At 44.0% G+C, this 72089-nt stretch overlaps 1 protein-coding gene across 1 annotated transcript; it reads right to left on the bottom strand.

Moving 5' to 3' along the window:
* Positions 1-58454: 58454 nt before the first annotated feature.
* On the bottom strand, positions 58455-69303 carry LOC121445574 (zinc finger X-chromosomal protein-like). The gene is made up of 3 exons (XM_041647712.1): positions 69247-69303; positions 60889-60977; positions 58455-59110 (listed from the first exon to the last, which is right to left on the bottom strand). Exons 2-3 carry the CDS (start codon positions 60947-60949, stop codon positions 58455-58457), a joined length of 717 nt encoding a protein of 238 aa, XP_041503646.1. The 5' UTR covers positions 60950-60977; positions 69247-69303.
* Positions 69304-72089: the final 2786 nt, after the last annotated feature.

Here is a 72089-nt window from a genome sequence, read left to right as displayed (position 1 = left end):
GCATGTCTCACATCCTACTAGTACTGTTTGTGGCATCTCTCACATCCTTCTAGTCCTGCTTGTAGCATGTCTCACATCCTTCTAGTCTTGTTTGTAACATGTCGCACATCCTTCTAGTCCTGTTGTAGCACGTCGCACATCCTTCTACTCCTGTTTGTAGCATGTCTCACATCCTTCTAGTCCTGTTTGTGGCATGTCGCACATCCTTCTAGTGCTGTTTGTAGCATGTCTCACATCCTTCTAGTCCTGTTTGTAGCATGTCGCACATCTTTCTAGTCCTGTTGTAGCACGTCGCACATCCTTCTAGTGCTGTTTGGAGCATGTCTCACATCCTTCTAGTCCTGTTTGTGGCATGTCGCACATCCTTCTAGTCCTGTTTGTGGCATGTCGCACATCCTTCTAGTCCTGTTTGTGGCACGTCTCACATCCTTCTAGTCCGGTTTGTAGCATGTCGCACATCCTTCTAGTCCTGTTTTTGGCACGTCTCACATCCTTCTAGGCCTGTTTTGAGCATGTAGCACATCCTTCTAGTCCTGTTTGTGGCATGTCTAACATCCTTCTAGCCCTGTTTGTGGCATGTCGCACATCCTTCTAGTCCTGTTTGTGGGATGTCTCACATCCTTCTAGTCCTGTTTGTGGCATGTCGCACATCCTTCTAGTCCTGTTTGTGGTATGTCTCACATCCTTCTAGTCCTGTTTGTGGCATGTCTTACATCCTTCTAGTCCTGTTTGTGGCATGTCTCACATCCTTCTAGTCCTGTTTGTAGCATGTCTCACATCCTTCTAGTTCTGTTTGTGGCATGTAGCACATCCTCCTAGTCCAGTTTGTGGCATGTCTCACATCCTTCTAGTCCTATTTGTGGCATGTCGCACATCCTTCTAGCCCTTTTTGTGGCATGTCGCACATCCTTCTAGTCCTGTTTTTGGCATGGCTCACATCCTTCTAGCCCTATTTGTGGCATGTCGCACATCCTTCTAGTCCTCTTTGTGGCATGTCTCACATCCTTCTAGCCATGTTTGTAGCATGTCTCACATCCTACTAGTACTGTTTGTCTCATGTCTCACATCCTTCTAGTCCTGTTTGTAGCATGTCTCACATCCTTCTAGTCCTGTTTGTAACATGTCGCACATCCTTCTAGTCCTATTTGTGGCACGTCTCACATCCTTCTAGTCCGGTTGGTAGCATGTCGCACATCCTTCTAGCCCTGTTTGTGACATGTCTCACATCCTTCTAGCCCTGTTTGTACCACGTCGCACATCCTTGTAGTCCTGTTTTTGGCATGTCGCACATCCTTCTAGTCCTGTTTGTGGAATGTCGCACATCCTTCAAGAACTGTTTGTGGCATGTCGCACATCCTTCTAGTCCAGTTTGAGGCACGTCTCACATCCTTCTAGCCCTGTTTGTAGCATGTCTCACATCCTTCCAGTCCTGTTTGTCGATGTACTCACATCCTTCTAGCCCTGTTTGTAGCACGTCTCACATCCTTCTAGTCCTGTTGTAGCACGTCGCACATACTTCTAGTCCTGTTTGTAGCATGTCTCACATCCTTCTAGTCCTGTTTGTGGCATGTCGCACATCCTTCTAGTCCAGTTTGTAACATGTCGCACATCCTTCTAGCCCTGTTTGTGAAATATCGCACATCCTTCTAGTCCTGTTTGTGGCATGTCGCACATACTTCTAGTCCTGTTTGTGGCATATCGCACATCCTTCTAGTCCTGTTTGTGCCATGTCTCACATCCTTCTAGTCCTGTTTGTGGCATGTCTCACATCCTTCTACTCCTTTTTGTGGCATGTCTCACATCCTGCTAGTCCTGTTTGTGGCATGTCTCACATCCTTCTAGTCCTGTTTGTAGCACGTCTCACATCCTTCTAGCCCTGTTTGTGGCATGTAGCACATCCTTCTAGTCCTGTTTGTGGCATGTCTCACATCCTTCTAGCCCTACTTGTGGCATGTCGCACATCCTTCTAGTCCTGTTTGTGGCATGTCTCACATCCTTCTAGCCCTGTTTGTAGCATGTCTCACATCCTACTAGTACTGTTTGTGGCATGTCTCACATCCTTCTAGTCCTGTTTGTAACATGTCGCACATCCTTCTAGTCCTGTTGTAGCACGTCGCACATCCTTCTACTCCTGTTTGTAGCATGTCTCACATCCTTCTAGTCCTGTTTGTGGCATGTCGCACATCCTTCTTGTCCTGTTGTAGCACGTCGCACATCCTTCTACTCCTGTTTGTAGCATGTCTCACATCCTTCTAGTCCTGTTTGTGGCATGTCGAACATCCTTCTAGTCCTGTTGTAGCACGTCGCACATCCTTCTACTCCTGTTTGTAGCATGTCTCACATCCTTCTAGCCCTGATTGTAGCATGTCTCACATCCTTCTAGTCCTGTTTGTAGCACATCGCACATCCTTCTATTCCTGTTTGTGGAATGTCGCTCATCCTTCTAGTCCTGTTTGTAGCATGTCACACATCCTTCCAGCCCTGTTTGTAGCATGTCTCACATCCTTCTAACCCTGTTTGTAGCATGTCTCACATGCTTCTAGCCCTGTTTGTGGCAAGTCTCACATCCTTCTAGTCCTGTTTGTAGCACGTCGCACATCCTTCTAGTCCTGTTTGTAGCATGTCTCACATCCTTCTCGTCCTGTTTGTGGCATTTCTCACATCATGCTAGCCCTGTTTGTAGCATTTCGCAAATCCTTCTAGCCCTGTTTGTGGCATGTCTCACATCCTTCTAGTCCTGTTTGTAGCATGTCTCACATCCTTCTAGTCCTGTTTGTGGCATGTCGCACGTCCTTCTAGTCCTGTTTGTGGCATGTCTCACATCCTTCTAGTCCTTTTTGTGGCATGTCACACATCCTTCTAGCCCTGTTTGTGGCATGTCTCACATCCTTCTAGTCCTGTTTGTGGCATGTCTCACATACTTCTAGCCCTGTTTTTGGCATGTCTCACATCCTTCTAGTCCTGTTTGTAGCATGTCGCACATCCTTCTAGTCCTGTTTGTAGCATGTCTCACATCCTTCTAGTCCTGTTTGTAGCATGTCGCACATCTTTCTAGTCCTGTTGTAGCACGTCGCACATCCTTCTAGTGCTGTTTGGAGCATGTCTCACATCCTTCTAGTCCTGTTTGTGGCATGTCGCACATCCTTCTAGTCCTGTTTGTGGCATGTCGCACATCCTTCTAGTCCTGTTTGTGGCACGTCTCACATCCTTCTAGTCCGGTTTGTAGCATGTCGCACATCCTTCTAGTCCTGTTTTTGGCACGTCTCACATCCTTCTAGGCCTGTTTTGAGCATGTAGCACATCCTTCTAGTCCTGTTTGTGGCATGTCTAACATTCTTCTAGCCCTGTTTGTGGCATGTCGCACATCCTTCTAGTCCTGTTTGTGGGATGTCTCACATCCTTCTAGTCCTGTTTGTGGCATGTCGCACATCCTTCTAGTCCTGTTTGTGGTATGTCTCACATCCTTCTAGTCCTGTTTGTGGCATGTCTTACATCCTTCTAGTCCTGTTTGTGGCATGTCTCACATCCTTCTAGTCCTGTTTGTAGCATGTCTCACATCCTTCTAGTTCTGTTTGTGGCATGTAGCACATCCTCCTAGTCCAGTTTGTGGCATGTCTCACATCCTTCTAGTCCTATTTGTGGCATGTCGCACATCCTTCTAGCCCTTTTTGTGGCATGTCGCACATCCTTCTAGTCCTGTTTTTGGCATGGCTCACATCCTTCTAGCCCTATTTGTGGCATGTCGCACATCCTTCTAGTCCTCTTTGTGGCATGTCTCACATCCTTCTAGCCATGTTTGTAGCATGTCTCACATCCTACTAGTACTGTTTGTCTCATGTCTCACATCCTTCTAGTCCTGTTTGTAGCATGTCTCACATCCTTCTAGTCCTGTTTGTAACATGTCGCACATCCTTCTAGTCCTATTTGTGGCACGTCTCACATCCTTCTAGTCCGGTTGGTAGCATGTCGCACATCCTTCTAGCCCTGTTTGTGACATGTCTCACATCCTTCTAGCCCTGTTTGTACCACGTCGCACATCCTTGTAGTCCTGTTTTTGGCATGTCGCACATCCTTCTAGTCCTGTTTGTGGAATGTCGCACATCCTTCAAGAACTGTTTGTGGCATGTCGCACATCCTTCTAGTCCAGTTTGAGGCACGTCTCACATCCTTCTAGCCCTGTTTGTAGCATGTCTCACATCCTTCCAGTCCTGTTTGTCGATGTACTCACATCCTTCTAGCCCTGTTTGTAGCACGTCTCACATCCTTCTAGTCCTGTTGTAGCACGTCGCACATACTTCTAGTCCTGTTTGTAGCATGTCTCACATCCTTCTAGTCCTGTTTGTGGCATGTCGCACATCCTTCTAGTCCAGTTTGTAACATGTCGCACATCCTTCTAGCCCTGTTTGTGAAATATCGCACATCCTTCTAGTCCTGTTTGTGGCATGTCGCACATACTTCTAGTCCTGTTTGTGGCATATCGCACATCCTTCTAGTCCTGTTTGTGCCATGTCTCACATCCTTCTAGTCCTGTTTGTGGCATGTCTCACATCCTTCTACTCCTTTTTGTGGCATGTCTCACATCCTGCTAGTCCTGTTTGTGGCATGTCTCACATCCTTCTAGTCCTGTTTGTAGCACGTCTCACATCCTTCTAGCCCTGTTTGTGGCATGTAGCACATCCTTCTAGTCCTGTTTGTGGCATGTCTCACATCCTTCTAGCCCTACTTGTGGCATGTCGCACATCCTTCTAGTCCTGTTTGTGGCATGTCTCACATCCTTCTAGCCCTGTTTGTAGCATGTCTCACATCCTACTAGTACTGTTTGTGGCATGTCTCACATCCTTCTAGTCCTGTTTGTAACATGTCGCACATCCTTCTAGTCCTGTTGTAGCACGTCGCACATCCTTCTACTCCTGTTTGTAGCATGTCTCACATCCTTCTAGTCCTGTTTGTGGCATGTCGCACATCCTTCTTGTCCTGTTGTAGCACGTCGCACATCCTTCTACTCCTGTTTGTAGCATGTCTCACATCCTTCTAGTCCTGTTTGTGGCATGTCGAACATCCTTCTAGTCCTGTTGTAGCACGTCGCACATCCTTCTACTCCTGTTTGTAGCATGTCTCACATCCTTCTAGCCCTGATTGTAGCATGTCTCACATCCTTCTAGTCCTGTTTGTAGCACATCGCACATCCTTCTATTCCTGTTTGTGGAATGTCGCTCATCCTTCTAGTCCTGTTTGTAGCATGTCACACATCCTTCCAGCCCTGTTTGTAGCATGTCTCACATCCTTCTAACCCTGTTTGTAGCATGTCTCACATGCTTCTAGCCCTGTTTGTGGCAAGTCTCACATCCTTCTAGTCCTGTTTGTAGCACGTCGCACATCCTTCTAGTCCTGTTTGTAGCATGTCTCACATCCTTCTCGTCCTGTTTGTGGCATTTCTCACATCATGCTAGCCCTGTTTGTAGCATTTCGCAAATCCTTCTAGCCCTGTTTGTGGCATGTCTCACATCCTTCTAGTCCTGTTTGTAGCATGTCTCACATCCTTCTAGTCCTGTTTGTGGCATGTCGCACGTCCTTCTAGTCCTGTTTGTGGCATGTCTCACATCCTTCTAGTCCTTTTTGTGGCATGTCACACATCCTTCTAGCCCTGTTTGTGGCATGTCTCACATCCTTCTAGTCCTGTTTGTGGCATGTCTCACATACTTCTAGCCCTGTTTTTGGCATGTCTCACATCCTTCTAGTCCTGTTTGTAGCATGTCGCACATCCTTCTAGTCCTGATTGTGGCATGTAGAACATCCTTCTAGCCCTGTTTGAAGCACGTCACACATCCTTCTAGTCCTGTTTGTCGAATGTCTCACATCCTTCTAGCCCTGTTTGTAGCACGTCGCAAATCCTTCTAGTCCTGTTTGTGGCATGCCGCACATCCTTCTAGTCCTGTATGTAGCATGTCTCACATCCTTCTAGCCCTGTTGGTGGCATGACGCACATCCTTCTAGTCCTGTTTGTAGCATGTCTCACATCCTTCTCGTCCTGTTTGTGGCATTTCTCCCATCCTGCTAGCCCTGTTTGTAGCATGGCGCACATCCTTCTAGCCCTGTTTGTGGCATGTCTCACATCCTTCTAGTCCTGTTTGTAGCATGTCTCACATCCTTCTAGTCCTGTTTGTGGCATGTCCCTCATCCTTCTAGTCCTGTTTGTGGCATGTCTCACATCCTTCTAGTCCTTTTTGTGGCATGTCACACATCCTTCTAGCCCTGTTTGTGGCATGTCTCACATCCTTCTAGTCCTGTTTGTAGCATGTCTCACATCCTTCTAGTCCTGTTTGTAACATGTCGCACATCCTTCTAGTCCTGTTTGTGGCATGTCGCACATCCTTCTAGTCCTGTTGTAGCACGTCTCACATCCTTCTATTCCTGTTTGTAGCATGTCTCACATCCTTCTAGTCCTGTTTGTGGCATGTCGCACATCCTTCTAGTGCTGTTTGTAGCATGTCTCACATCCTTCTAGTCCTGTTTGTAGCATGTCGCACATCTTTCTAGTCCTGTTGTAGCACGTCGCACATCCTTCTAGTGCTGTTTGGAGCATGTCTCACATCCTTCTAGTCCTGTTTGTGGCATGTCGCACATCCTTCTAGTCCTGTTTGTGGCATGTCGCACATCCTTCTAGTCCTGTTTGTGGCACGTCTCACATCCTTCTAGTCCGGTTTGTAGCATGTCGCACATCCTTCTAGTCCTGTTTTTGGCACGTCTCACATCCTTCTAGGCCTGTTTTGAGCATGTAGCACATCCTTCTAGTCCTGTTTGTGGCATGTCTAACATCCTTCTAGCCCTGTTTGTGGCATGTCGCACATCCTTCTAGTCCTGTTTGTGGGATGTCTCACATCCTTCTAGTCCTGTTTGTGGCATGTCGCACATCCTTCTAGTCCTGTTTGTGGTATGTCTCACATCCTTCTAGTCCTGTTTGTGGCATGTCTTACATCCTTCTAGTCCTGTTTGTGGCATGTCTCACATCCTTCTAGTCCTGTTTGTAGCATGTCTCACATCCTTCTAGTTCTGTTTGTGGCATGTAGCACATCCTCCTAGTCCAGTTTGTGGCATGTCTCACATCCTTCTAGTCCTATTTGTGGCATGTCGCACATCCTTCTAGCCCTTTTTGTGGCATGTCGCACATCCTTCTAGTCCTGTTTTTGGCATGGCTCACATCCTTCTAGCCCTATTTGTGGCATGTCGCACATCCTTCTAGTCCTCTTTGTGGCATGTCTCACATCCTTCTAGCCATGATTGTAGCATGTCTCACATCCTACTAGTACTGTTTGTCTCATGTCTCACATCCTTCTAGTCCTGTTTGTAGCATGTCTCACATCCTTCTAGTCCTGTTTGTAACATGTCGCACATCCTTCTAGTCCTATTTGTGGCACGTCTCACATCCTTCTAGTCCGGTTGGTAGCATGTCGCACATCCTTCTAGTCCTCTTTGTGGCATGTCTCACATCCTTCTAGCCATGATTGTAGCATGTCTCACATCCTACTAGTACTGTTTGTCTCATGTCTCACATCCTTCTAGTCCTGTTTGTACCACGTCGCACATCCTTGTAGTCCTGTTTTTGGCATGTCGCACATCCTTCTAGTCCTGTTTGTGGAATGTCGCACATCCTTCAAGAACTGTTTGTGGCATGTCGCACATCCTTCTAGTCCAGTTTGAGGCACGTCTCTCATCCTTCTAGCCCTGTTTGTAGCATGTCTCACATCCTTCCAGTCCTGTTTGTCGATGTACTCACATCCTTCTAGCCCTGTTTGTAGCACGTCTCACATCCTTCTAGTCCTGTTGTAGCACGTCGCACATACTTCTAGTCCTGTTTGTAGCATGTCTCACATCCTTCTAGTCCTGTTTGTGGCATGTCGCACATCCTTCTAGTCCAGTTTGTAACATGTCGCACATCCTTCTAGCCCTGTTTGTGAAATATCGCACATCCTTCTAGTCCTGTTTGTGGCATGTCTCACATCCTTCTAGCCCTACTTGTGGCATGTCGCACATCCTTCTAGTCCTGTTTGTGGCATGTCTCACATCCTTCTAGCCCTGTTTGTAGCATGTCTCACATCCTACTAGTACTGTTTGTGGCATGTCTCACATCCTTCTAGTCCTGTTTGTAACATGTCGCACATCCTTCTAGTCCTGTTGTAGCACGTCGCACATCCTTCTACTCCTGTTTGTAGCATGTCTCACATCCTTCTAGTCCTGTTTGTGGCATGTCGCACATCCTTCTTGTCCTGTTGTAGCACGTCGCACATCCTTCTACTCCTGTTTGTAGCATGTCTCACATCCTTCTAGTCCTGTTTGTGGCATGTCGAACATCCTTCTAGTCCTGTTGTAGCACGTCGCACATCCTTCTACTCCTGTTTGTAGCATGTCTCACATCCTTCTAGCCCTGATTGTAGCATGTCTCACATCCTTCTAGTCCTGTTTGTAGCACATCGCACATCCTTCTATTCCTGTTTGTGGAATGTCGCTCATCCTTCTAGTCCTGTTTGTAGCATGTCACACATCCTTCCAGCCCTGTTTGTAGCATGTCTCACATCCTTCTAACCCTGTTTGTAGCATGTCTCACATGCTTCTAGCCCTGTTTGTGGCAAGTCTCACATCCTTCTAGTCCTGTTTGTAGCACGTCGCACATCCTTCTAGTCCTGTTTGTAGCATGTCTCACATCCTTCTCGTCCTGTTTGTGGCATTTCTCACATCATGCTAGCCCTGTTTGTAGCATTTCGCAAATCCTTCTAGCCCTGTTTGTGGCATGTCTCACATCCTTCTAGTCCTGTTTGTAGCATGTCTCACATCCTTCTAGTCCTGTTTGTGGCATGTCGCACGTCCTTCTAGTCCTGTTTGTGGCATGTCTCACATCCTTCTAGTCCTTTTTGTGGCATGTCACACATCCTTCTAGCCCTGTTTGTGGCATGTCTCACATCCTTCTAGTCCTGTTTGTGGCATGTCTCACATACTTCTAGCCCTGTTTTTGGCATGTCTCACATCCTTCTAGTCCTGTTTGTAGCATGTCGCACATCCTTCTAGTCCTGATTGTGGCATGTAGAACATCCTTCTAGCCCTGTTTGAAGCACGTCACACATCCTTCTAGTCCTGTTTGTCGAATGTCTCACATCCTTCTAGCCCTGTTTGTAGCACGTCGCAAATCCTTCTAGTCCTGTTTGTGGCATGCCGCACATCCTTCTAGTCCTGTATGTAGCATGTCTCACATCCTTCTAGCCCTGTTGGTGGCATGACGCACATCCTTCTAGTCCTGTTTGTAGCATGTCTCACATCCTTCTCGTCCTGTTTGTGGCATTTCTCCCATCCTGCTAGCCCTGTTTGTAGCATGGCGCACATCCTTCTAGCCCTGTTTGTGGCATGTCTCACATCCTTCTAGTCCTGTTTGTAGCATGTCTCACATCCTTCTAGTCCTGTTTGTGGCATGTCCCTCATCCTTCTAGTCCTGTTTGTGGCATGTCTCACATCCTTCTAGTCCTTTTTGTGGCATGTCACACATCCTTCTAGCCCTGTTTGTGGCATGTCTCACATCCTTCTAGTCCTGTTTGTAGCATGTCTCACATCCTTCTAGTCCTGTTTGTAACATGTCGCACATCCTTCTAGTCCTGTTTGTGGCATGTCGCACATCCTTCTAGTCCTGTTGTAGCACGTCTCACATCCTTCTATTCCTGTTTGTAGCATGTCTCACATCCTTCTAGTCCTGTTTGTGGCATGTCGCACATCCTTCTAGTGCTGTTTGTAGCATGTCTCACATCCTTCTAGTCCTGTTTGTAGCATGTCGCACATCTTTCTAGTCCTGTTGTAGCACGTCGCACATCCTTCTAGTGCTGTTTGGAGCATGTCTCACATCCTTCTAGTCCTGTTTGTGGCATGTCGCACATCCTTCTAGTCCTGTTTGTGGCATGTCGCACATCCTTCTAGTCCTGTTTGTGGCACGTCTCACATCCTTCTAGTCCGGTTTGTAGCATGTCGCACATCCTTCTAGTCCTGTTTTTGGCACGTCTCACATCCTTCTAGGCCTGTTTTGAGCATGTAGCACATCCTTCTAGTCCTGTTTGTGGCATGTCTAACATCCTTCTAGCCCTGTTTGTGGCATGTCGCACATCCTTCTAGTCCTGTTTGTGGGATGTCTCACATCCTTCTAGTCCTGTTTGTGGCATGTCGCACATCCTTCTAGTCCTGTTTGTGGTATGTCTCACATCCTTCTAGTCCTGTTTGTGGCATGTCTTACATCCTTCTAGTCCTGTTTGTGGCATGTCTCACATCCTTCTAGTCCTGTTTGTAGCATGTCTCACATCCTTCTAGTTCTGTTTGTGGCATGTAGCACATCCTCCTAGTCCAGTTTGTGGCATGTCTCACATCCTTCTAGTCCTATTTGTGGCATGTCGCACATCCTTCTAGCCCTTTTTGTGGCATGTCGCACATCCTTCTAGTCCTGTTTTTGGCATGGCTCACATCCTTCTAGCCCTATTTGTGGCATGTCGCACATCCTTCTAGTCCTCTTTGTGGCATGTCTCACATCCTTCTAGCCATGATTGTAGCATGTCTCACATCCTACTAGTACTGTTTGTCTCATGTCTCACATCCTTCTAGTCCTGTTTGTAGCATGTCTCACATCCTTCTAGTCCTGTTTGTAACATGTCGCACATCCTTCTAGTCCTATTTGTGGCACGTCTCACATCCTTCTAGTCCGGTTGGTAGCATGTCGCACATCCTTCTAGTCCTCTTTGTGGCATGTCTCACATCCTTCTAGCCATGATTGTAGCATGTCTCACATCCTACTAGTACTGTTTGTCTCATGTCTCACATCCTTCTAGTCCTGTTTGTACCACGTCGCACATCCTTGTAGTCCTGTTTTTGGCATGTCGCACATCCTTCTAGTCCTGTTTGTGGAATGTCGCACATCCTTCAAGAACTGTTTGTGGCATGTCGCACATCCTTCTAGTCCAGTTTGAGGCACGTCTCTCATCCTTCTAGCCCTGTTTGTAGCATGTCTCACATCCTTCCAGTCCTGTTTGTCGATGTACTCACATCCTTCTAGCCCTGTTTGTAGCACGTCTCACATCCTTCTAGTCCTGTTGTAGCACGTCGCACATACTTCTAGTCCTGTTTGTAGCATGTCTCACATCCTTCTAGTCCTGTTTGTGGCATGTCGCACATCCTTCTAGTCCAGTTTGTAACATGTCGCACATCCTTCTAGCCCTGTTTGTGAAATATCGCACATCCTTCTAGTCCTGTTTGTGGCATGTCGCACATACTTCTAGTCCTGTTTGTGGCATATCGCACATCCTTCTAGTCCTGTTTGTGCCATGTCTCACATCCTTCTAGTCCTGTTTGTGGCATGTCTCACATCCTTCTACTCCTTTTTGTGGCATGTCTCACATCCTGCTAGTCCTGTTTGTGGCATGTCTCACATCCTTCTAGTCCTGTTTGTAGCACGTCTCACATCCTTCTAGCCCTGTTTGTGGCATGTAGCACATCCTTCTAGTCCTGTTTGTGGCATGTCTCACATCCTTCTAGCCCTACTTGTGGCATGTCGCACATCCTTCTAGTCCTGTTTGTGGCATGTCTCACATCCTTCTAGCCCTGTTTGTAGCATGTCTCACATCCTACTAGTACTGTTTGTGGCATGTCTCACATCCTTCTAGTCCTGTTTGTAACATGTCGCACATCCTTCTAGTCCTGTTGTAGCACGTCGCACATCCTTCTACTCCTGTTTGTAGCATGTCTCACATCCTTCTAGTCCTGTTTGTGGCATGTCGCACATCCTTCTTGTCCTGTTGTAGCACGTCGCACATCCTTCTACTCCTGTTTGTAGCATGTCTCACATCCTTCTAGTCCTGTTTGTGGCATGTCGCACATCCTTCTAGTCCTGTTGTAGCACGTCGCACATCCTTCTACTCCTGTTTGTAGCATGTCTCACATCCTTCTAGCCCTGATTGTAGCATGTCTCACATCCTTCTAGTCCTGTTTGTAGCACATCGCACATCCTTCTATTCCTGTTTGTGGCATGTCGCTCATCCTTCTAGTCCTGTTTGTAGCATGTCACACATCCTTCCAGCCCTGTTTGTAGCATGTCTCACATCCTTCTAACCCTGTTTGTAGCATGTCTCACATGCTTCTAGCCCTGTTTGTGGCAAGTCTCACATCCTTCTAGTCCTGTTTGTAGCACGTCGCACATCCTTCTAGTCCTGTTTGTAGCATGTCTCACATCCTTCTCGTCCTGTTTGTGGCATTTCTCACATCCTGCTAGCCCTGTTTGTAGCATTTCGCAAATCCTTCTAGCCCTGTTTGTGGCATGTCTCACATCCTTCTAAACCTGTTTGTAGCATGTCTCACATCCTTCTAGCCCTGTTTGTGGCATGTCTCACATCCTTCTAGTCCTGTTTGTAGCATGTCTCACATCCTTCTAGTCCTGTTTGTGGCATGTCTCACAACATTCTAGCCCTGTTTTTCCCATGTCGCACATCCGTCTATTCCTGTTCGTGGCATGTCTCACATCCTCCTGCCCTGTTTGTAGCATGTCTCACATCCTTCTAGTCCTGTTTTTGGCATGTCTCACATCCTTCTAGTCCTGTTTGTGGCATGTCGCACATCCTTCTAGTCCTGTTTGTGGCATGTCTCACATCCTTCTAGCCCTGTTTGTGGCATGACGCACATCCTTCTAGTCCTGTTTGTAGGATGTCTCACATCCTTTAGTCCTGTTTGTAGCATTTCCCACATCCTTCTAGTCCTTTTTGTGGCATGTCGCACATCCTTCTATCCCTGTTGTAGCACGTCGCACATCCTTCTAACCCTGTTTCTAGCACGTCGCACATCATTCTAGTCCTGTTTGTGGCATGTCGCACATCCTTCTAGTCCTGTTTGTGGCATGTCGCACATCCTTCCAGCCCTGTTTGTAGCATGTCTCACATCCTCCTAACCCTGTTTGTAGCATGTCTCACATGCTTCTAGCCCTGTTTGTGGCAAGTCTCACATCCTTCTAGTCCTGTTTGTAGCACGTCGCACATCCTTCTAGTCCTGTTTGTAGCATGTCTCACATCCTTCTCGTCCTGTTTGTGGCATTTCTCACATCCTGCTAGCCCTGTTTGTAGCATGTCGCACATCCTTCTAGCCCTGTTTGTGGCATGTCTCACATCCTTCTAGTCCTGTTTGTAGCATGTCTCACATCCTTCTAGTCCTGTTTGTGGCATGACGCACATCCTTCTAGTCCTGTTTGTGGCATGTCGCACATCCTTCTAGTCCTGTTTGTTGCATGTCTCACATCCTTCTATCCTGTTTGTAGCATGTCTCACATCCTTCTAGCCCTGTTTGTGGCATGTCTCACATCCTACTAGTACTGTTTGTGGCATCTCTCACATCCTTCTAGTCCTGCTTGTAGCATGTTGCACATCCTTCTAGTCCTGTTTGTGGCATGTCGCACATCCTTCTAGTCCTGTTTTTGGCACGTCTCACATCCTTCTAGTCCTGTTTTTGGCATGTCGCACATCCTTCTAGTCCTGTTTTTGGCACGTCTCACATCCTTCTAGGCCTGTTTTGAGCATGTAGCACATCCTTCTAGTCCTGTTTGTGGCATGTCTCACATCCTTCTAGTTCTGTTTGTGGCATGTCGCACATCCTTCTAGTCCTGTTTGTGGGATGTCTCACATCCTTCTAGTCCTGTTTGTGGCATGTCGCACATCCTTCTAGTCCTGTTTGTGGTATGTCTCACATCCTTCTAGTCCTGTTTGTGGCATGTCTTACATCCTTCTAGTCCTGTTTGTGGCATGTCTCACATCCTTCTAGTCCTGTTTGTAGCATGTCTCACATCCTTCTAGTTCTGTTTGTGGCATGTAGCACATCCTCCTAGTCCAGTTTGTGGCATGTCTCACATCCTTCTAGTCCTATTTGTGGCATGTCGCACATCCTTCTAGCCCTTTTTGTGGCATGTCGCACATCCTTCTAGTCCTGTTTTTGGCATGGCTCACATCCTTCTAGCCCTATTTGTGGCATGTCGCACATCCTTCTAGTCCTGTTTGTGGCATGTCTCACATCCTTCTAGCCATGTTTGTAGCATGTCTCACATCCTACTAGTACTGTTTGTCTCATGTCTCACATCCTTCTAGTCCTGTTTGTAGCATGTCTCACATCCTTCTAGTCCTGTTTGTAACATGTCGCACATCCTTCTAGTCCTATTTGTGGCACGTCTCACATCCTTCTAGTCCGGTTGGTAGCATGTCGCACATCCTTCTAGCCCTGTTTGTGACATGTCTCACATCCTTCTAGCCCTGTTTGTACCACGTCGCACATCCTTGTAGTCCTGTTTTTGGCATGTCGCACATCCTTCTAGTCCTGTTTGTGGAATGTCGCACATCCTTCAAGAACTGTTTGTGGCATGTCGCACATCCTTCTAGTCCAGTTTGAGGCACGTCTCACATCCTTCTAGCCCTGTTTGTAGCATGTCTCACATCCTTCCAGTCCTGTTTGTCGATGTACTCACATCCTTCTAGCCCTGTTTGTAGCACGTCTCACATCCTTCTAGTCCTGTTGTAGCACGTCGCACATACTTCTAGTCCTGTTTGTAGCATGTCTCACATCCTTCTAGTCCTGTTTGTGGCATGTCGCACATCCTTCTAGTCCAGTTTGTAACATGTCGCACATCCTTCTAGCCCTGTTTGTGAAATATCGCACATCCTTCTAGTCCTGTTTGTGGCATGTCGCACATACTTCTAGTCCTGTTTGTGGCATATCGCACATCCTTCTAGTCCTGTTTGTGCCATATCTCACATCCTTCTAGTCCTGTTTGTGGCATGTCTCACATCCTTCTACTCCTTTTTGTGGCATGTCTCACATCCTGCTAGTCCTGTTTGTGGCATGTCTCACATCCTTCTAGTCCTGTTTGTAGCACGTCTCACATCCTTCTAGCCCTGTTTGTGGCATGTAGCACATCCTTCTAGTCCTGTTTGTGGCATGTCTCACATCCTTCTAGCCCTGTTTGTGGCATGTAGCACATCCTTCTAGTCCTGTTTGTGGCATGTCTCACATCCTTCTAGCCCTACTTGTGGCATGTCGCACATCCTTCTAGTCCTGTTTGTGGCATGTCTCACATCCTTCTAGCCCTGTTTGTAGCATGTCTCACATCCTACTAGTACTGTTTGTGGCATGTCTCACATCCTTCTAGTCCTGTTTGTAACATGTCGCACATCCTTCTAGTCCTGTTGTAGCACGTCGCACATCCTTCTACTCCTGTTTGTAGCATGTCTCACATCCTTCTAGTCCTGTTTGTGGCATGTCGCACATCCTTCTTTTCCTGTTGTAGCACGTCGCACATCCTTCTACTCCTGTTTGTAGCATGTCTCACATCCTTCTAGTCCTGTTTGTGGCATGTCGCACATCCTTCTAGTCCTGTTGTAGCACGTCGCACATCCTTCTACTCCTGTTTGTAGCATGTCTCACATCCTTCTAGCCCTGATTGTAGCATGTCTCACATCCTTCTCGTCCTGTTTGTGGCATTTCTCCCATCCTGCTAGCCCTGTTTGTAGCATGGCGCACATCCTTCTAGCCCTGTTTGTGGCATGTCTCACATCCTTCTAGTCCTGTTTGTAGCATGTCTCACATCCTTCTAGTCCTGTTTGTGGCATGTCCCTCATCCTTCTAGTCCTGTTTGTGGCATGTCTCACATCCTTCTAGTCCTTTTTGTGGCATGTCACACATCCTTCTAGCCCTGTTTGTGGCATGTCTCACATCCTTCTAGTCCTGTTTGTAGCATGTCTCACATCCTTCTAGTCCTGTTTGTAACATGTCGCACATCCTTCTAGTCCTGTTTGTGGCATGTCGCACATCCTTCTAGTCCTGTTGTAGCACGTCTCACATCCTTCTATTCCTGTTTGTAGCATGTCTCACATCCTTCTAGTCCTGTTTGTGGCATGTCGCACATCCTTCTAGTGCTGTTTGTAGCATGTCTCACATCCTTCTAGTCCTGTTTGTAGCATGTCGCACATCTTTCTAGTCCTGTTGTAGCACGTCGCACATCCTTCTAGTGCTGTTTGGAGCATGTCTCACATCCTTCTAGTCCTGTTTGTGGCATGTCGCACATCCTTCTAGTCCTGTTTGTGGCATGTCGCACATCCTTCTAGTCCTGTTTGTGGCACGTCTCACATCCTTCTAGTCCGGTTTGTAGCATGTCGCACATCCTTCTAGTCCTGTTTTTGGCACGTCTCACATCCTTCTAGGCCTGTTTTGAGCATGTAGCACATCCTTCTAGTCCTGTTTGTGGCATGTCTAACATCCTTCTAGCCCTGTTTGTGGCATGTCGCACATCCTTCTAGTCCTGTTTGTGGGATGTCTCACATCCTTCTAGTCCTGTTTGTGGCATGTCGCACATCCTTCTAGTCCTGTTTGTGGTATGTCTCACATCCTTCTAGTCCTGTTTGTGGCATGTCTTACATCCTTCTAGTCCTGTTTGTGGCATGTCTCACATCCTTCTAGTCCTGTTTGTAGCATGTCTCACATCCTTCTAGTTCTGTTTGTGGCATGTAGCACATCCTCCTAGTCCAGTTTGTGGCATGTCTCACATCCTTCTAGTCCTATTTGTGGCATGTCGCACATCCTTCTAGCCCTTTTTGTGGCATGTCGCACATCCTTCTAGTCCTGTTTTTGGCATGGCTCACATCCTTCTAGCCCTATTTGTGGCATGTCGCACATCCTTCTAGTCCTCTTTGTGGCATGTCTCACATCCTTCTAGCCATGATTGTAGCATGTCTCACATCCTACTAGTACTGTTTGTCTCATGTCTCACATCCTTCTAGTCCTGTTTGTAGCATGTCTCACATCCTTCTAGTCCTGTTTGTAACATGTCGCACATCCTTCTAGTCCTATTTGTGGCACGTCTCACATCCTTCTAGTCCGGTTGGTAGCATGTCGCACATCCTTCTAGTCCTCTTTGTGGCATGTCTCACATCCTTCTAGCCATGATTGTAGCATGTCTCACATCCTACTAGTACTGTTTGTCTCATGTCTCACATCCTTCTAGTCCTGTTTGTACCACGTCGCACATCCTTGTAGTCCTGTTTTTGGCATGTCGCACATCCTTCTAGTCCTGTTTGTGGAATGTCGCACATCCTTCAAGAACTGTTTGTGGCATGTCGCACATCCTTCTAGTCCAGTTTGAGGCACGTCTCTCATCCTTCTAGCCCTGTTTGTAGCATGTCTCACATCCTTCCAGTCCTGTTTGTCGATGTACTCACATCCTTCTAGCCCTGTTTGTAGCACGTCTCACATCCTTCTAGTCCTGTTGTAGCACGTCGCACATACTTCTAGTCCTGTTTGTAGCATGTCTCACATCCTTCTAGTCCTGTTTGTGGCATGTCGCACATCCTTCTAGTCCAGTTTGTAACATGTCGCACATCCTTCTAGCCCTGTTTGTGAAATATCGCACATCCTTCTAGTCCTGTTTGTGGCATGTCGCACATACTTCTAGTCCTGTTTGTGGCATATCGCACATCCTTCTAGTCCTGTTTGTGCCATGTCTCACATCCTTCTAGTCCTGTTTGTGGCATGTCTCACATCCTTCTACTCCTTTTTGTGGCATGTCTCACATCCTGCTAGTCCTGTTTGTGGCATGTCTCACATCCTTCTAGTCCTGTTTGTAGCACGTCTCACATCCTTCTAGCCCTGTTTGTGGCATGTAGCACATCCTTCTAGTCCTGTTTGTGGCATGTCTCACATCCTTCTAGCCCTACTTGTGGCATGTCGCACATCCTTCTAGTCCTGTTTGTGGCATGTCTCACATCCTTCTAGCCCTGTTTGTAGCATGTCTCACATCCTACTAGTACTGTTTGTGGCATGTCTCACATCCTTCTAGTCCTGTTTGTAACATGTCGCACATCCTTCTAGTCCTGTTGTAGCACGTCGCACATCCTTCTACTCCTGTTTGTAGCATGTCTCACATCCTTCTAGTCCTGTTTGTGGCATGTCGCACATCCTTCTTGTCCTGTTGTAGCACGTCGCACATCCTTCTACTCCTGTTTGTAGCATGTCTCACATCCTTCTAGTCCTGTTTGTGGCATGTCGCACATCCTTCTAGTCCTGTTGTAGCACGTCGCACATCCTTCTACTCCTGTTTGTAGCATGTCTCACATCCTTCTAGCCCTGATTGTAGCATGTCTCACATCCTTCTAGTCCTGTTTGTAGCACATCGCACATCCTTCTATTCCTGTTTGTGGCATGTCGCTCATCCTTCTAGTCCTGTTTGTAGCATGTCACACATCCTTCCAGCCCTGTTTGTAGCATGTCTCACATCCTTCTAACCCTGTTTGTAGCATGTCTCACATGCTTCTAGCCCTGTTTGTGGCAAGTCTCACATCCTTCTAGTCCTGTTTGTAGCACGTCGCACATCCTTCTAGTCCTGTTTGTAGCATGTCTCACATCCTTCTCGTCCTGTTTGTGGCATTTCTCACATCCTGCTAGCCCTGTTTGTAGCATTTCGCAAATCCTTCTAGCCCTGTTTGTGGCATGTCTCACATCCTTCTAAACCTGTTTGTAGCATGTCTCACATCCTTCTAGCCCTGTTTGTGGCATGTCTCACATCCTTCTAGTCCTGTTTGTAGCATGTCTCACATCCTTCTAGTCCTGTTTGTGGCATGTCTCACAACATTCTAGCCCTGTTTTTCCCATGTCGCACATCCGTCTATTCCTGTTCGTGGCATGTCTCACATCCTCCTGCCCTGTTTGTAGCATGTCTCACATCCTTCTAGTCCTGTTTTTGGCATGTCTCACATCCTTCTAGTCCTGTTTGTGGCATGTCGCACATCCTTCTAGTCCTGTTTGTGGCATGTCTCACATCCTTCTAGCCCTGTTTGTGGCATGACGCACATCCTTCTAGTCCTGTTTGTAGGATGTCTCACATCCTTTAGTCCTGTTTGTAGCATTTCCCACATCCTTCTAGTCCTTTTTGTGGCATGTCGCACATCCTTCTATCCCTGTTGTAGCACGTCGCACATCCTTCTAACCCTGTTTCTAGCACGTCGCACATCATTCTAGTCCTGTTTGTGGCATGTCGCACATCCTTCTAGTCCTGTTTGTGGCATGTCGCACATCCTTCCAGCCCTGTTTGTAGCATGTCTCACATCCTCCTAACCCTGTTTGTAGCATGTCTCACATGCTTCTAGCCCTGTTTGTGGCAAGTCTCACATCCTTCTAGTCCTGTTTGTAGCACGTCGCACATCCTTCTAGTCCTGTTTGTAGCATGTCTCACATCCTTCTCGTCCTGTTTGTGGCATTTCTCACATCCTGCTAGCCCTGTTTGTAGCATGTCGCACATCCTTCTAGCCCTGTTTGTGGCATGTCTCACATCCTTCTAGTCCTGTTTGTAGCATGTCTCACATCCTTCTAGTCCTGTTTGTGGCATGACGCACATCCTTCTAGTCCTGTTTGTGGCATGTCGCACATCCTTCTAGTCCTGTTTGTTGCATGTCTCACATCCTTCTATCCTGTTTGTAGCATGTCTCACATCCTTCTAGCCCTGTTTGTGGCATGTCTCACATCCTACTAGTACTGTTTGTGGCATCTCTCACATCCTTCTAGTCCTGCTTGTAGCATGTTGCACATCCTTCTAGTCCTGTTTGTGGCATGTCGCACATCCTTCTAGTCCTGTTTTTGGCACGTCTCACATCCTTCTAGTCCTGTTTTTGGCATGTCGCACATCCTTCTAGTCCTGTTTTTGGCACGTCTCACATCCTTCTAGGCCTGTTTTGAGCATGTAGCACATCCTTCTAGTCCTGTTTGTGGCATGTCTCACATCCTTCTAGTTCTGTTTGTGGCATGTCGCACATCCTTCTAGTCCTGTTTGTGGGATGTCTCACATCCTTCTAGTCCTGTTTGTGGCATGTCGCACATCCTTCTAGTCCTGTTTGTGGTATGTCTCACATCCTTCTAGTCCTGTTTGTGGCATGTCTTACATCCTTCTAGTCCTGTTTGTGGCATGTCTCACATCCTTCTAGTCCTGTTTGTAGCATGTCTCACATCCTTCTAGTTCTGTTTGTGGCATGTAGCACATCCTCCTAGTCCAGTTTGTGGCATGTCTCACATCCTTCTAGTCCTATTTGTGGCATGTCGCACATCCTTCTAGCCCTTTTTGTGGCATGTCGCACATCCTTCTAGTCCTGTTTTTGGCATGGCTCACATCCTTCTAGCCCTATTTGTGGCATGTCGCACATCCTTCTAGTCCTGTTTGTGGCATGTCTCACATCCTTCTAGCCATGTTTGTAGCATGTCTCACATCCTACTAGTACTGTTTGTCTCATGTCTCACATCCTTCTAGTCCTGTTTGTAGCATGTCTCACATCCTTCTAGTCCTGTTTGTAACATGTCGCACATCCTTCTAGTCCTATTTGTGGCACGTCTCACATCCTTCTAGTCCGGTTGGTAGCATGTCGCACATCCTTCTAGCCCTGTTTGTGACATGTCTCACATCCTTCTAGCCCTGTTTGTACCACGTCGCACATCCTTGTAGTCCTGTTTTTGGCATGTCGCACATCCTTCTAGTCCTGTTTGTGGAATGTCGCACATCCTTCAAGAACTGTTTGTGGCATGTCGCACATCCTTCTAGTCCAGTTTGAGGCACGTCTCACATCCTTCTAGCCCTGTTTGTAGCATGTCTCACATCCTTCCAGTCCTGTTTGTCGATGTACTCACATCCTTCTAGCCCTGTTTGTAGCACGTCTCACATCCTTCTAGTCCTGTTGTAGCACGTCGCACATACTTCTAGTCCTGTTTGTAGCATGTCTCACATCCTTCTAGTCCTGTTTGTGGCATGTCGCACATCCTTCTAGTCCAGTTTGTAACATGTCGCACATCCTTCTAGCCCTGTTTGTGAAATATCGCACATCCTTCTAGTCCTGTTTGTGGCATGTCGCACATACTTCTAGTCCTGTTTGTGGCATATCGCACATCCTTCTAGTCCTGTTTGTGCCATATCTCACATCCTTCTAGTCCTGTTTGTGGCATGTCTCACATCCTTCTACTCCTTTTTGTGGCATGTCTCACATCCTGCTAGTCCTGTTTGTGGCATGTCTCACATCCTTCTAGTCCTGTTTGTAGCACGTCTCACATCCTTCTAGCCCTGTTTGTGGCATGTAGCACATCCTTCTAGTCCTGTTTGTGGCATGTCTCACATCCTTCTAGCCCTGTTTGTGGCATGTAGCACATCCTTCTAGTCCTGTTTGTGGCATGTCTCACATCCTTCTAGCCCTACTTGTGGCATGTCGCACATCCTTCTAGTCCTGTTTGTGGCATGTCTCACATCCTTCTAGCCCTGTTTGTAGCATGTCTCACATCCTACTAGTACTGTTTGTGGCATGTCTCACATCCTTCTAGTCCTGTTTGTAACATGTCGCACATCCTTCTAGTCCTGTTGTAGCACGTCGCACATCCTTCTACTCCTGTTTGTAGCATGTCTCACATCCTTCTAGTCCTGTTTGTGGCATGTCGCACATCCTTCTTTTCCTGTTGTAGCACGTCGCACATCCTTCTACTCCTGTTTGTAGCATGTCTCACATCCTTCTAGTCCTGTTTGTGGCATGTCGCACATCCTTCTAGTCCTGTTGTAGCACGTCGCACATCCTTCTACTCCTGTTTGTAGCATGTCTCACATCCTTCTAGCCCTGATTGTAGCATGTCTCACATCCTTCTAGTCCTGTTTGTAGCACATCGCACATCCTTCTATTCCTGTTTGTGGAATGTCGCTCATCCTTCTAGTCCTGTTTGTAGCATGTCACACATCCTTCCAGCCCTGTTTGTAGCATGTCTCACATCCTTCTAACCCTGTTTGTAGCATGTCTCACATGCTTCTAGCCCTGTTTGTGGCAAGTCTCACATCCTTCTAGTCCTGTTTGTAGCACGTCGCACATCCTTCTAGTCCTGTTTGTAGCATGTCTCACATCCTTCTCGTCCTGTTTGTGGCATTTCTCACATCCTGCTAGCCCTGTTTGTAGCATTTCGCAAATCCTTCTAGCCCTGTTTGTGGCATGTCTCACATCCTTCTAGTCCTGTTTGTAGCATGTCTCACATCCTTCTAGTCCTGTTTGTGGCATGTCGCACGTCCTTCTAGTCCTGTTTGTGGCATGTCTCACATCCTTCTAATCCTTTTTGTGGCATGTCACACATCCTTCTAGCCCTGTTTGTGGCATGTCTCACATCCTTCTAGTCCTGTTTGTGGCATGTCTCACATACTTCTAGCCCTGTTTTTGGCATGTCTCACATTTTTCTAGTCCTGTTTGTAGCATGTCGCACATCCTTCTAGTCCTGATTGTGGCATGTAGAACATCCTTCTAGCCCTGTTTGAAGCACGTCACACATCCTTCTAGTCCTGTTTGTCGAATGTCTCACATCCTTCTAGCCCTGTTTGTAGCACGTCGCAAATCCTTCTAGTCCTGTTTGTGGCATGCCGCACATCCTTCTAGTCCTGTATGTAGCATGTCTCACATCCTTCTAGCCCTGTTGGTGGCATGACGCACATCCTTCTAGTCCTGTTTGTAGCATGTCTCACATCCTTCTCGTCCTGTTTGTGGCATTTCTCCCATCCTGCTAGCCCTGTTTGTAGCATGGCGCACATCCTTCTAGCCCTGTTTGTGGCATGTCTCACATCCTTCTAGTCCTGTTTGTAGCATGTCTCACATCCTTCTAGTCCTGTTTGTGGCATGTCCCTCATCCTTCTAGTCCTGTTTGTGGCATGTCTCACATCCTTCTAGTCCTTTTTGTGGCATGTCACACATCCTTCTAGCCCTGTTTGTGGCATGTCTCACATCCTTCTAGTCCTGTTTGTAGCATGTCTCACATCCTTCTAGTCCTGTTTGTAACATGTCGCACATCCTTCTAGTCCTGTTTGTGGCATGTCGCACATCCTTCTAGTCCTGTTGTAGCACGTCTCACATCCTTCTATTCCTGTTTGTAGCATGTCTCACATCCTTCTAGTCCTGTTTGTGGCATGTCGCACATCCTTCTAGTGCTGTTTGTAGCATGTCTCACATCCTTCTAGTCCTGTTTGTAGCATGTCGCACATCTTTCTAGTCCTGTTGTAGCACGTCGCACATCCTTCTAGTGCTGTTTGTAGCATGTCTCACATCCTTCTAGTCCTGTTTGTGGCATGTCGCACATCCTTCTAGTCCTGTTTGTGGCATGTCGCACATCCTTCTAGTCCTGTTTGTGGCACGTCTCACATCCTTCTAGTCCGGTTTGTAGCATGTCGCACATCCTTCTATTCCTCTTTGTGGCATGTCTCACATCCTTCTAGCCCTGTTTGTAGCACTCGCACATCCTTCTAGTCCTGTTTTTGGCATGTCGCACATCCTTCTAGTCCTGTTTGTTGCATGTCTCACATCCTTCTATCCTGTTTGTAGCATGTCTCACATCCTTCTAACCCTGTTTGTAGCATGTCTCACATCCTACTAGTACTGTTTGTGGCATGTCTCACATCCTTCTAGTCCGGTTTGTGGCATGTCGCACATCCTTCTAGTCCTGTTTGTGGCATGTCGCACATCCTTCTCGTCCTGTTTGTAGCATGTCGCACATCCTTCTAGTCCTGTTTGTGGCATGTCTCACATCCTTCTAGCCCTGTTTGTAGCATGTCTCACATCCTTCCAGTCCTGTTTGTCGATGTACTCACATCCTTCTAGCCCTGTTTGTAGCACGTCTCACATCCTTCTAGTCCTGTTTGTAGCACGTCGCACATCCTTCTAGTCCTGTTTGTGGCATATCACACATCCTTCTAGTCCTGTTTGTGGCAAGTAGCACATCCTTCTAGTCCAGTTTGTCGAATGTCTCACATCCTTCTGGCCCTGTTTGTCGCACGTCTCACATCCTTCTAGCCCTCTTTGTAGCATGTATCACAATCTTCTAGTCCTGTTTTTAGCATGTAGCACATCCTTCTAGTCCTGTTTGTGGCATGTCTAACATCCTTCTAGCCCTGTTTGTGGCATGTCGCACATCCTTCTAGTCCTGTTTGTGGCAGGTCCCACATCCTTCTAGTCCTGTTTGTGGCACGTCTCACATCCTTCTGGTCCGGTTTGTAGCATGTCGCACATCCTTCTAGTCCTGTTTGTGGCATGTCTCACATCCTTCTAGCCCTGTTTGTAGCACGTCGCACATCCTTCTAGTCCTGTTTTTGGCATGTCGCACATCCTTCTAGTCCTGTTTGTTGCATGTCTCACATCCTTCTATCCTGTTTGTAGCATGTCTCACATCCTTCTATCCCTGTTTGTGGCATGTCTCACATCCTACTAGTACTGTTTGTGGCATCTCTCACATCCTTCTAGTCCTGCTTGTAGCATGTCTCACATCCTTCTAGTCCTGTTTGTAACATGTCGCACATCCTTCTAGTCCTGTTGTAGCACGTCGCACATCCTTCTACTCCTGTTTGTAGCATGTCTCACATCCTTCTAGTCCTGTTTGTGGCATGTCGCACATCCTTCTAGTCCTGTTTTTGGCACGTCTCACATCCTTCTAGTCCTGTTTTTGGCATGTCGCACATCCTTCTAGTCCTGTTTGTGGGATGTCTCACATCCTTCTAGTCCTGTTTGTGGCATGTCTCACATCCTTCTAGTCCGGTTTGTGGCATGTCGCACATCCTTCTAGTCCTGATTGTGGCATGTCGCACATCCTTCTAGTCCTGTTTGTAGCATGTCGCACATCCTTCTAGTCCTGTTTGTGGCATGTCTCACATCCTTCTAGCCCTGTTTGTAGCATGTCTCACATCCTTCCAGTCCTGTTTGTCGATGTACTCACATCCTTCTAGCCCTGTTTGTAGCACGTCTCACATCCTTCTAGTCCTGTTTGTAGCACGTCGCACATCCTTCTAGTCCTGTTTGTGGCATATCACACATCCTTCCAGTCCTGTTTGTGGCAAGTAGCACATCCTTCTAGTCCTGTTTGTCGAATGTCTCACATCCTTCTGGCCCTGTTTGTCGCACATCTCACATCCTTCTAGCCCTGTTTGTAGCATGTATCACAATCTTCTAGTCCTGTTTGTAGCACGTCGCACATCCTTCTAGTCCTGTTTGTGGCATGTATCACATCCTTCTAGTCCTGTTTGTAGCATGTCTCACATCCTTCTAGTCCTGTTTGTGGCATGTCTCACATCCTTCTAGGCCTGTTTTGAGCATGTAGCACATCCTTCTAGTCCTGTTTCTGGCATGTCTAACATCCTTCTAGCCCTGTTTGTGGCATGTCGCACATCCTTCTAGTCCTGTTTGTGGGATGTCTCACATCCTTCTAGTCCTGTTTGTGGCATGTCGCACATCCTTCTAGTCCTGTTTGTGGTATGTCTCACATCCTTCTAGTCCTGTTTGTGGCATGTCGCACATCCTTCTAGTCCTGTTTGTGGCATGTCTCACATCCTTCTAGTCCTGTTTGTAGCATGTCTCACATCCTTCTAGTTCTGTTTGTGGCATGTAGCACATCCTCCTAGTCCAGTTTGTGGCATGTCTCACATCCTTCTAGTCCTATTTGTGGCATGTCGCACATCCTTCTAGCCCTTTTTGTGGCATGTCGCACATCCTTCTAGTCCTGTTTTTGGCATGGCTCACATCCTTCTAGCCCTATTTGTGGCATGTCGCACATCCTTCTAGTCCTCTTTGTGGCATGTCTCACATCCTTCTAGCCATGTTTGTAGCATGTCTCACATCCTACTAGTACTGTTTGTCTCATGTCTCACATCCTTCTAGTCCTGTTTGTAGCATGTCTCACATCCTTCTAGTCCTGTTTGTAACATGTCGCACATCCTTCTAGTCCTATTTGTGGCACGTCTCACATCCTTCTAGTCCGGTTGGTAGCATGTCGCACATCCTTCTAGCCCTGTTTGTGACATGTCTCACATCCTTCTAGCCCTGTTTGTACCACGTCGCACATCCTTGTAGTCCTGTTTTTGGCATGTCGCACATCCTTCTAGTCCTGTTTGTGGAATGTCGCACATCCTTCAAGAACTGTTTGTGGCATGTCGCACATCCTTCTAGTCCTGTTTGTAACATATCGCACATCCTTCTAGTCCCGTTGTAGCACGTCGCACATCCTTCTACTCCTGTTTGTAGCATGTCTCACATCCTTCTAGTCCTGTTTGTAGCATGTCTCACATCCTTCTAGTCCTGTTTGTGGCATGTCGCACATCCTTCTAGTCCTGTTTGTGGCACGTCTCACATCCTTCTTGTCCGGTTTGTAGCATGTCGCACATCCTTCTATCCCTGTTTGTGACATGTCTCACATCCTTCTAGCCCTGTTTGTAGCACGTCGCACATCCTTCTAGTCCTGTTTTTGGCATGTCGCACATCCTTCTAGTCCTGTTTGTGGCATGATGCACATCCTTCAAGAACTGTTTGTGGCATGTCGCACATCCTTCTAGTCCAGTTTTAGGCACGTCTCACATCCTTCTAGTCCTGTTGTAGCACGTCGCACATCCTTCTAGTCCTGTTTGTAGCATGTCTCACATCCTTCTAGTCCTGTTTGTGGCATGTCGCAAATCCTTCTAGTCCAGTTTGTAACATGTCGCACATCCTTCTAGCCCTGTTTGTGAAATATCGCACATCCTTCTAGTCCTGTTTGTGGCATGTCGCACATCCTTCAAGAACTGTTTGTGGCATGTCGCACATCCTTCTAGTCCAGTTTGAGGCACGTCTCACATCCTTCTAGTCCTGTTGTAGCACGTCGCACATCCTTCTAGTCCTGTTTGTAGCATGTCTCACATCCTTCAAGTCCTGTTTGTGGCATGTCGCACATCCTTCTAGTCCAGTTTGTAACATGTCGCACATCCTTCTAGCCCTGTTTGTGAAATATCGCACATCCTTCTAGTCCTGTTTGTGGCATGTCGCACATCCTTCTAGTCCTGTTTGTGGCATATCGCACATCCTTCTAGTCCTGTTTGTGGCATGTCTCACATCCTTCTAGTCCTGTTTGTGGCATGTCTCACATCCTTCTACTCCTTTTTGTGGCATGTCTCACATCCTGCTAGTCCTGTTTGTGGCATGTCTCACATCCTTCTAGTCCTGTTTGTAGCACGTCTCACATCCTTCTAGCCCTGTTTGTGGCATGTCTCACATCCTTCTAGTCCTGTTTGTAGCATGTCTCACATCCTTCTAGCCCTACTTGTGGCATGTCGCACATCCTTCTAGTCCTGTTTGTGGCATGTCTCACATCCTTCTAGCCCTGTTTGTAGCATGTCTCACATCCTACTAGTACTGTTTGTGGCATGTCTCACATCCTTCTAGTCCTGTTTGTAACATGTCGCACATCCTTCTAGTCCTGTTGTAGCTCGTCGCACATCCTTCTACTCCTGTTTGTAGCATGTCTCACATCCTTCTAGTCCTGTTGTGGCATGTCGCACATCCTTGTAGTCCTGTTTGTGGCATGTCGCACATTTTCTAGTCCGGTTTGTAGCATGTCGCACATCCTTCTAGTCCTGTTTGTGGCATGTCGCACATCCTTCTAGTCCTGTTTGTGGCATGTCTCACATCCTTTTAGTCCTGTTTGTGAAATATCGCACATCCTTCTAGTCCTGTTTGTGGCATGTCGCACATCCTTCTCGTCCTGTTTGTGGCATGTCTAACATCCTTCTAGTCCTGTTTGTGGCATGTCGAACATCCTTCTAGTCCTGTTTGTGGCATGTCTCACATCCTTCTAGCCCTGTTTGTAGCATGTCTCACATCCTACTAGTACTGTTTGTGGCATGTCTCACATCCTTCTAGTCCTGTTTGTAACATGTCGCACATCCTTCTAGTCCTGTTGTAGCACGTCGCACATCCTTCTACTCCTGTTTGTAGCATGTCTCACATCCTTCTAGTCCTGTTTATGGCATGTCGCACATCCTTCTTGTCCTGTTTGTGGCAAGTCGCACATCCTTCTCGTCCTGTTTGTGGCATGTCTCACATCCTTCTAGTCCTGTTTGTGGCATGTCGCACATCCTTCTAGGCCTGTTTTTAGCTTGTAGCACATCCTTCTAGTCCTGTTTGTGGCATGTCTAACATCCTTCTAGCCCTGTTTGTGGCATGTCGCATATCCTTCTAGTCCTGTTTGTGGCACGTCTCACATCCTTCTTGTCCGGTTTGTAGCATGTCGCACATCCTTCTATCCCTGTTTGTGACATGTCTCACATCCTTCTAGCCCTGTTTGTAGCACGTCGCACATCCTTCTAGTCCTGTTTTTGGCATGTCGCACATCCTTCTAGTCCTGTTTGTGGCATGATGCACATCCTTCAAGAACTGTTTGTGGCATGTCGCACATCCTTCTAGTCCAGTTTTAGGCACGTCTCACATCCTTCTAGTCCTGTTGTAGCACGTCGCACATCCTTCTAGTCCTGTTTGTAGCATGTCTCACATCCTTCTAGTCCTGTTTGTGGCATGTCGCAAATCCTTCTAGTCCAGTTTGTAACATGTCGCACATCCTTCTAGCCCTGTTTGTGAAATATCGCACATCCTTCTAGTCCTGTTTGTGGCATGTCGCACATCCTTCAAGAACTGTTTGTGGCATGTCGCACATCCTTCTAGTCCAGTTTGAGGCACGTCTCACATCCTTCTAGTCCTGTTGTAGCACGTCGCACATCCTTCTAGTCCTGTTTGTAGCATGTCTCACATCCTTCAAGTCCTGTTTGTGGCATGTCGCACATCCTTCTAGTCCAGTTTGTAACATGTCGCACATCCTTCTAGCCCTGTTTGTGAAATATCGCACATCCTTCTAGTCCTGTTTGTGGCATGTCGCACATCCTTCTAGTCCTGTTTGTGGCATATCGCACATCCTTCTAGTCCTGTTTGTGGCATGTCTCACATCCTTCTAGTCCTGTTTGTGGCATGTCTCACATCCTTCTACTCCTTTTTGTGGCATGTCTCACATCCTGCTAGTCCTGTTTGTGGCATGTCTCACATCCTTCTAGTCCTGTTTGTAGCACGTCTCACATCCTTCTAGCCCTGTTTGTGGCATGTCTCACATCCTTCTAGTCCTGTTTGTAGCATGTCTCACATCCTTCTAGCCCTACTTGTGGCATGTCGCACATCCTTCTAGTCCTGTTTGTGGCATGTCTCACATCCTTCTAGCCCTGTTTGTAGCACGTCTCACATCCTTCTAGTCCTGTTGTAGCACGTCGCACATACTTCTAGTCCTGTTTGTAGCATGTCTCACATCCTTCTAGTCCTGTTTGTAGCATGTCTCACATCCTTCCAGTCCTGTTTGTCGATGTACTCACATCCTTCTAGCCCTGTTTGTAGCACGTCTCACATCCTTCTAGTCCTGTTTGTAGCACTTCGCACATCCTTCTAGTCCTGTTTGTGGCATATCACACATCCTTCTAGTCCTGTTTGTGGCAAGTAGCACATCCTTCTAGTCCTGTTTGTCGAATGTCTCACATCCTTCTGGCCCTTTTTGTCGCACGTCTCACATCCTTCTAGCCCTGTTTGTAGCATGTATCACAATCTTCTAGTCCTGTTTTTAGCATGTAGCACATCCTTCTAGTCCTGTTTGTGGCATGTCGCACATCCTTCTAGTGCTGTTTGTAGCATGTCTCACATCCTTCTAGTCCTGTTTGTAGCATGTCGCACATCCTTCTAGTCCTGTTTGTGGCATGTCGCACATCCTTCTAGTCCTGTTGTAGCACGTCGCACATCCTTCTATTCCTGTTTGTAGCATGTCGCACATCCTTCTAGTCCTGTTTTTGGCATGTCTCACATCCTTCTAGCCCTATTTGTGGCATGTCGCACAACCTTCTAGTCCTGTTTGTGGCATGTCGCACATCCTTCAAGAACTGTTTGTGGCATGTCGCACATCCTTCTAGTCCAGTTTGAGGCACGTCTCACATCCTTCTAGTCCTGTTGTAGCACGTCGCACATCCTTCTAGTCCTGTTTGGAGCATGTCTCACATCCTTGTAGTCCTGTTTGTGGCATGTCTCACATCCTTCTTGTCCGGTTTGTAGCATGTCGCACATCCTTCTATCCCTGTTTGTGACATGTCTCACATCCTTCTAGCCCTGTTTGTAGCACGTCGCACATCCTTCTAGTCCTGTTTTTGGCATGTCGCACATCCTTCTAGTCCTGTTTGTGGCATGATGCACATCCTTCAAGAACTGTTTGTGGCATGTCGCACATCCTTCTAGTCCAGTTTTAGGCACGTCTCACATCCTTCTAGTCCTGTTGTAGCACGTCGCACATCCTTCTAGTCCTGTTTGTAGCATGTCTCACATCCTTCTAGTCCTGTTTGTGGCATGTCGCAAATCCTTCTAGTCCAGTTTGTAACATGTCGCACATCCTTCTAGCCCTGTTTGTGAAATATCGCACATCCTTCTAGTCCTGTTTGTGGCATGTCGCACATCCTTCAAGAACTGTTTGTGGCATGTCGCACATCCTTCTAGTCCAGTTTGAGGCACGTCTCACATCCTTCTAGTCCTGTTGTAGCACGTCGCACATCCTTCTAGTCCTGTTTGTAGCATGTCTCACATCCTTCAAGTCCTGTTTGTGGCATGTCGCACATCCTTCTAGTCCAGTTTGTAACATGTCGCACATCCTTCTAGCCCTGTTTGTGAAATATCGCACATCCTTCTAGTCCTGTTTGTGGCATGTCGCACATCCTTCTAGTCCTGTTTGTGGCATATCGCACATCCTTCTAGTCCTGTTTGTGGCATGTCTCACATCCTTCTAGTCCTGTTTGTGGCATGTCTCACATCCTTCTACTCCTTTTTGTGGCATGTCTCACATCCTGCTAGTCCTGTTTGTGGCATGTCTCACATCCTTCTAGTCCTGTTTGTAGCACGTCTCACATCCTTCTAGTCCTGTTGTAGCACGTCGCACATACTTCTAGTCCTGTTTGTAGCATGTCTCACATCCTTCTAGTCCTGTTTGTGGCATGTCGCACATCCTTCTAGTCCAGTTTGTAACATGTCGCACATCCTTCTAGCCCTGTTTGTGAAATATCGCACATCCTTCTAGTCCTGTTTGTGGCATGCCGCACATACTTCTAGTCCTGTTTGTGGCATATCGCACATCCTTCTAGTCCTGTTTGTGCCATGTCTCACATCCTTCTAGTCCTGTTTGTGGCATGTCTCACATCCTTCTACTCCTTTTTGTGGCATGTCTCACATCCTGCTAGTCCTGTTTGTGGCATGTCTCACATCCTTCTAGTCCTGTTTGTAGCACGTCTCACATCCTTCTAGCCCTGTTTGTGGCATGTAGCACATCCTTCTAGTCCTGTTTGTGGCATGTCTCACATCCTTCTAGCCCTACTTGTGGCATGTCGCACATCCTTCTAGTCCTGTTTGTGGCATGTCTCACATCCTTCTAGCCCTGTTTGTAGCATGTCTCACATCCTACTAGTACTGTTTGTGGCATGTCTCACATTCTTCTAGTCCTGTTTGTAACATGTCGCACATCCTTCTAGTCCTGTTGTAGCACGTCGCACATCCTTCTACTCCTGTTTGTAGCATGTCTCACATCCTTCTAGTCCTGTTTGTGGCAAGTCGCACATCCTTCTCGTCCTGTTTGTGGCATGTCTCACATCCTTCTAGTCCTGTTTGTGGCATGTCGCACATCCTTCTAGTCCTATTTGTGGCATGTCTCACATCCTTTTAGTCCTGTTTGTGAAATATCGCACATCCTTCTAGTCCTGTTTGTGGCATGTCGCACATCCTTCTAGCCCTGTTTGTGGCATGTCTCACATCCTACTAGAACTGTTTGTGGCATGTCTCACATCCTTCTAGTCCTGTTTGTAGCATGTCTCACATCCTTCTAGTCCTGTTTGTAACATGTCGCACATCCTTCTAGTCCTGATTGTGGCATGTCGCACATCCTTCTAGTCCTGTTGTAGCACGTCGCACATCCTTCTATTCCTGTTTGTAGCATGTCTCACATCCTTCTAGTCCTGTTTTTGGCATGTCGCACATCCTTCTAGTGCTGTTTGTAGCATGTCTCACATCCTTCTAGTCCTGTTTGTAGCATGTCGAACATCTTTCTAGTCCTGTTGTAGCACGTCGCACATCCTTCTAGTGCTGTTTGTAGCATGTCTCACATCCTTCTAGTCCTGTTTGTGGCATGTCGCACATCCTTCTAGTCCTGTTTGTGGCATGTCGCACATCCTTCTAGTCCTGTTTGTGGCACGTCTCACATCCTTCTAGTCCGGTTTGTAGCATGTCGCACATCCTTCTAGTCCTGTTTGTGGCATGTCTCACATCCTTCTAGCCCTGTTTGTAGCACGTCGCACATCCTTCTAGTCCTGTTTTTGGCATGTCGCACATCCTTCTAGTCCTGTTTGTTGCATGTCTCACATCCTTCTATCCTGTTTGTAGCATGTCTCACATCCTTCTAGCCCTGTTTGTAGCATGTCTCACATCCTACTAGTACTGTTTGTGGCTTGTCTCACATCCTTCTAGTCCGGTTTGTGGCATGTCGCACATCCTTCTAGTCCTGTTTGTGGCATGTCGCACATCCTTCTCGTCCTGTTTGTAGCATGTCGCACATCCTTCTAGTCCTGTTTGTGGCATGTCTCACATCCTTCTAGCCCTGTTTGTAGCATGTCTCACATCCTTCCAGTCCTGTTTGTCGATGTACTCACATCCTTCTAGCCCTGTTTGTAGCACGTCTCACATCCTTCTAGTCCTGTTTGTAGCACTTCGCACATCCTTCTAGTCCTGTTTGTGGCATATCACACATCCTTCTAGTCCTGTTTGTGGCAAGTAGCACATCCTTCTAGTCCTGTTTGTCGAATGTCTCACATCCTTCTGGCCCTGTTTGTCGCACGTCTCACATCCTTCTAGCCCTGTTTGTAGCATGTATCACAATCTTCTAGTCCTGTTTTTAGCATGTAGCACATCCTTCTAGTCCTGTTTGTGGCATGTCGCACATCCTTCTAGTGCTGTTTGTAGCATGTCTCACATCCTTCTAGTCCTGTTTGTAGCATGTCGCACATCCTTCTAGTCCTGTTTGTGGCATGTCGCATATCCTTCTAGTCCTGTTGTAGCACGTCGCACATCCTTCTATTCCTGTTTGTAGCATGTCGCACATCCTTCTAGTCCTGTTGTAGCACGTCGCACATCCTTCTAGTCCTGTTTTTGGCATGTCTCACATCCTTCTAGTCCTGTTTGTAGCATGTCTCAAATCCTACTAGTTCTGTTTGTGGCATGTAGCACATCCTCCTAGTCCAGTTTGTGGCATGTCTCACATCCTTCTAGTCCTATTTGTGGCATGTCGCACATCCTTCTAGCCCTGTTTGTGGCATGTCGCACATCCTTCTAGTCCTGTTTTTGGCATGTCTCACATCCTTCTAGCCCTATTTGTGGCATGTCGCACAACCTTCTAGTCCTGTTTGTGGCATGTCGCACATCCTTCAAGAACTGTTTGTGGCATGTCGCACATCCTTCTAGTCCAGTTTGAGGCACGTCTCACATCCTTCTAGTCCTGTTGTAGCACGTCGCACATCCTTCTAGTCCTGTTTGGAGCATGTCTCACATCCTTGTAGTCCTGTTTGTGGCATGTCGCACATCCTTCTAGTCCAGTTTGAAACATGTCGCACATCCTTCTAGCCCTGTTTGTGAAATATCGCACATCCTTCTAGTCCTGTTTGTGGCATGTCGCACATACTTCTAGGCCTGTTTGTGGCATGTAGCACATCCTTCTAGTCCTGTTTGTGGCATGTCTCACATCCTTCTAGCCCTACTTGTGGCATGTCGCACATCCTTCTAGTCCTGTTTGTGGCATGTCTCACATCCTTCTAGCCCTGTTTGTAGCATGTCTCACATCCTACTAGTACTGTTTGTGGCATGTCTCACAACCTTCTAGTCCTGTTTGTAACATATCGCACATCCTTCTAGTCCCGTTGTAGCACGTCGCACATCCTTCTACTCCTGTTTGTAGCATGTCTCACATCCTTCTAGTCCTGTTTGTAGCATGTCTCACATCCTTCTAGTCCTGTTTGTGGCATGTCGCACATCCTTCTAGTCCTGTTTGTGGCACGTCTCACATCCTTCTTGTCCGGTTTGTAGCATGTCGCACATCCTTGTATCCCTGTTTGTGACATGTCTCACATCCTTCTAGCCCTGTTTGTAGCACGTCGCACATCCTTCTAGTCCTGTTTTTGGCATGTCGCACATCCTTCTAGTCCTGTTTGTGGCATGATGCACATCCTTCAAGAACTGTTTGTGGCATGTCGCACATCCTTCTAGTCCAGTTTTAGGCACGTCTCACATCCTTCTAGTCCTGTTGTAGCACGTCGCACATCCTTCTAGTCCTGTTTGTAGCATGTCTCACATCCTTCTAGTCCTGTTTGTGGCATGTCGCAAATCCTTCTAGTCCAGTTTGTAACATGTCGCACATCCTTCTAGCCCTGTTTGTGAAATATCGCACATCCTTCTAGTCCTGTTTGTGGCATGTCGCACATCCTTCAAGAACTGTTTGTGGCATGTTGCACATCCTTCTAGTCCAGTTTGAGGCACGTCTCACATCCTTCTAGTCCTGTTGTAGCACGTCGCACATCCTTCTAGTCCTGTTTGTAGCATGTCTCACATCCTTCAAGTCCTGTTTGTGGCATGTCGCACATCCTTCTAGTCCAGTTTGTAACATGTCGCACATCCTTCTAGCCCTGTTTGTGAAATATCGCACATCCTTCTAGTCCTGTTTGTGGCATGTCGCACATCCTTCTAGTCCTGTTTGTGGCATATCGCACATCCTTCTAGTCCTGTTTGTGGCATGTCTCACATCCTTCTAGTCCTGTTTGTGGCATGTCTCACATCCTTCTACTCCTTTTTGTGGCATGTCTCACATCCTGCTAGTCCTGTTTGTGGCATGTCTCACATCCTTCTAGTCCTGTTTGTAGCACGTCTCACATCCTTCTAGCCCTGTTTGTGGCATGTCTCACATCCTTCTAGTCCTGTTTGTAGCATGTCTCACATCCTTCTAGCCCTACTTGTGGCATGTCGCACATCCTTCTAGTCCTGTTTGTGGCATGTCTCACATCCTTCTAGCCCTGTTTGTAGCATGTCTCACATCCTACTAGTACTGTTTGTGGCATGTCTCACATCCTTCTAGTCCTGTTTGTAACATGTCGCACATCCTTCTAGTCCTGTTGTAGCTCGTCGCACATCCTTCTACTCCTGTTTGTAGCATGTCTCACATCCTTCTAGTCCTGTTGTGGCATGTCGCACATCCTTGTAGTCCTGTTTGTGGCATGTCGCACATTTTCTAGTCCGGTTTGTAGCATGTCGCACATCCTTCTAGTCCTGTTTGTGGCATGTCGCACATCCTTCTAGTCCTGTTTGTGGCATGTCTCACATCCTTTTAGTCCTGTTTGTGAAATATCGCACATCCTTCTAGTCCTGTTTGTGGCATGTCGCACATCCTTCTCGTCCTGTTTGTGGCATGTCTAACATCCTTCTAGTCCTGTTTGTGGCATGTCGAACATCCTTCTAGTCCTGTTTGTGGCATGTCTCACATCCTTCTAGCCCTGTTTGTAGCATGTCTCACATCCTACTAGTACTGTTTGTGGCATGTCTCACATCCTTCTAGTCCTGTTTGTAACATGTCGCACATCCTTCTAGTCCTGTTGTAGCACGTCGCACATCCTTCTACTCCTGTTTGTAGCATGTCTCACATCCTTCTAGTCCTGTTTATGGCATGTCGCACATCCTTCTTGTCCTGTTTGTGGCAAGTCGCACATCCTTCTCGTCCTGTTTGTGGCATGTCTCACATCCTTCTAGTCCTGTTTGTGGCATGTCGCACATCCTTCTAGGCCTGTTTTTAGCTTGTAGCACATCCTTCTAGTCCTGTTTGTGGCATGTCTAACATCCTTCTAGCCCTGTTTGTGGCATGTCGCACATCCTTCTAGTCCTGTTTGTGGCACGTCTCACATCCTTCTTGTCCGGTTTGTAGCATGTCGCACATCCTTCTATCCCTGTTTGTGACATGTCTCACATCCTTCTAGCCCTGTTTGTAGCACGTCGCACATCCTTCTAGTCCTGTTTTTGGCATGTCGCACATCCTTCTAGTCCTGTTTGTGGCATGATGCACATCCTTCAAGAACTGTTTGTGGCATGTCGCACATCCTTCTAGTCCAGTTTTAGGCACGTCTCACATCCTTCTAGTCCTGTTGTAGCACGTCGCACATCCTTCTAGTCCTGTTTGTAGCATGTCTCACATCCTTCTAGTCCTGTTTGTGGCATGTCGCAAATCCTTCTAGTCCAGTTTGTAACATGTCGCACATCCTTCTAGCCCTGTTTGTGAAATATCGCACATCCTTCTAGTCCTGTTTGTGGCATGTCGCACATCCTTCAAGAACTGTTTGTGGCATGTCGCACATCCTTCTAGTCCAGTTTGAGGCACGTCTCACATCCTTCTAGTCCTGTTGTAGCACGTCGCACATCCTTCTAGTCCTGTTTGTAGCATGTCTCACATCCTTCAAGTCCTGTTTGTGGCATGTCGCACATCCTTCTAGTCCAGTTTGTAACATGTCGCACATCCTTCTAGCCCTGTTTGTGAAATATCGCACATCCTTCTAGTCCTGTTTGTGGCATGTCGCACATCCTTCTAGTCCTGTTTGTGGCATATCGCACATCCTTCTAGTCCTGTTTGTGGCATGTCTCACATCCTTCTAGTCCTGTTTGTGGCATGTCTCACATCCTTCTACTCCTTTTTGTGGCATGTCTCACATCCTGCTAGTCCTGTTTGTGGCATGTCTCACATCCTTCTAGTCCTGTTTGTAGCACGTCTCACATCCTTCTAGCCCTGTTTGTGGCATGTCTCACATCCTTCTAGTCCTGTTTGTAGCATGTCTCACATCCTTCTAGCCCTACTTGTGGCATGTCGCACATCCTTCTAGTCCTGTTTGTGGCATGTCTCACATCCTTCTAGCCCTGTTTGTAGCATGTCTCACATCCTACTAGTACTGTTTGTGGCATGTCTCACATCCTTCTAGTCCTGTTTGTAACATGTCGCACATCCTTCTAGTCCTGTTGTAGCTCGTCGCACATCCTTCTACTCCTGTTTGTAGCATGTCTCACATCCTTCTAGTCCTGTTGTGGCATGTCGCACATCCTTGTAGTCCTGTTTGTGGCATGTCGCACATTTTCTAGTCCGGTTTGTAGCATGTCGCACATCCTTCTAGTCCTGTTTGTGGCATGTCGCACATCCTTCTAGTCCTGTTTGTGGCATGTCTCACATCCTTTTAGTCCTGTTTGTGAAATATCGCACATCCTTCTAGTCCTGTTTGTGGCATGTCGCACATCCTTCTCGTCCTGTTTGTGGCATGTCTAACATCCTTCTAGTCCTGTTTGTGGCATGTCGAACATCCTTCTAGTCCTGTTTGTGGCATGTCTCACATCCTTCTAGCCCTGTTTGTAGCATGTCTCACATCCTACTAGTACTGTTTGTGGCATGTCTCACATCCTTCTAGTCCTGTTTGTAACATGTCGCACATCCTTCTAGTCCTGTTGTAGCACGTCGCACATCCTTCTACTCCTGTTTGTAGCATGTCTCACATCCTTCTAGTCCTGTTTATGGCATGTCGCACATCCTTCTTGTCCTGTTTGTGGCAAGTCGCACATCCTTCTCGTCCTGTTTGTGGCATGTCTCACATCCTTCTAGTCCTGTTTGTGGCATGTCGCACATCCTTCTAGGCCTGTTTTTAGCTTGTAGCACATCCTTCTAGTCCTGTTTGTGGCATGTCTAACATCCTTCTAGCCCTGTTTGTGGCATGTCGCACATCCTTCTAGTCCTGTTTGTGGCACGTCTCACATCCTTCTTGTCCGGTTTGTAGCATGTCGCACATCCTTCTATCCCTGTTTGTGACATGTCTCACATCCTTCTAGCCCTGTTTGTAGCACGTCGCACATCCTTCTAGTCCTGTTTTTGGCATGTCGCACATCCTTCTAGTCCTGTTTGTGGCATGATGCACATCCTTCAAGAACTGTTTGTGGCATGTCGCACATCCTTCTAGTCCAGTTTTAGGCACGTCTCACATCCTTCTAGTCCTGTTGTAGCACGTCGCACATCCTTCTAGTCCTGTTTGTAGCATGTCTCACATCCTTCTAGTCCTGTTTGTGGCATGTCGCAAATCCTTCTAGTCCAGTTTGTAACATGTCGCACATCCTTCTAGCCCTGTTTGTGAAATATCGCACATCCTTCTAGTCCTGTTTGTGGCATGTCGCACATCCTTCAAGAACTGTTTGTGGCATGTCGCACATCCTTCTAGTCCAGTTTGAGGCACGTCTCACATCCTTCTAGTCCTGTTGTAGCACGTCGCACATCCTTCTAGTCCTGTTTGTAGCATGTCTCACATCCTTCAAGTCCTGTTTGTGGCATGTCGCACATCCTTCTAGTCCAGTTTGTAACATGTCGCACATCCTTCTAGCCCTGTTTGTGAAATATCGCACATCCTTCTAGTCCTGTTTGTGGCATGTCGCACATCCTTCTAGTCCTGTTTGTGGCATATCGCACATCCTTCTAGTCCTGTTTGTGGCATGTCTCACATCCTTCTAGTCCTGTTTGTGGCATGTCTCACATCCTTCTACTCCTTTTTGTGGCATGTCTCACATCCTGCTAGTCCTGTTTGTGGCATGTCTCACATCCTTCTAGTCCTGTTTGTAGCACGTCTCACATCCTTCTAGCCCTGTTTGTGGCATGTCTCACAACCTTCTAGTCCTGTTTGTAGCATGTCTCACATCCTTCTAGCCCTACTTGTGGCATGTCGCACATCCTTCTAGTCCTGTTTGTGGCATGTCTCACATCCTTCTAGCCCTGTTTGTAGCATGTCTCACATCCTACTAGTACTGTTTGTGGCATGTCTCACATCCTTCTAGTCCTGTTTGTAACATGTCGCACATCCTTCTAGTCCTGTTGTAGCTCGTCGCACATCCTTCTACTCCTGTTTGTAGCATGTCTCACATCCTTCTAGTCCTGTTGTGGCATGTCGCACATCCTTGTAGTCCTGTTTGTGGCATGTCGCACATTTTCTAGTCCGGTTTGTAGCATGTCGCACATCCTTCTAGTCCTGTTTGTGGCATGTCGCACATCCTTCTAGTCCTGTTTGTGGCATGTCTCACATCCTTTTAGTCCTGTTTGTGAAATATCGCACATCCTTCTAGTCCTGTTTGTGGCATGTCGCACATCCTTCTCGTCCTGTTTGTGGCATGTCTAACATCCTTCTAGTCCTGTTTGTGGCATGTCGAACATCCTTCTAGTCCTGTTTGTGGCATGTCTCACATCCTTCTAGCCCTGTTTGTAGCATGTCTCACATCCTACTAGTACTGTTTGTGGCATGTCTCACATTCTTCTAGTCCTGTTTGTAACATGTCGCACATCCTTCTAGTCATGTTGTAGCACGTCGCACATCCTTCTACTCCTGTTTGTAGCATGTCTCACATCCTTCTAGTCCTGTTTGTGGCATGTCGCACATCCTTCTTGTCCTGTTTGTGGCAAGTCGCACATCCTTCTCGTCCTGTTTGTGGCATGTCTCACATCCTTCTAGTCCTGTTTGTGGCATGTCGCACATCCTTCTAGTCCTATTTGTGGCATGTCTCACATCCTTTTAGTCCTGTTTGTGAAATATCGCACATCCTTCTAGTCCTGTTTGTGGCATGTCGCACATCCTTCTAGCCCTGTTTGTGGCATGTCTCACATCCTACTAGTACTGTTTGTGGCATGTCTCACATCCTTCTAGTCCTGTTTGTAGCATGTCTCACATCCTTCTAGTCCTGTTTGTAACATGTCGCACATCCTTCTAGTCCTGATTGTGGCATGTCGCACATCCTTCTAGTCCTGTTGTAGCACGTCGCACATCCTTCTATTCCTGTTTGTAGCATGTCTCACATCCTTCTAGTCCTGTTTTTGGCATGTCGCACATCCTTCTAGTGCTGTTTGTAGCATGTCTCACATCCTTCTAGTCCTGTTTGTAGCATGTCGAACATCTTTCTAGTCCTGTTGTAGCACGTCGCACATCCTTCTACTGCTGTTTGTAGCATGTCTCACATCCTTCTAGTCCTGTTTGTGGCATGTCGCACATCCTTCTAGTCCTGTTTGTGGCATGTCGCACATCCTTCTAGTCCTGTTTGTGGCACGTCTCACATCCTTCTAGTCCGGTTTGTAGCATGTCGCACATCCTTCTAGTCCTGTTTGTGGCATGTCTCACATCCTTCTAGCCCTGTTTGTAGCACGTCGCACATCCTTCTAGTCCTGTTTTGGCATGTCGCACATCCTTCTAGTCCTGTTTGTTGCATGTCTCACATCCTTCTATCCTGTTTGTAGCATGTCTCACATCCTTCTTGCCCTGTTTGTAGCATGTCTCACATCCTACTAGTACTGTTTGTGGCATGTCTCACATCCTTCTAGTCCGGTTTGTGGCATGTCGCACATCCTTCTAGTCCTGTTTGTGGCATGTCGCACATCCTTCTCGTCCTGTTTGTAGCATATCGCACATCCTTCTAGTCCTGTTTTTGGCATGTCTCACATCCTTCTAGCCCTGTTTGTAGCATGTCTCACATCCTTCCAGTCCTGTTTGTCGATGTACTCACATCCTTCTAGCCCTGTTTGTAGCATGTCTCACATCCTTCTAGTCCTGTTGTAGCACGTCGCACATACTTCTAGTCCTGTTTGTAGCATGTCTCACATCCTTCTAGTCCTGTTTGTGGCATGTCGCACATCCTTCTAGTCCAGTTTGTAACATGTCGCACATCCTTCTAGCCCTGTTTGTGAAATATCGCACATCCTTCTAGTCCTGTTTGTGGCATGTCGCACATACTTCTAGTCCTGTTTGTGGCATATCGCACATCCTTCTAGTCCTGTTTGTGCCATGTCTCACATCCTTCTAGTCCTGTTTGTGGCATGTCTCACATCCTTCTACTCCTTTTTGTGGCATGTCTCACATCCTGCTAGTCCTGTTTGTGGCATGTCTCACATCCTTCTAGTCCTGTTTGTAGCACGTCTCACATCCTTCTAGCCCTGTTTGTGGCATGTAGCACATCCTTCTAGTCTTGTTTGTGGCATGTCTCACATCCTTCTAGCCCTACTTGTGGCATGTCGCACATCCTTCTAGTCCTGTTTGTGGCATGTCTCACATCCTTCTAGCCCTGTTTGTAGCATGTCTCACATCCTACTAGTACTGTTTGTGGCATGTCTCACATTCTTCTAGTCCTGTTTGTAACATGTCGCACATCCTTCTAGTCCTGTTGTAGCACGTCGCACATCCTTCTACTCCTGTTTGTAGCATGTCTCACATCCTTCTAGTCCTGTTTGTGGCATGTCGCACATCCTTCTTGTCCTGTTTGTGGCATGTCGCACATCCTTCTCGTCCTGTTTGTGGCATGTCTCACATCCTTCTAGTCCTGTTTGTGGCATGTCGCACATCCTTCTAGTCCTATTTGTGGCATGTCTCACATCCTTTTAGTCCTGTTTGTGAAATATCGCACATCCTTCTAGTCCTGTTTGTGGCATGTCGCACATCCTTCTAGCCCTGTTTGTGGCATGTCTCACATCCTACTAGTACTGTTTGTGGCATGTCTCACATCCTTCTAGTCCTGTTTGTAGCATGTCTCACATCCTTCTAGTCCTGTTTGTAACATGTCGCACATCCTTCTAGTCCTGATTGTGGCATGTCGCACATCCTTCTAGTCCTGTTGTAGCACGTCGCACATCCTTCTATTCCTGTTTGTAGCATGTCTCACATCCTTCTAGTCCTGTTTTTGGCATGTCGCACATCCTTCTAGTGCTGTTTGTAGCATGTCTCACATCCTTCTAGTCCTGTTTGTAGCATGTCGAACATCTTTCTAGTCCTGTTGTAGCACGTCGCACATCCTTCTAGTGCTGTTTGTAGCATGTCTCACATCCTTCTAGTCCTGTTTGTGGCATGTCGCCCATCCTTCTACTCCTGTTTGTGGCATGTCGCACATCCTTCTAGTCCTGTTTGTGGCACGTCTCACATCCTTCTAGTCCGGTTTGTAGCATGTCGCACATCCTTCTAGTCCTGTTTGTGGCATGTCTCACATCCTTCTAGCCCTGTTTGTAGCACGTCGCACATCCTTCTAGTCCTGTTTTTGGCATGTCGCACATCCTTCTAGTCCTGTTTGTTGCATGTCTCACATCCTCTATCCTGTTTGTAGCATGTCTCACATCCTTCTAGCCCTGTTTGTAGCATGTCTCACATCCTACTAGTACTGTTTGTGGCATGTCTCACATCCTTCTAGTCCGGTTTGTGGCATGTCGCACATCCTTCTAGTCCTGTTTGTGGCATGTCGCACATCCTTCTCGTCCTGTTTGTAGCATGTCGCACATCCTTCTAGTCCTGTTTGTGGCATGTCTCACATCCTTCTAGCCCTGTTTGTAGCATGTCTCACATCCTTCCAGTCCTGTTTGTCGATGTACTCACATCCTTCTAGCCCTGTTTGTAGCACGTCTCACATCCTTCTAGTCCTGTTTGTAGCACTTCGCACATCCTTCTAGTCCTGTTTGTGGCATATCACACATCCTTCTAGTCCTGTTTGTGGCAAGTAGCACATCCTTCAAGTCCTGTTTGTCGAATGTCTCACATCCTTCTGGCCCTGTTTGTCGCACGTCTCACATCCTTCTAGCCCTGTTTGTAGCATGTATCACAATCTTCTAGTCCTGTTTTTAGCATGTAGCACATCCTTCTAGTCCTGTTTGTGGCATGTCGCACATCCTTCTAGTGCTGTTTGTAGCATGTCTCACATCCTTCTAGTCCTGTTTGTAGCATGTCGCACATCCTTCTAGTCCTGTTTGTGGCATGTCGCACATCCTTCTAGTCCTGTTGTAGCACGTCGCACATCCTTCTATTCCTGTTTGTAGCATGTCGCACATCCTTCTATTCCTGTTGTAGCACGTCGCACATCCTTCTAGTCCTGTTTTTGGCATGTCTCACATCCTTCTAGTCCTGTTTGTAGCATGTCTCAAATCCTACTAGTTCTGTTTGTGGCATGTAGCACATCCTCCTAGTCCAGTTTGTGGCATGTCTCACATCCTTCTAGTCCTATTTGTGGCATGTCGCACATCCTTCTAGCCCTGTTTGTGGCATGTCGCACATCCTTCTAGTCCTGTTTTTGGCATGTCTCACATCCTTCTAGCCCTATTTGTGGCATGTCGCACAACCTTCTAGTCCTGTTTGTGGCATGTCGCACATCCTTCAAGAACTGTTTGTGGCATGTCGCACATCCTTCTAGTCCAGTTTGAGGCACGTCTCACATCCTTCTAGTCCTGTTGTAGCACGTCGCACATCCTTCTAGTCCTGTTTGTAGCATGTCTCACATCCTTGTAGTCCTGTTTGTGGCATGTCGCACATCCTTCTAGTCCAGTTTGTAACATGTCGCACATCCTTCTAGCCCTGTTTGTGAAATATCGCTCATCCTTCTAGTCCTGTTTGTGGCATGTCGCACATACTTCTAGTCCTGTTTGTGGCATGTAGCACATCCTTCTAGTCCTGTTTGTGGCATGTCTCACATCCTTCTAGCCCTACTTGTGGCATGTCGCACATCCTTCTAGTCCTGTTTGTGGCATGTCTCACATCCTTCTAGCCCTGTTTGTAGCATGTCTCACATCCTACTAGTACTGTTTGTGGCATGTCTCACAACCTTCTAGTCCTGTTTGTAACATATCGCACATCCTTCTAGTCCTGTTGTAGCACGTCGCACATCCTTCTACTCCTGTTTGTAGCATGTCTCACATCCTTCTAGTCCTGTTTGTAGCATGTCTCACATCTTTCTAGTCCTGTTTGTGGCATGTCGCACATCCTTCTAGGCCTGTTTTTAGCTTGTAGCACATCCTTCTAGTCCTGTTTGTGGCATGTCTAACATCCTTCTAGCCCTGTTTGTGGCATGTCGCACATCCTTCTAGTCCTGTTTGTGGCACGTCTCACATCCTTCTTGTCCGGTTTGTAGCATGTCGCACATCCTTCTAGCCCTGTTTGTGACATGTCTCACATCCTTCTAGCCCTGTTTGTAGCACGTCGCACATCCTTCTAGTCCTGTTTTTGGCATGTCGCACATCCTTCTAGTCCTGTTTGTGGCATGATGCACATCCTTCAAGAACTGTTTGTGGCATGTCGCACATCCTTCTAGTCCAGTTTTAGGCACGTCTCACATCCTTCTAGTCCTGTTGTAGCACGTCGCACATCCTTCTAGTCCTGTTTGTAGCATGTCTCACATCCTTCTAGTCCTGTTTGTGGCATGTCGCAAATCCTTCTAGTCCAGTTTGTAACATGTCGCACATCCTTCTAGCCCTGTTTGTGAAATATCGCACATCCTTCTAGTCCTGTTTGTGGCATGTCGCACATCCTTCAAGAACTGTTTGTGGCATGTCGCACATCCTTCTAGTCCAGTTTGAGGCACGTCTCACATCCTTCTAGTCCTGTTGTAGCACGTCGCACATCCTTCTAGTCCTGTTTGTAGCATGTCTCACATCCTTCAAGTCCTGTTTGTGGCATGTCGCACATCCTTCTAGTCCAGTTTGTAACATGTCGCACATCCTTCTAGCCCTGTTTGTGAAATATCGCACATCCTTCTAGTCCTGTTTGTGGCATGTCGCACATCCTTCTAGTCCTGTTTGTGGCATATCGCACATCCTTCTAGTCCTGTTTGTGGCATGTCTCACATCCTTCTAGTCCTGTTTGTGGCATGTCTCACATCCTTCTACTCCTTTTTGTGGCATGTCTCACATCCTGCTAGTCCTGTTTGTGGCATGTCTCACATCCTTCTAGTCCTGTTTGTAGCACGTCTCACATCCTTCTAGCCCTGTTTGTGGCATGTCTCACATCCTTCTAGTCCTGTTTGTAGCATGTCTCACATCCTTCTAGCCCTACTTGTGGCATGTCGCACATCCTTCTAGTCCTGTTTGTGGCATGTCTCACATCCTTCTAGCCCTGTTTGTAGCATGTCTCACATCCTACTAGTACTGTTTGTGGCATGTCTCACATCCTTCTAGTCCTGTTTGTAACATGTCGCACATCCTTCTAGTCCTGTTGTAGCTCGTCGCACATCCTTCTACTCCTGTTTGTAGCATGTCTCACATCCTTCTAGTCCTGTTGTGGCATGTCGCACATCCTTGTAGTCCTGTTTGTGGCATGTCGCACATTTTCTAGTCCGGTTTGTAGCATGTCGCACATCCTTCTAGTCCTGTTTGTGGCATGTCGCACATCCTTCTAGTCCTGTTTGTGGCATGTCTCACATCCTTTTAGTCCTGTTTGTGAAATATCGCACATCCTTCTAGTCCTGTTTGTGGCATGTCGCACATCCTTCTCGTCCTGTTTGTGGCATGTCTAACATCCTTCTAGTCCTGTTTGTGGCATGTCGAACATCCTTCTAGTCCTGTTTGTAGCATGTCGCACATCCTTCTAGTCCTGTTTTTGGCATGTCTCACATCCTTCTAGCCCTGTTTGTAGCATGTCTCACATCCTTCCAGTCCTGTTTGTCGATGTACTCACATCCTTCTAGCCCTGTTTGTAGCACGTCTCACATCCTTCTAGTCCTGTTTGTAGCACGTCGCACATCCTTCTAGTCCTGTTTGTGGCATGTCTCACATCCTTCTAGTCCTGTTTGTAGCATGTCTCACATCCTTCTAGTCCTGTTTGTGGCATGTCGCACATCCTTCTAGGCCTGTTTTTAGCTTGTAGCACATCCTTCTAGTCCTGTTTGTGGCATGTCTAACATCCTTCTAGCCCTGTTTGTGGCATGTCGCACATCCTTCTAGTCCTGTTTGTAGCATGTCTCACATCCTTCTAGTCCGGTTTGTAGCATGTCGCACATCCTTCTAGCCCTGTGTGTGACATGTCTCACATCCTTCTAGCCCTGTTTGTAGCACGTCGCACATCCTTCTAGTCCTGTTTTTGGCATGTCGCACATCCTTCTAGTCCTGTTTGTGGCATGTCGCACATCCTTCAAGAACTGTTTGTGGCATGTCGCACATCCTTCTAGTCCAGTTTGAGGCACGTCTCACATCCTTCTAGTCCTGTTGTAGCACGTCGCACATCCTTCTAGTCCTGTTTGTAGCATGTCTCACATCCTTCTAGTCCTGTTTGTGGCATGTCGCAAATCCTTCTAGTCCAGTTTGTAACATGTCGCACATCCTTCTAGCCCTGTTTGTGAAATATCGCACATCCTTCTAGTCCTGTTTGTGGCATGTCGCACATACTTCTATTTAAAATAGCCTTTGAGTATTTAAGGCAAGAACCTTTAAATAATGTTTTAGTAGTAAAATGAAAAAGCATGGTCCTCATACAAATATTTTTTAAGCACTATTTTCATGGTTACTATTCTTGAACACATTTGATGTGATCTATTTTCATCAGAATGATATGCTTAAAAAAAATAACATGACTGCTAGAGAAGTATATCTCCATGAGATGGGGAATGCAAATTCAAATTCAATCTGCTTAAAACTTACAAATGCTGGCTCGATGGCACATGCCTTTAATACCAGCCCTCAGGAGTCAAAGACAGGCAACTTAGTCTACATGGGAAACCTTGCCCAAAGAAGTAAAAAAAATAAAAAAAACAACTTACAACATTTATCTTCTATGTAAGTAACACATATATAACTTTAACTTGTGACTCTAAGTCAAGGTCGTTGGTTGAAAGTAAATACAATATATAAATTCAAACAAAATGAAATGTGCATTTGTCCTGTTTTAAAGAAAAAAAGAGGGGCCATATGGAAAATGGAAGAGAGAAATGAAAAAGGGCAAAAATCAGGAAAATGTTACAGAGCAAACACCACAGTTTTGTTTTGGTTTTTTGAGACAGGGTTTTTCTGTGTCATAGCCCTTGCTGGTCTTAAACTTATCTACCTCTGCCTCTCAAGTGTTGGGATCATCAAGGCGTGGACCACCACTACCCAGCCAAACACTACAATTTTAAAAAGCTTTACAGAAATCACCAAAGTAATCAGTGTTATATATTATTTGGAAAATAAAACACAAGAAAAATTATTTGACTAAAGACCAAAAATATAATTGCTACATAAATAACCTTATAGCACACATTACTTAGGGGCATCTCCGGCAACACAGAAAGTGCGGTAAAGGTTAATGAGAACTCAGTACCTAGAACATTCTATCAGAAAAGTTAGATTCATTAATGTAAGTCTTTCAAAGAAACACAAAAATGTTCTTTTTGTTCTAAGTCCAACTAGTTCTATTTGGGCCAGCTTGCCACAAGCAGAAGGAAACAGGTCCAAGGCCTTAATAAGTTCTAGAAGCCCCAATGCTCCCAGGAAGCAAGTGTCCTCCCACATGTATTTGTTTACCTTCTGGCTAGACATTTATGTTTTAACTACTTCATCAAACAGTGAGTTTAAATTGTATATTTTAAGACTTCATGTTAGGCTCAATCCCTAATACTGCAAACAAAAATCCTGAAGATACTCATCTAGTATCAAATATTTGCCGGTTTAATTATTTATGTAAAAATAAACATCCATCTCAGTGTGCAAATTTGATTTTGTCTTTAATAAGTGATAAAATTATACTTGAGGAAATTTCTGAAACATATTTGACTTACTAACAGTTAAAAAAAAGACTTACGTTAAATATTAGAAGATACCAGTGTGACAAAGACTACTCCAGTGAGAGAGGAGATGATTATTTTAAATGCAGTAACAATAAATGTGATTACAATTTATTGACTAAGTACTATTTAATACATATTGCAACTCTGTGAAGAAGAGTACAGTACTGTTGACAATTTATAAGAGAACAAATGGAAGTCTAGAAACATTGACTATTTGAAATTACATGGAATTTAAATCTCAAGCCACACAAGTCCCAGTCCAAGTTTGTTAACTTTTAGTCTCCTGAGGAGGAGATCGATATTGGCAAAAGCAACTACATTACATGAAAAACTTGAGTATAGTGTAACATTTAAAGAGGCCACCAGAAATAAGATTTACATATTCATGACTTTTTAGGGATCACACTCAGATCTTCTGACTTGGTGGCAAGTACCTTTACATGCGTAACCATCTTGTTGGCCCAATTCTTGCTTTTTACTATTGGCTTTGAAATACTGGCCCATCTTTATGTTCTTTATAAGAATTTTGCCTAGGTAAATGCAGTTTTGAACCTAATGGAGGGAGAGCATGACAGGACTTTTTGACATCACAATCTGAGTTTTGTCTTGGTTTAATATTAGTTGCAAACTACGAAAGAGATGATCCGGAATTTAAAATGTTACAGAGGTCAGAACCACCAGCACCTAGTACTAACTCCCTAAAGAGTCATGAATATGTAAATCTTATTTCTGTGTGCCACAGTGTGTGCCTACCCAAACACATACACACCAAAAAAAGTTCAAAAAAGGCAAGACTATACTGACAGTTTGTCTACCTGACTTCTGACTTACGAGAATCTAAACTATTTTTTAATCTTTAAAAAGATCTATTTATTTATTAATTTGTGTGCATTGAGTTTGCCTGCACGTGTCTGTCAAGTCCCCTGGAACTGGAGTTACAGACAGCTGTGAGCTGCCATGTGGGTGCTAGGAATTGAAGCTGAGTTTTCTGGAAGAGCAGCCAGTGCTCTTAACTGCTGAACTCTCTCTCCAGCCCTAATCATTCAAATTCTAAATACGTCATTGCACAGATCTGCTGGCAAACAGCTTCTGCAAACTCTTCTAATCTGTCATTTACAAAAATAATAATTATAAAATTTAATCATTCAAATCCTAAACCATGCATAGAACACTGGAAGCAAACATTTTAGTGATTGTTTTGATAGTGCTGAGGATCAATCCCAGGGCTTTGTGAATGATATATAAGTGGCCTAGTACTGAAGTACACATTCACAGCCATTTTAGTCTATTTCTGACACTCAGTATATTATTATTAAATAGTGAATGATATTTTAACATACACCCAGCTTTAAAACCAAACATGTCACTTAAAAAAATACTTGTTGGGAGACTGATACAGTGCCACTGTAATCGCAGCATTCAGAAATAAAAGGCAAGCCGGGCGATGGTGGCGCACGCCTTTAATCCCAGCACTCGGGAGGCAGAGGCAGGCGGATCTCTGTGAGTTCGAGACCAGCCTGGTCTACAGATCTAGTTCCAGGACAGGCTCCAAAGCCACAGAGAAACCCTGTCTCGAAAAACCAAAAAAAAAAAAAAAAAAAAAAAAAGAAATAAAAGGCAAGAGGACTGCTGCAAATTCAAGGCCAGCCCAGCGATGGTGGCACACACCTTTGAGTCTCAGTATTCTGGAGACAGAGGCAGGCAATCTGAGTTCCAAGCCAGTCTCATTTACAGAATGAGTTCCGGCACAGCCAAGGCAACATAGTGAGACCCTGCCTCAAAAACCACCAAAATGGGCCGGGCGATGGTGGCACACGACTTTAATCCCAGCACTCGGGAGGCAGAGGCAGACCGATCTCTGGGAGTTCGAGTCCAGCCTGGTCTACAGAGCTAGTTCCAGGACAGGCTCCAAAGCCACAGAGAAACCCTGTCTCGAAAAACCAAAAAAAAAAAAAAAAAAAAAAAAAAACACCAAAATGTTTATAAATATCTAATTTGTTGATCAACTATTTTACTTTTTCATGCAAAATTTAGAGTAACTGAACATAAAGGTCTCTTATGGAGAAAAGGCAGATGTCTACTTAGTCACATTACAAGAACAGAGACGCTAAGCTGTCGAATGCAATCTTTAAAAGTAAGCTCATACAGAACACGAAAAAGGATTAATATCCAGAATGGCAGTGCTTTATTGTACACTGACTGATTCTATGTATACAAAAAGGGTATCTCACTCAGACTTAAAGGAAAAGAGAAGTTACTTCCCATTTTGGTGAAGGACAAACTGTACACAGGTACAGAGACAAGAAATGGAATGAAAGGACTGAGCAGAAAGTGTGCCACAAGGCATGGTAGGGAATACAGCCAACTGCTAAACTGAAGTCAGATCACAAAGGGCCTCCTGCACCTGGCAGAGAGGCTCAGACTTGATCCTGGAAAGCTGCAAGTTTCTTAATCAGGTCAGACATCAAAATTTCTTGGGGAACTTGGGGTGGGGGTGAGTCTCTAGTCAAGCAGTTAGTTCTACATAACCCAAATGTAGGGAAATGGGGGCTAGAAAGTCAGAAAAAGAAAGATTTAGTGGGCCCCTAAGCCCTAACCCTGACCAGAGGTGTGAGAGCATCTGCCGTAAGTGATGGGAGATCTTCAAGCAATGAGGATATCACATGCCTATTTGCTCTATCATCTTGTTAGCCTTCAGAAAGTGGATGGGCTGAAATGGATCAAGGCAAAGCAGGGAGAGCCCTATGAGTCTGCTGCAAACATGTAGCTGGCAGGTGACAGGAGACAAGGCCTTCAATAAGGACAAGAGATAGCAGGAATGAGGAAGAGAAATGGGTTGGACATCTATTTAGGGATGAGCAGGACTTGTAAATTTGGGCAGTACCCTACATAAAGAAGAATCTAACAAGAAACCAAGTCAGGGGTTTGATTCTGAGTGGGCTAGAATGTAAGAGAAAGAAGGAAAAAGAAGGATCTTTTTTGTTTGTAGACAAATCTCACTCTTGTAGCCCAGCTTGGTATGGAATTCACACTATAGGCCAAGCTGGCCTTGAATTTGAGGCATCCTTCCTACTTCATCCTCAAAAATACTGGCACTAAAAGTCTATGCTAGGCTGTCAATATAATGCTTGCCACCAAGTGTGATGAGCTGATTTTGATCACTGGGCTTCACATGGTGGAAGGAGAGAACCAACTCCTACAAGTGTCCTCATATATTGCAGTACATTTTGTGCTCGTGCACACACCCAGGGAGAGAGAGAAATATAATTTCAAAAATCAACAAAAGCATGTGCCAACACACTCAGAAGTGAATGGTTACTTGTGATAATAATTCAAATATTCTCACAATCTAGATAACTGAATCTATTGTCATTTTCAAATTTCAAACAGAGGGTAGCACCAGAAGGATGCCAATCTATGTAGAAAAGAGTCTAGAATACATGGGGATTACCATTGGAGTCCTTATTTATAAACAGTTCAAGTTTGATGAAGTTGGCCTTATCTTTGAGGAAAGTTTAATAAACTGATCCTAAGCCAGGCACTAATCCTAACACTCAGAAACCTGAGACAACATAATGCAAAACTCTGTCTCAAAAATCAAAAGCAGCCGGGTGGTGGTGGCACACACCTTTAATCCCAGCACTTGGGAGGCAGAGGCCAGCCTGGTCTACAGAATGAGTTCCAGGACTGCCAGGGCTGTTACAGAGAAACACCAACTCAAAACATCCAAAATGAAAAGCAAAAGAACAAAACCTGGCTGAAGAATGGTTAGGAGCAATTGCGGCTCTTTCCCAAATCAGAAGTTTGATTCCTAGCACACATATCAGGTAGCTCACAACTGCCTTTCACTGCTCCAGAGGATCCAACACCGTCTTCTAACTTCCTAGGGTACATATATGACACACACAAACATAGAAGATATACGCACACAAAACAAAAACAAAAATGTGCTAACACCTGATTCTAGCCGGTACTAAAAAGCCAATACCCCACCCCTTTGGTTCCACAGAGCAAGAGCAAACTTGCTGTTCTCACATGTTAGTTTCCAGTCAGTGCCCTTGTAAAACCTTCAATGACTAGAAAATCTAATCATGTTAGAACATGCAAAGTGTCATACATACACTTACCTATAATTCAGAGTTTAAAAACCTGTTTGCTTTCATATATACATGGGAAAACACATTTAAAATACACTGACTTCCCTGATACAGAGCTGTTCTATTATTATACAAAAGTAAAATTCACCTTCAGATTTTCACCTTGAGATCTTGCCCCACCTACTCAACCTGCGAAATTATTCTGAATATAAAATATTACAGAAGAGATTTTTTTAAATATTTATTTATTTATTATGTATACAATATTCTGTCTGTGTGTATGTCTGCAGGCCAGAAGAGGGCACCAGACCTCATTACAGATGGCTGTGAGCCACCATGTGGTTGCTGGGAATTGAACTCAGGACCTTTGGAAGAGCAGGCAATGCTCTTAACCTCTGAGCCATCTCTCCAGCCCCAGAAGAGATTTTTAAAAGAACACTCTGATGGTCCTGTTAAGTACTCAGAATTTCACTATAATTTTAAAGCTACTATTAAAAATGAATTTCTAAAAACAGACAAAGAAAGCTTCAATAAATTGAGTCATCATATGTATGATTCTGCTTAAGTGCCTTCATCTACAGTCATGAAGAACTAGTACTTTAGAATAAGGCTTCTCCAAAATAGAAATGCATGATTTTTTAAATTAAAATTACTTCTAATAATAACTACCATTTGCATTGCATTTTGCAATTTCCTTCATGTTTCCATGTAAGTTTCTTACTTCATTTTCCAGATAAAGAAACAAAGGCACTGAGACAGTGTGTAACTTGGTCAAAGTCAGTTACAGTGAAGACTGGCGAAAGTGCAAGGACACGCCCATCTTTAGAATCCAGGCCTCTTTCTCATCTACTGGTTTTTAAAGAAAGAAATGTTCAGTGTCTAAAACTCAGTATCTAAAAAAAAAAATTATGGATAATCCCAAGCCACCCAGGAATTCTCCCATTTTAGTAAATTTTTCGCACTTCTTTCCACTCTAAAAAGTGAAACCAGCAAGCCTCATATAGTCTTGCCCAACATTTTACCTAAAAACTGAAGTGAGATGCTGGTGAACAATCGCATTAGTAATAACAGAGTTACAGTAAACATAAGGACACTTTACACACCTCCAAGGAAGCTTCGGTAAACCACCTGAAGACTGAAAACTAAGAAATGATTACTTGAGGTGACAGTAAATACTATAGCATCTAAATTTACATTATACTGAAGTTGTTAATCCATTCATTATTCTGGAATGCCTAAACAACAATATTCTCCTTCCCTTTCTGTGTGAGTGTGCATGTGTATGCACGTGTATGTATTTCTTTATAGATACAACTTAAGACCAGCTCTATCTGTGAAATTTACCTATACAATTTTAGATGGAGAAGCAGAAAAATCTCCAAACAAGCTTTAAAGATAAAGTTTTAAGGCAACTACAAATAATAACAATGTTCTACATGCTTGAAAATCACTAAAAAATGTTAAGTCTTTACAAATAAAGATTTTAAGTTCTATTAACACAAAGAAAATAAATATGTAAAGCAATGCATGTTTATTGTTCAATGTAACCATTCCACAGTTTCCCTATTCATTTACAACAAAACCTTTGCCAGTCTTAAAGGTTTGAAATCAATATAGGTTTTTCATTAAAATTTGGCTTTATGAACTATCTTTGTGAATGGCAGAAATCAAGAAAACACTAATGATTTTCCAACACACTACAACGGTTTGATTCCAAAGATAATGAAGTGGATTGTTTAATATAATCTTTACTTAGGATAAAAAAAGATGATGGCAGGGAAGGGGAAAAAAGTTCAAAAATGTCTGTACAAGAGAACACCATGTTCTCTACATCTAATTCTAAAACAACCTATTTCATTATAGCAAAATATGACAATAACATGAACATATATACCTGTTTAAATGCACCTTTGCTTTCTTTGAATTTCTCTGAACCGGAATGGAATAAATAGCACATTAAAATATATTTATTATATATAAAATACATTAAAATATGCCAAAATATACTAAAAAGCTTTCTTCTGTTCATATTTACATTTTTAGGACCATTAAAACTCACTTAAATTGGAACCCCCAGTACCTCAAAGAAAGATAACTGTAAATATTTTTAAAGTCTGGATTCTACAATACTACACTTGGTATGCTGGTGTCAATCACTACTAAATCTATCTCTATATATTTAAATGAGTCTATCAGAGAGGTGAACTTTCTAAAGAGCAATAAAGGCAAAAGGCTGGTGCACAGTTAAGCCTTACTCCTTAGAAGCCCTTTGAAAGCTAGAAGGGTGCCTAGTCAGAAAGGTAGAAAGCAGAGAGAAGCCAGAGGGCTGTCGCCTTCACAGTCTGGGACAGAGCCAACTATTTCCTCTGGCCTTGGTGCTGGGTTGCCTAGTGTTATTATAGAAAATCTGGCATTCATATTTAAAAAACAGTATTTTGGGCTAAGATGGCTTAATGGACAAAGCTTGCCACGAAGGCTGACAATCGTGTTCCATCCTTGGAACCCACACAGTAGGAAAGAACAGATATCCACGAGACATCCTCTGACCTCTATACACAGGCACCATGGCATAAGCACACAAGTAATTTTAAAAACAAAATAATGGAGCAGAGAAATGGCTCAGCAGTCAAGAGCACTTACTACTCTTGCAAAGAATTCAGGTTCAGTTCCCAGCACACTGACAATCACCCATAGCTCCAGTTCCAGGAGACTGGTGCCCTCTTCAGGTACATACCAAGTACACACCTGATGCACCATGTACATGCAAACAAAACACTCATTAAATAAAAATAAAGCTACAACTTTAAAAATAAAATAAATACCATTTTTATACTAGAGCATCTTACTTATAAATTTAAGTATCTTTACTCTCCACTGGCTGCTCAATTACATTCCATATATCATAAACATCCATCTATAAGTCTCTGGCCCTGGCCCATCACCATCAGATCCAAGTTTTTCAACCCTTTCTCACCATCCTTTGCCTTTCCACCCAACGTCGTGTTTACTCTGTATTGGTATGGAGATGAAGCTGCCTCACTGGAAAAGCAGTTACGACATCCAAACATTCCTCTAACCCTCTAGCGAGGGTCCTCATTCTACTAACATTTTATGTCCCTGCCTAGGACACAACAATCATCCACTATGACCCTAAACTTCAGTCCCTTCCTCTTCTCTGCACCTTACTCCACCTATTTTATTAGCCTTCTTTTCTCTATTGTCAGCGTGGCCCTGTCCAGTGGTTTGTGCCTGTACCCATAAGCACATTCAACATACATTCACCATTTCAGCAGCCAGCAAAATCCATACTACTGCTTCCTGTCTTTCAACTATAATGGCTTACACAAAGTGTTTCACTCTAATACCACTTTTACTGATTTCTCAACCCATTATAGTTCACTTCTTCCTTCTCCTAGCCACTCACACATGTTTTTTGAAACTAATCTAAATACCAACAACATTCTAATTGCCCAACAAGAGCCTTTCTTCCCAGGGACTAACACTTTTAAAGAAGCCTCTGTAGCCTCAATAGTGTTGAAAAGACTTTGAAAGTTTGTCACTTTGTCTTCTGTAAACCTCCAATTTTCATTTCACCTCTTTTTTCTTCTCTTTTTGATGAGACCTTGTCTCACTTTGTAGCCTAAGCTAACTTTAAATGTCTACATCATTTTATACCCAAAATATCTATACTCGACACTTTTTAAAGTTAGCACACAAACTAATGGGTTTCATTATGGCATTTTCATACATGTGCTATATACTGTTATTCAACTCACCCTCATGACCGGGTATTGTTGGCTGCCTTCCTCTCCACACTTCTGCTTTCATGCCAGATGTATTCCATTACTCCACCCCCCCACCCCGTCCTGCACCTTCCCTTTCCTTTAAGAGTTCCTCCTTGGGGCTGGAGAGATGGTTCAGTGATTAATAGCACTAGTTGCTCTTGTAGAGGAACTGTTTTGTCTCAGTACCCACACAGTGGCTCACAACCAGCTCCAGGGGAACCAACACCTTCTTTTGACTTCTACGGGCACATGTTACACATACATACACGCAGGCAAAACATTCATACATACAAAATAAATCTTAAATTTTCTTTTTCCCCCTCTCATGGTTCCATTTCTACTTTTATAACCTATAACCTACCCCCCAACACAAATTTAAATCTAGAGTCATCACGAGCTAAAAACATACAGTATGTCTGAGTTTTATCTCTCTTAACATGACAGTCTCTAGTTTTATCCATTTTCCCACAACTATTTTGTTTTTCTTTCAGCTGAAAAAGTGCTACTTATATTCTAGCACTTTTTTTCCCATTCATCTGCTGGTGGCTACCTAGCTGGTTTTATTCTTAGTTATTGTAATGTAGCAGTAAACCTGGGTGTGTACGTTTCTCTGTGATATGCTGACTCAAGAGTCCTTCCTTTGGGTAGATACCCAGGAGGAGGATTGCTGAATCATATATTAGTTCTATTACATTTCAAGAAAATCTCCATACTGGTTCTATAGTAGCTACATCACATACTTGATACTGTTATTATGCAAACACTCTGGGAAATACCAGCGATTTCCATGTGAGACACTTCATATATTCTGTTACTTTATCAATTTCTCCTCTTTCCAAAATAGCATATTTACATTTTCAACTGCCAAGAAATGGAACCTCAATCTTATTTATTTATTTCTTTATTTTTGGTTTTCGAGACAGGGTTTCTCTGTAGCTTTGGAGCCTGTCCTGAACTAGTTCTTGTAGACCAGGCTGGCCATGAACTCAGAGATCTGCCTGCCTTTGCCCCTACCCCATTGCTGGGATTAAAGGCAAGTGCCGCCACCACCGCCTGGCTGCAAATCAAATTTTTAACAGAGCCTACATAATCTTTACCCACCAAACCTACTCCTCCTATTGAATGATTATCATGACCAAATCTTCCAAGACAGAAATCTTAGCGTCAAATGCCAGTCATCTCTGCATTATCTTTCCCCATCCAAGTCCCATCAATCTTCAATAAGAACAAATCTTATCCACTTTACTTTCTAATCTCTTGAGTTCAACTGTCTTCAATCCTCTTTATTATCAAAGTCTTTGGGATATTTAATTTTCTTGTTTTGTTTTTTTTGAGACAGGGCTTCACTGTACAGCTTTGGCTGTCCTAGAACTCGCTCTGTAGACCAGACTGGCCTTGAACTCACAGAAGTGCAGAGATTAAGGACGTGTGCCACCTCCACCTGGCTTGTTGTGTTTTTTGAGCCAGGTCTTACCGGCCCTAGAACTCAATCTTCCTGAGTGCTGGGGTTACAGAACTACACCACTACCACACCCCAACTTAAGGGTATTTGAACGACTGTCTCTTGTTCACTTATTCTTACTCTCTACTGCTACAAGGAATATCTTTCAAAATAAATTTAAACTTGAAATAAGCTACATCTCAAATCCCCCTACAGACCAGCAAAAACTTAAAAAAGGAAAATACTGCTGTGTGTTGGTTAGAATCTAGAAAAATAGATAATCTCATAAACTTCATATGAGGAATTATGCAAAACATTTGGAGGTATTATAACCACACATAAATATACATATTCTTTTCTAAATTTTTATTATTGTGTGTATGTGCATGTGTGTAGCGGGCACATATGTGGAAGAGGATTTTTGTTCTCCCTAGAAACAATGGCTTTCTTTGCGTATTTAGGAGTTTCCAATAACTGGATCACCTACAGCAATGCCAAACACACAAGTTCCATAAAACATGTTGGAATGGATGTTTTTCTTCCTTTTTACAAGGACTATTTCTTTTAAAAGTTCTATCATAACTTGTTAAGACCGTATCTTACTTTGCAGCCTAGGCTTACTTCAAACTTGCAGAAGTCCTCTTTCCTCAGCCTCCTGAGTTTTGAGATTACAGGCATGCATACACCAGCACACCTAGGTTAGATACCTTAGTAACTTTTAAAAGATATTTCCTATAAAATGCTGGTGAACTCTATTATATGGTATCATATATGAAAACTAGGCAAGTTTATAAATAGTGTATTGAGTTTTTATTTACCAAAGTATAGTGCTTTAAGGAGTTAAGAACTTATACTGGGTTAGAAACAGTTCTACCCAACCCAGAGTTTTGTATCTGAAAGTGGAATCAAGAAGTATAATGTTATAAGAAGAAACAGCTGTCCTCATGCCAACTTAAAACATTTGGAGGGCTATCCCCCAAACACCTTAGTTTGGTTCAGTGCTCTAATAAATTTGTCATGCTTGAAATTATGTCTCAGTACTGTGCACTTTCCCATTCTGTTCCATAAACAGTATTTTACACACAATTCAAGTATGCAAGTATTATTGTACATCCAAGAACATAAGTTCATACTTCAGATTTTCTCTGTCCAGTGGTTTGTTTCCTATACCTATAAGCATACAAGAAAATAAGTAGTTTGGTCATACATTTTTTTCCCAAGTTGTTTGAGGAGGATTCCTAATGCTAAAAGAGTCCTAAATCACATCCTTCATGATTTTGCAAAGTCACAGACTGTCTTTCTGTAACTGAAGAAACCACCTCTTTCTATCCCACCTTTATATAGAAACAAGTCAAGCACTTTTCACAATTTTCAATTACCTTACAGACTCCAAACTGAAAACTCATTTTACACATTTATTTTGTTTTATTGGAGACAGGGTCTCACTATGTAGCCTTAGCTGTCCTAGAACTCACTATATAGATCAGGCTGGCTTCGAACTCATAGAGATCCACCTGCCTCTGCTTCCCAAGGGCTGGGATTAAAGGTGTGCACCACCATACCTGGACAAGGTATTTTTACACATTTAATTTTAATGAACATTAAGCAATTATTATTCAATTTTCTTAACAGTGTTAAGAAAATTAACATGGCTTAATTTAGAAAAGTAGCACCCCAACAATGTACCCCGATACTTACAGGAAATCATAAGGTAGTCCTCACAGTTGGTTTTGTCGTCATCTTGCTGATCCACAGGGATCCCATTGGCATCTATGACTGCTTCAGAGGCACAGTCTGCTACCAACACTTCTTCTGAAACAACATCGGCGGCCAAAGGATCAGTGACAATTTCTGCTTCTACTACAGTATCGTGAACCACATGTTCAACGTGACCAACGTCAGACACATGTATAGATTCACTTGTCAAGACATGTTCAGGCATAGATATCGAGGCTGAAGTAATATCAGAAGCTAAAACATCATCCGGAACTGTGCAATGTGTTAAAGAAACTTCTTCAGTTACATCTGAGTCCAGCACTTGCTCTGGGATGATGACTGTTTCTGATACATCTGCTTCGTCCATGATATCTGGACACTGGACATCTTCTATAACAACGTCCTCAATAACATCTTGGATTACAACTGAGTCTGGGTCATCAGGAACAAAGTTGTGCACGGTTATGTCTGAATCCACAACATCTGACACAAAAACCGTTTCTTGTACTTCCACAACAATTTGATCCCCATCCATGTGTGTAGCACCAGCTCCTGAAAAATAAGCAAAGTCTTAAGCAAGTGTGGTTTGAATAAAAGTGACCCCTATCAGATCATATATTTGAATGTTTAGTCATCATGGAGTGGAACTGTTTGAAAGCATCATAAGAATTAGGAGGTGGGTACTTTTTGGAGGAAGAGTGTCACAGAGGGTGAGCTTGGAGGTTTCAAAAGCCCATGTGGTAGGCCCAGTCTCTCTCTGTCTCTCCCTCCCTCCTAATCTGGATAAAACTCTGTAGTTGTCAGCTACTTCTCCAGCCATGTTCCCCACAGTAGTAACAGATTAAACCTCTGAAACTATAAGCAAGCCCCCAATTAATGCTTTCTCTTCTAAATGGTGTCTCTTCACAGCAATACAACAGTGGCTAAGACATAAGTAAATAAAGTTATCAACTTCAGGACTAAATATTCCAATCAGCAAAATTATTATTCAATTTCACCCAAAATACACTAATTTATCAGTTTTCTTAAACATTTAGATTCCCCTGGATCCTCTGCCTTGGAAAAATAATCTATTTTTAAATAAAATTTAAAAAGACACTTTTTAGCATACTCTTTTAAGTACTTACCCCAAATCAATAGATAAGGAAAAACTATTGATAATAATACAATTGAGACAAAAAAAAAAACCTTCAAGACAGTAAAATTCTAGGAACACTAAAACACATTCAGTTACTTAAGGCATGGTTCTAAAACTTAAGTAATGTAACTACAGGTGGCAAATGCATCCATTTATATGCTTTTCATGCATTTTCCTTCTTGGTCTATCTCCCTTCCCACAACTTGTATTTTTTATTTTCCATTTTTCCCATGATTTTTTTCCACTTCCTTCACATCCTTCTCCTTTTTGTTCTGGCACCACCAACAGTCTCCACCTGACTATGGAATCTTAGACTTTGACCTTTATTCTAGAACATAAAAGGATTGGGGTATAAGCGAAAAGGAGGACAGCAGAAAATCTGTCTGAGGCTGTCTATCTCTACTGACAGACACTGAACAGAAATGCCACTGCCAAGGGGCAGTGGGATAAGGGGAGGTAGTAGAAGGAATCTACCCTTGACTTCAGAGTACTGGATTCTATTAAGCCTCCTCCCCACTGTCACTCCCAAAAGCAGCTCATAATACAGGAAACTCTTCCAGAGTCCGTTTTAGTTAAAGGGGTGACAGGAGATGAATCAATTTTTGCCCAGAGATTAAATAACTTAACTGAGATCACAGTTTGCACAGCATATGGTGCTCAGTAAATATTGTTCTCAACAAATGCTACAAACAGAACTATACATCCTTATGAGAAATACAAATCAAAATTTTTGAAAAATCCAGTATCTTGGCTGCCAGTCCAGAAAAAGTTAAGTTTTATGAGTTAAGTAAAGATCTAAGTCTAAACACGAAAATTCATTTCTTTTATATGTGCCTTACATATACACCCTAAAGGTCATTCTTCATATGCATGTGCTTTTACTTCAACCCATGCCATGAAATGGGGTGTGGAATTTTCTTTCTAGTTGTGGTGTCCTATCAGCACTCATAAGTTTTGGGTTTTGGAACATTTGGGATTTTCAGATTAAGGATATTCAACTTGTACTGACAAGAATATTAAAATCATTTATAAGTAAGTCAAATTTTTGGGTAGAAGGATGATAATGTGTTCACTTTCCCATTTGTAGATTCTAAAATCCAAGAGTGACTAACTATGAGAGTTAACAATTGGGCCCATAACAAACTCTCCATCTGGTAGATAAAAAGCACAATGCAATTACAAGTCATTATACCTGTTGCATCAAAAAATGAGTTTGGCGCCTGTGGTTGTAATTCAAGTCCATCTTCATCCATGGCCTTCAATTCTCATCAGTCACAACTCCTACATCAAGGGGAAAAGTGAAGTCAGTGTTAGTTTGGGTATCCTTTTTTTAATGTCACATTTTCATTTTTAAGCACTCAAGTTTTATGACTGACAAATATCTAATAAATAAACATATACATCAAAAGGATCACCTTTACCCAGGCCCATTATTAACTGAGATACATGCCAGGTATACACCTATAATCCCAGCATTTGGGAGGCTGAGGCAGGAGACTCACAAGTTCAAGACCAATCTGGGCTACACAGAGGATTCCAAATCAGTCTCAGCTACACAATAAGAGCCTGTCTAGTGAGGTCATGTCTCAAATAAATCAATAAAATAAAAATAAATTCACTGCAGGGTAGTGGTGATATACACCTTTAAACCCAGTACTTGAAAGGAAGAGGCAGGTCAATCTCTATTAAGTTCCAGGCCAGCCTGGTCTACAGAGCAAGCTCCAGAATGTCAGGGGTACATGGAGGAAACCCTGTCTCAAAAACCCAAAAATAAACAAACAAATAAATTTGGTAGGTTGGGATACTGCCTATATACACATCTCTTTTAAAGATTGATTTGAGCCAGGTGGTGGTATCAGAGCACACCTTTAATGCTAGCACCTGGGAGGCAGAGTCAGGCAGATATCTGAGTCTGAAGCCAGCCTGGTCTACAGAGGGAATTCCAGGACTGCCAGGACCACACAGAGAAACCCTATCTCAAAAACAAAAAATTATTTACCTTATGTGAATGCATAACATACATGGTTCATGCCATTGGCTAGAAAAGGGTGCCAAGTTTCCCCTGGAAGTAGAGTTATGGATGGTTATAAGCTACCACATGTGTTTTAGAATTTGAACCTGGGTCCTCTGGAAAAGCAGTCAATGATCTTTTATTTTTGTTTTGGGTTGGTTTTTTGTTTGTTTGTTTTGACTTTTCAAGACAGGGTTTCTCTATGTAGCCTTGGCTGTACTAGAACCCAATTCTGTAGACCAGGCTGACCTCAAAGTACCTGCCTCTGCCTTCCAAGTGATGGGATTAAAAGTGTATGCCACCACCTCCTGGCAACTAGTTTAAGGTTCAACTAAAAATTCATTCTGTAATTTACTGTGGGAAATTTCTGCACAATTTTGCATTACTTCTTTAAACTTATATACCCTCTCTTTCAACCACTATATTGAACAATCATAGAAACCCAAAGTATCTAATTATAGTAAAGGTAATGGTAGTAAGAACACTCTAGAATTCCATTTTACAGTGAGTGACTCCTCTCCCCCCTCCCCCAACTCGAGACAGGGTTTCTCTGTGTAGCTCTGGCTGTCCTGGAACTTGCTCGCAGACCACACCTTACAGGTGTGTGCCACCGCCTTTCTTAATTGATTTATGCAATTTTTCAGTGTATTTAATTCTTTTGGCATAGGTGATTAGTACTAGCTATGAAATGTTTTTTTTTTAAAGTTCATTTTTGAGCACAATAAAATCAACTTCCTACTCTCAAAAGTCTGCAACCATGAGCAAGAATGAGAATCTCCTCCAGTGATCCCGCTTGCACTCTCTGCCTACCTCCATCTCTCAGTCTAGGCTGCTAGAACAGAGGAACTGAGAAGTCATTTTCCCACTTTGGTTCAGACCAGTGAAATAAAGTCTACCAACAAAAAGAATCAAGTGAATGCCCTGAGAAAGTAGACGAAGTACCAACTGATTTTTGGATTCTGAGCCCAGAACTCCCTGAAGCCCCACTTTTTCTTTCCTTGGGATTTTGCAAGGCACCCCAATGACCTTAATTCTATCTCACCTACTTAGCAAAAAGCAAAAACTTAACATATCAAGTAATATATTACCAAGTACTATTTGGTTACTACTTCAAAAGATCTGACACCAAAGATTTTACTTGCCTGTTTCTAAGTACTGCGTAAATCTCCTCAATAGTTTCCCTATCTCTATTTTCTCACTTTTTAATTCAATCTAAATGGAGCTATTAGATGCATCTTTCTTTGGCCTTTAATTTTGTTAGTAAATACTATATACTCATGAAAATTTTAACAAAGTAATTTTTCTAAGCATCATTCCTGTTTAATCTTAAGTTCTAACTCCAAACTGTCTTTCCATCATTCTCTTTCCTACCATTCTCCCAAGTACCTCCCAGCACCACACAGGCACACACACTTCAGTAAACAAAAATGTCAGAACATCTCAACCCTGGCCTGACACACTAGGGCCATATAGTTCTTAAAGAAATATCACAAGAAACCCAAAACTTATATAACAAATGTTTTTCAGTGTGTCAGCGATGATTCTATTCACTTCCAGGAAATAGCTGTTTTGTGTTAAAAACAATTTGAAATTAAAACAAATGATGGCTAAATTAATAAACAAAAAACCCGGTTGTTCACCCATGAAAAACAAAGTGTACATGCTCTAAACTGTCACCACCCACTCCCTACCAGAATTACCTCTGGCTAGAATTCTTTTCCCTTTCTAAAATTGCAACTATGAAATGACAAATCTAAGTTAACCCTTTTTTTTCTTGGGGGGGGGGTTCGAGAAAGGGTTTCTCTGTAGCTTTGGAGCCTGTCCTGGAACTAGCTCTTGTAGACCAGGCTGGCCTCAAACTCAGAGATCAGCCTGCCTCTGCCGCCCAATTAAAGGCGTGCTGAGATTAAAGGTGTGCGCCACCACTGCCCGGCTAAATTAACCTTCTAAGCATAACGAAATATTACATGAAATTAAGTCAACTAAGGGGATACATTAAGGTTCTTAGGTTCCACATTCCTCAAATCTCCCTACATAAGACTAATTCTCATTAACTCTAAAGATTCTCAACTTGTTTAACAACTACTTTGCTCCACTTTTATCTCTCTTGGCTTTTCTATTAAGACTCTAACAGGTAATCAATTCCACTGATTCTGAAGTTCATTCCTGCCTGTTTTTCCAAGTGCCATCCTAAGTCTCTTCCCCTTCTCTACACAGCTAGCTGCCCTGACTCCCCTCACCACACTAAAACTGAAGCCTAATCCTAGTCTGGTACACTAAACTATTTTCTCTTACTGTTTTCTCTCTACTCCCCTGGGCTATTTGCACAGACCACCAAAATTTATATACTCAAAGCAGAACCTTAAGCCTCTACCAGACTGACGACTCTTGGCCACTATTCCTTTCTCCTTCTTCCCCACTCACTGTCAGTCCAGGATGCCAGATCTTGTCAACTACTTCTTTGCAGAACTTCTCAGCAATCCATCCCAGTTCTTATTATCTCCAGTCTTTATTACTGTCTCTCAGCTTCATACTTCCTGATCCCTGAGGCATGAAAATAGCCTCTCAAGTACCCTTGCTCTTTACTGCCACTCCCATAACAAATCTAGGAACCCAGCACAAGTTGAATCGGTGCCAAATTCTGAGGCATTCCTGTTATCTGTGGAAGACTAATCCTCCTACCACTGCTTTGATCACGGCACTCCCCTGGGCTCAGAATACTTCAGCACCCCCCTACCTCACCCCACCCCCCCCACCCCCCATATTCATTCTACAATATGAACCTGACGTGCCAGGAGACAATTATCTGCTGTTATTTTCATCTTTTAATCATACACATATTCTAACATATTCTAGCAAACATGGAAGAGGGCCATTGCAAAACTCAAATAGGTTTGGAAAAATAGACTTTGTACTTACAAGTAGAAATGACTATACTGAGGGCTTTGTAACCCCTCCAGGGTTAGACTTGTTAATTCCCTCTGACAATCAAAATGAAATTGTGTTGTTAGAAATACTCTCTGGGGTAAAATCAAGTAAGGGTCATTGCAAAAGGTGGACCAACAATGACACGGATTTGTCTGTGGAAGTGTCTGTGTGCTGTGGAGCAGGAACCAACCTCCAAAAGTAGCCAAATAAACACAATGGTTCAGAGCACCAAGATGAAATCCAAATGAAAAAGAACAAAGAACCAAATTATTACTACCTTTCTCAAGCACCCTCAAAGCACCTCTGAGATTCCTTCACCCTAGTTTGGAAAACTATTCCCTCCTGGTACATAAGTCGTAATTCTGAAAGAAGTCACAATGGAAAATGAAGTTTTAAAGGAAATACTGAACTGGGAGAAATCCACAAAATTCCCACGCTTCCTTACTTCCAATCTTTAAAATAGAACAATAAACACTCCCACCAACTCAGTAGGAAGAGTAATGGCATTTTATCTCTTAAATTCAGAATTTATGATAATTTGCTGATTTTATATTTCTTTAATTTCCTTTTGAGGAGGTGGAGAGGGAGACAGGATCTTACAGCGCAGTCCCATGCTGGCTTCAAACTTATGGCAATCCAGCTGAGTTCTAGTTCCGTATATCCACACATTGCTTTGACTACTTTCTTCGGTAAATTAACAGGAGTCTTAGATATGTATATTGCCAATATACATATACAAAAACCACTTTTTTGCTTGTGGTCCCCTAGAACTTTGATTTAATAAAATGGCTGACTACCGTCATTTCTGTCACACTCAAGAGAACTAATTTGTAAACTATATGGTAGATAAAATGGTTCAAATCCCGCCGGGCGATGGTGGCGCACGCCTTTAATCCCAGCACTCGGGAGGCAGAGGCAGGCGGATCTCTGTGAGTTCGAGACCAGCCTGGTCTACAGAGCTAGTTCCAGGACGAGCTCCAAAGCCACAGAGAAACCCTGTCTCGAAAAACCAAAAAAAAAAAAAAAATGGTTCAAACTTCCCAAGAGTAACAAAAGCAAGCCTATCCAGAATTATTTTCAGAAAGTAAAAATGGTGAAAATTTACAGCTATAAAAACCTAATATCTTCCCTCCAAAGTAAGCTTTCCTAATTTTTTGCCACGTTGTTCATTATTAGCTATTTCTCCAAATAGTCTCAAATCCAGACACATATTTTATTTCTCTTAGGTTAACCCTCAAAGTCAGCTATTCTTTTTATTTTTCAGGACAGGGTCTATTCAGCCCTGGCTGCCTAAACTTACTATTAGACCAGGCTGTTCTCAAACTCACCCTCCTGCCTTTGCTTCCCAAGTGCTGGTACTATATTAGCCACTATATGCCTGGCTAAAGTCAGATATTCCTAAATCTCATCAGTTTTTATTTATTTTCGCTGTTATCACTCTAACAAGCTCTTCTCAACTCAAACGTATGCTCAGTGGGCCCTTCAATCAAGATTTGACCCCTTCTTAAACAAAGGAAATTTTCTTGGTTTTTTTGGTACTAGACGTTTCAAGGGTCTTTGAACAAAGAGCAGGTAGTCTACCAGAAAGTTGAATCTCAGCCTTCTTTTTCAGTTTCTGAAGCAATTCCTGCCTCAGTTTTTCCCACTGGTATTACAATATCTATGTCATAAGGTCAAGCTAAGTTCTTGCATACTAGACATTTTCTTATTGTTTTTCCAGGCGTTGCTAATGCATTTTTTTTTCAGAACTAGAGATTGATTCTAGACCTCGTACATGCTAATGCTAGGTTAAGTGCTCTACCACTGAACTAGATGGAACACCAGCCAGCTCCTTCCATTTTCTCTATTTAGTCTTCCTTTTGTTTTGTGGTCTCAGAAAAGGCTGGCTTGTACTCACGCAGCCCCAGGCTGGTCTCAAATCAGTAACTATTCTCCTGCCTCAAACTCCTGCGTGCCACTCTACTGGCTTCTCTATTCGCTCTTACTAGAGTTCCTATTACAGGATAAATACTCCTAAATCTGTCCTCTATTATCACTAACTTCCCTCTTATTTGCCTCTGAATTATGAATTGATGTGTGTGGGTATGTGCATGTGAGTGCAGGGTTCCAGAGGCAGGTGTGGGATCTTCTGGAGCTGAAGTTACAGATGGTAGATCTGTCCAACACGGACGCTGGTCTTCTATAAGCTCTTAACCACTGAGCTGTCTCTCTGACCCCCAACTTTCTCTTCTTATATCTACTTTTCTACTAACTTTTCTATACTAGCTACCTGGACAGTCACAAATAAGATGCTTTGTTTTGTTTTGAATTTGAGACAAGGTCTGTCTATTATGTTGTCCCTGGCTGTCCCGGAGGGCCCTGGGATCTAGAGATCCATCAGCCTCGAGTTCCTAAGCAAACTGAGGTGTTTTCCCCCCTATAGTTATCTTCTAAATTTTTTTGGTAGACAAACATCTTCCCAGATATTTCTGAGACCCCAATGCTTATTCTATTTCTTCTCTAGTGCTCCATTATTCAGTTGGCTGTTTTGGAAGCCCCTTCCAAACTGCTGGGTTTCTTCAAAAGCATTGTTCCTTTTGGTTGTTCACATTTATAAACAAGTTGCTAAATTAGTTACACTGACAGCCGGGAGACTTTCCTCAGCCCCAATGAAAAGCTCTGCTTTGACAAGTAGTGAATTTGGGTTCTAACAGTCACCATCTAAGTCACAGGCATCCTTTCTCATATCAGTATACAAGAGAGAGAAAAACCCGTGTCATCAGTCAGGCTTTCATTCAACAGTGGTAAAGTGCAACATTTTCCATGGCCAGTATCCTAGCCTGCAGAATAAGCCAACTAAAACACTGCCCCTTAGATGGGCCTGGTGGCACAGGCCGACAATCCTACTTGGGAGACTGAGACTGGACTGTGCTACAGAGTGAATTCAGTCTTAAAAAGAAAAAGAGGGCTTAGAATATAGCTCAGAAATAAAGTACCTTGCCTAACATGCAATACAACCCCAACCTTTGTGGATTTTGTTTAGTTTTATTTTTTGTTTTTTTTTTTTTGAGACAGGGTATATTTCTGGCTGTCCTGGAACTTGCTTTGTAGACCAGGCTTGCCTCAAACAGAGATTAGCCTGCCTCTGCCTCCCTGAGTGCTGGGATTAAAGGTGTGTGCCACCATTGCCCAGATACCCCAACCTTTGTTGCCACAGCACCCATTTTGCAAATTCATGTGTACAAACAAATGTGCAACTCAGATAATTTAATGCATTTCCTTCTGCAAAACCACCAAAGATAAGCCCTACCTACACCCAAAGGGAAATGGCTCAGCTTTCACCACCTGGCTACATCCACGGCTTGTTCTTACAGGATACCACTTCTTAGCCACAGATTCTCTAAAACTCTTGGTTTTTGCCATTGACAGATTCTAAATTGCTTTATTCAAGAAGAAAATCACAGTATTCTGATGAAAAGTACATTTCAGGGTTCCCCCCAACGCCAGGTTTTTATTTTTATCCTCAATTTGATTTTGGCAGAAAGGAAAAGCAAAGGTATTTGATCTTTATTCTATGTTGAATCCAAAGTCATAATTTTTATTGTACAAAAAATTTAGTATGGAAGTGTGTAAAAAAAAAACACAAAAGCTGGGCGGTAGTAGTGCATGCCTTTAATCCCAGTACTTGAGAGGCAGAGACAGGCAGATCTCTGTGAGTTCGCTTGGCTGGCATGTGTGAAACTCTTTAAAAAAAAACTAATTTAAAAAAAGTAAAGTCTTAATCCCAGCACTCAGGAGGCAGAGGCAGGCGGATCTCTGTGAGTTCGAGACCAGCCTGGTCTAAGAGCTAGTTCCAGGACAGGCTCCAAAGCTACAGAGAAACCCTGTCTCGAAAAAAACAAAAACACCCCACAAACAAAAAAAATTTAAAAAATTAAATCTGGGGCTGGAGACATGGCTCAGCAGTTAAGATCACTGACTGTTCTTCCAGAGGACCCAGAGTCAATTCCCAGCACCCACACAGTGGGCACAGCTGTGAGGTGGAGGCTCCAAGCCCCTCACAGAGAGAATGCCTGCTGCTGTGAATGGAAGAACTCTGTCCTTCTTTGCCCTGTCCCACTTGGAACTTTTTGTATGTTTCACTCAGGAATTCAATGCCAAGTTTTTGTTAGACTAGTTTTTCCATAAAACCATTCTGTGCCAATTGGTAATTTCAAGGTTTTGTTTGTTTAAAGTTTGAGTCCGAACTTTCACAATCTATTAAAAATTGGCCCTAAAATGACAAACTTAAAACCCTTATTTTTCCAAAACCCTTATTCTATTCCTGTTCAGATTAAGAACTGCCAAAAATATCCTCTAAATTTAGCTGCATTTGAAAGCTAACAATACCATACTGTGTTAAATGCTTTTAAGACTTGCTCGATGGTAGAAATAGTACAGGCTTTGCACTTGTTTTCAGACATAGAAAGCATTAACTCTTTTATAAAACAATGTCCTTTAAATTCATGCAGTAATTTACCAATCCACTGTTGCCATATAACATTCTACTGTTTATCATAAAGGAACAAACGTAACAACTCTGGTTCACCCTCTCCCACTTCAACTGTGACTGATTTTTAAGTTGCTTTGTACCTTTTGCTGAGATTTTCAAAGTCCTACTCGCGTCTCCTCAAGTAGAGTATTCTGTCTTTAGCTGTAAGTGCAGTACTGGAGTGCAATGTGTAAAACGAGGATGAAGACGGTATTTAAACATAAAATAGAGAGATTAATTTAATCTACATTGGACAAAAATATATGAAATAAAACCATCCACAGGTAAAACTTAAAAAAATCATTTCCCATCAACTGCAATGCAGGGTAAAGAAACGTTAGTGTTATAAGGAAGTGCTTCCTTGTCCATTTCCTTAGTTCCTCGAATCTCTGCAGCCATCTTTTACCAAACTGGGTATTTAATTAATTGCTGGCCTAGTCATCTGATAATTTGTTAACTTAGCTGAGTGTTTTTCTTATGCAGTCCCTTTCTCAATGAGTCATATATATAACCTTGCATTTAAAAAACAACAACTTAGGCTGGGCATGGTAGTGCAATACCTTAAATCCCAGCACTAAAGAGGCAGAGGGTACTCCTTGAGTCTGACTGAGGACAGCCTGGTCTAAATAGTAAGTAACTTCAAAGATAGCCAGGACTACACAGAGACCCTCTCTCAAAACAAAACAAAGCCTTTCTACTACATTAGAACTTAATGGGTTTTGTGTCGTTGTGTTTTTAATTTTCATTACACTTCTTTATTTAGTGTTTATGAGTAGATACATGTGGATGTGCATATTCGCAAGACTCACATCCTAGTGAAGACTCACATGACAGCCTCCAAGTCAGCCTTCCCTTTCTATCATGTGGTCTCGAAGAACTGAACCCAGGTAGTCAGGCTTAGCAGCAGGCATCCTCACCTGGCGACTCATTTGCTATTGCTAGGTTTTGATTTTTTGAAAAAGAATTCTCACAACAGCCCAGGCTGCCTTTGAATCACAACAATCTTCCTGTCTCAGCCTTCTGAGTGCTGGAATGACAGGTGGAGCTACTCTATATATATGCCTTCCATTTATAGTTTACTGTACGCTCACCTTCAACTACTTTATTCAAACTAATTCTCTTCTTAATTGTCTGGTAACTACTTTAAAAAAAATCACATATTGCCACTTGGTACTTTTTATATAGTTCAGTGCTAAAGTGCTTGCCCAGCATTATGAAACTGGGTTCTATGCAATACCACAAATATAAACTTTGAGCATTTATTTATGGTTTTATTAATTATTTTTGCTTGGGGTTGTTTGTTGAGAATTAGTCTTTCTATGTAACCCCGACTGTCATGGAACTCCAATGTAGACCAGATGGCCTTGAACTAGAGATTCTACCTGCCTCTGCCTCCCAAATGCTGGGATTAAGGGCATGGGCCACCATGGTAAACTAATTATGAACAGTTAACATCACTGTCCTACCACAACACCAACACTAAAAGTAACTACTATACCTTACCGACATGAACACGACTTCTATTACCACTTTTCCTAAATATGCTATGTTAGGTCTCGGAGATGCTGCAGTTGTACTACTAACACCAGTAATGGTCTCCACATGTCCTAAACACTGGCAAGAATATTGGGCCTTTCCATAACTAGAACAATGTTTTTAAACTGGCAGCTGCAGAACTGTAGAGTCTTTCTACACTGATCTTCTGTTAATGCAATTAGCAATTAAATTTTGCACAAATAACTTAATAAATCCTTGAGCTGTTAAACAAAAGAACAGGCTGGGTTTGCCCTACAAGACCAGCAGTAAATATGTTCCAAGCTATCAATGAGCGTTTAAACTTCAATCTTCCCCTGGAACTAAACTAAGGAACCACCTAATTTAAGGAAGGAATAATCTAAGGCTGTTTTTTTTAAGAAAGTACAAAGACAATAAAATACTACTAAACTAAAAACCTAAAAATAAAAGTTGGGGGGGGCTGATATAGAAAAAAATGGCAAACTTCTAAGATTAAGTTAACGCTAACACATTGAGGGGACATACAAATTACCAGCAGTAACTTTGTTAGACACAGAACCTAGGCTGGAGAGGCAGCTTGGTGGTAACATGCTCATCTATCATGTACAAGATCCTGGGCTCAATCCTACCACCAAAGAAAGAAAGAGGAGGAAGGAAAAAAAAACGAGTGTAATCACCATAAAGATTTTTAAAATAAATATAGCTGTAAGGTGTAACACTTTCAAAAATCATCAAGTTTTCCCCAAACTGTATGAACTATGCGAGAACACAAAGAAAGCTTTGTCAATTATTTTTACAAAAGTGATTTGTCACTTAAAACAAAAACACAAAACAATTTAACCAAACTAGAAACTTTGTGATTATGAATTCCAAGTTAAATATTATAAATAACACCTATCAGGCAGGTGAATCTCTTGAGTTTGAGGCCAGGTATGCTCTCTACAAGAGCTAGTTCTAGGACAGCCAAGGCTACACAGAGAAACCCTCTTTCAAAAAAAATATTAATAGTACAGACCCACTCCACAAACAGAGAGAAGTTAATACAGTACAATCATTGCCGTGTTAAAGGTAGGAGCCAAATAATAGTCAAAATTAAATCATTCAAAAAGGGAAGCAGGCCAGGCGTAGTGATGCATGCCTTTAGTCCTAGCACTCACAGAAGCAGGCAAATCTCTGAATTCTAGACCAGCTTGGTCTACAAAGCAAGTTCTAGGTCAGAGAGGGCTACACAGAGAAACTCGGTCTCAAAAAACAAAAACAAAACAGCTGGGCGGTGGTGGCGCACACCTTTAATCACAGCACTTGGGAAGCAGAGGCAGGCTGATCTCTGTGAGTTTGAGGTCAGCCTGGTGTACAAGAGCTAGTTCCAGGACAGGCACCAAAAACTACAGTGGCTAACAGCAAGTTTGAGCACCAAGTTTCAGGCCAG

This window comes from Microtus oregoni, unplaced genomic scaffold (genome assembly GCF_018167655.1).
Source record: "Microtus oregoni isolate MIOR12 unplaced genomic scaffold, Mior012 000211F_ref0000028, whole genome shotgun sequence".
NCBI classification, from domain to species: Eukaryota; Metazoa; Chordata; class Mammalia; order Rodentia; family Cricetidae; genus Microtus; species Microtus oregoni.
The sequence above is the reverse complement of the archived record's forward strand: the minus strand, read 5'-3'. Positions and strand labels throughout refer to the sequence as shown.

Excerpts from the sequence above, each read along its gene's own strand:
- LOC121445574 (XM_041647712.1), bottom strand. The coding sequence starts at position 60,949 with ATGGATGAAGATGGACTTGAATTACAACCACAGGCGCCAAACTCATTT. Across the intron at positions 59,111-60,888 it reads CTCATTTTTTGATGCAACAG|GAGCTGGTGCTACACACATG; the intron begins GTATAATGACTT and ends CTTATTTTTCAG.